This window comes from Notolepis coatsorum (assembly GCF_963971535.1).
Source record: "Notolepis coatsorum genome assembly, chromosome: 18".
Classification (NCBI taxonomy): Eukaryota; Metazoa; Chordata; class Actinopteri; order Aulopiformes; family Paralepididae; genus Notolepis; species Notolepis coatsorum.
Window position 1 is genome coordinate 13,204,165 of NC_140182.1, and position 72,089 is coordinate 13,276,253.

At 43.6% G+C, this 72,089-nt stretch overlaps 2 protein-coding genes across 2 annotated transcripts in view; both read right to left on the reverse strand.

The window, feature by feature from the left end:
- Window positions 1-19,625, reverse strand: part of LOC311245231 (uncharacterized protein) — a 459,760-nt gene extending 440,135 nt beyond the window's left edge. The window contains exons 1-3 of the mRNA XM_084335062.1: window positions 19,572-19,625; window positions 18,470-18,596; window positions 14,729-14,796 (exon numbers count right to left, since the gene is read on the reverse strand). The gene's annotated coding sequence lies outside the window, so the exon portion shown is untranslated. The remainder of the gene's footprint in view (window positions 1-14,728; window positions 14,797-18,469; window positions 18,597-19,571) is intronic.
- Window positions 19,626-22,402: 2,777 nt separating this feature from the next.
- LOC311244737 (acyl-coenzyme A thioesterase 1-like) lies at window positions 22,403-47,873 on the reverse strand. Its single transcript, XM_084334414.1, has 11 exons — window positions 47,794-47,873; window positions 47,318-47,561; window positions 45,386-45,485; window positions 44,676-44,866; window positions 44,067-44,239; window positions 40,505-40,624; window positions 40,214-40,296; window positions 38,301-38,394; window positions 25,842-25,922; window positions 24,890-25,031; window positions 22,403-24,636 (listed from the first exon to the last, which is right to left on the reverse strand). Exons 2-11 carry the CDS (start codon window positions 47,514-47,516, stop codon window positions 24,503-24,505), a joined length of 1,317 nt encoding a protein of 438 aa, XP_084190540.1. The 5' UTR covers window positions 47,517-47,561; window positions 47,794-47,873; the 3' UTR covers window positions 22,403-24,502.
- Between the last annotated feature and the right edge of the window lie 24,216 nt (window positions 47,874-72,089).

Sequence of the window (72,089 nt, forward strand, 5' to 3'; positions counted from 1 at the left end):
CTTTCATTTATTTGCATTTATTTTAAATTTGTTGGACCTTATGGTGTTCTTGTTTTGTTCTTGACTTATTGTTATGTTTCTTCTTGACTTGTTTAAAGAAGACGTGTCCGGCCCATGGGGACATTAACGTGTGTTGTCGGGCCTTACAAATACATTTGATTTGATTTGAGCAATAGAAAATATGGTATTTGTGGGTTTGAATAGTTGAAGCTTAAGAGTATTTCGCCCAGGTCTGGTATAGTAATTGCATCCTCAGCTAAACATTCTCCAGCTACAGCAAGGAGTGGAGATATTGTGATGTAAGATGTAGGGCATTCATGCCAAAACTTAATATTGAGTTCTTTAGGCATCATTAAAGGTCCTGTGTCTTATAAATAGGGTTGGGCATCGTTTGGATTTGAACGATTCCGGTTCCGATTCTCCATATCGATTCCTGTTCTAAACGATTCTCGATTCAGATTCTTTGAGGTTTAAGCGATGACCATTTTAACGATGTTTTGCTGACCCATCGTGTGTTCTGTATTATAGCTATGGAGACAATAGTATGGCTCATTTGACAGGCATTGTTCATAGTCCATCACTGACTAACCAGTTAATTACTACATACTGTAGTTTGTGCGCTATTACTATAGGGATGTACCGATCCCACTTTTTCAGTCCCGATACCGATACCTGGGTTTGGGTGTCGGCCGATACCGATCCGATACCCATTGTAAAAAAAATTCTCTCCAAAAAAATACAATTTAATTCACGTTTTTATTTTATTTTATATTAAAATTAAGGCTGTCAAAGTTATCGCGATATTAACACGTTAACTCTCGATTCTATTAATGCCATTAATTTTTTTAACTCAAGATTAACTAAAAAAAAAAAAAAAAAAAAAATCTTTTTTTACTAGACTTCACTCGGGTGTATTATTGATGCTCTCATTGATACTATGTTTGTTTCTGAAGTGTGTGTGTGTGTGTGTGTGTGTGTGTGTGTGTGAGATAGAGAGAGAGGGGGGTGAGAGAGATGAGGAAGGGGCAAGAGAGAAAGAGAGCTGGGAGAGTGTGTGTGAGGGAGAGAGGGGGGGGGGTGATTAATCAGCCCTTGTGTGTGTGAATGTAAAAAGTTCCTAACGTTTTCTTTCCCCTATTATTTCATGCACACTTTATTCATTGTTTTAAATTATTATTTTCTTAAGTTATTTTATGCATCACTGTTTTGAATTTGATGCAAATTTGCAATGCATGAGGGTCATCCTTTTGTGTTAAATGGCTGCATAAAGCAAGAATTTGTTGACTCGCATGTTGATAAGAGTATTAAAACTTGGAACTTGAAAAAGATCCGTTTAAGGTAAAGAAAAATAAAAAAAATGCGATTAATTTGCGATTAATCGCGAGTTAACTATGGACAATCATGCGATTAATCGAGTTAAATATTTGAATCGTTTGACAGCACTAATTAAAATATATTTTGTTTTTAAGAATTGTAAATGATCACAAGTGTGTTTTTGATTTGTTGTAAACAAAGACAGAAAATAAACTTCATTCATTCAATTAATCACTGTCACTGTGTGGAAGAGACTGGGATCATTCTTTTGTGCAAGGCAACTTAAAACATTACTTTCCTAACTTAGTGAAACTAAATGTAACAAATTAACACATAGATATAAACGTACTGAATTGTTATCTCTTATTTAATTTATAAAAAAAATATATATATATATACCGATACCAATATCGGATCGGTGCATCCCTAGCTATTACACGCTAAACATCGCCCCTTTCCAAAATAATCCAGTCTTTTTTCATAGATCGCGAGATATGACGTGTTATATGCAAGCTGGGACACTGTTGCTTAGTCTATTTGCTGACTTAATGCTTGTCAGCAAGCTTGAAACCCCAAATACTTCCAAATCAAAGGTATATACCATATACATATGCGTCTTTTTTACTTTCTCTTTTTCCCCCTTCCTTTTTCCGTTTTTCTCCCATCCCAATGTTAGTCGTTATGCTCTGCCCCCTACCATCGGTCTGGGAGGGCGGAGACTATCACATGCTTCCTCCGACACATGTGTAGCCAATCCCCGCTTCTTTTCACCTGGCAGCGCGGACGCTCACTGGGGGAGTGTAACGTGTGGAGGACACTACAGGACTCAGCTTGGCTCTAGCGATACGGAGTATTCACTTCTTGCAGAACTAAAAGTAATGCGTGAGTCTATGTCAACCATGCAAAAGCAGCTGGAGAAGTTGGATCTTTTGAAGAAGCTAAGTGACGACGTGGAGGAGTTAAAGCAATCAGTGGAATTCAACAACTCCCTAATCGAAGTCCTAAAGAAGGACAACGCTTCTCTCAGGGCTGACGTTATAAGACTACAGAAAGTCACAATCGAGCTCCAAGAAGACAACTACAAAACGGCGAATGATGTGCTGGATCTACAGAACCGAAGCATGAGAGACAATATAATTATACATGGGCTTCCTGAACAAAGTGGTGAAGAAAGGGGAGGTAAGGGAGCTTACATAAAGTGGGAGCAGTTCGTTCGGTCTTTCTTGGTGGACAGTCTCAAGATGATAAAGCCAGACGCAGACGGAATCCGCTTCTGCAGAGTGCACCGTCTTGGGCAATCCAAGCCAGGGGTCCAGAAGTCTCGTCCCATAGTGGCGAGGGTCACTGAGTCCAAAATGAAGCATGCCATCATGGAGAGAGGCAGAGAGTTGAAAGGCTCTGCCTTCTCGATCACTGATCAATATCCATCGGAGATCATGAGGAGACGACGTCTACTTCATCCAATTATGACGGACGCCAGGAACAGCAACAAAAAGACCCGTCTGTTCATCGATAAACTCTTCATTGATGGACAGTTGTATCGCAACTCCGACATTACATATTGGCTGAGGGGCGGTGATGAAAAAGCACAGGCTGGACGCTAACGTGTTTCTTACTGCAGTAAACAATGGCGCAGGCTGGTGACGATACACACACGACTATGGTTGCTATGGTAACTATCCTCATTGAAAGTAACATCCCGTTCCTAGTGATGTCTGATGACCATTTATGTGTGTCCTGGGTTGTTGTGGTGTTTCTTACGTATTTTTATAACAAGTGTGGTATTTTCTACATCATGTCTATGGGCAATTTACCGAAGGGCTTAATCTTTGCACACATTAATATATGTAGTCTTAGGAATAAGACACATGAGCTGGCTCTCTTCTTACAGGCTAATAGGATACATATTCTTGCTGTGTCAGAAATGCATTTGGATGACTCTATCTGTAACTCTAGTATGGCTATAGATGGTTTTACTTTGTATAGAAAGGACGGGAACAGATTTGGGGGAGGAGTGGGATTCTGTGATCTATTTCCGGTAAAACTACGAAATTACATTGATAGTGATATTGAGGCCATCTGGTTGCAGGTACAGCTGCCACACCTAAAGCCCATATTGGTTGGCTGCTGTTATAGGCCCCCTAGCTCGGATAGCCGTTACTTCAATAGATTGTGTGATATGTTGGATAGGGTTACTGAAGAAGACTGTGAATTGTATTTATTGGGAGATATAATGTTGATTGGCTTTCAGATAATTGTTATCCGAGTACCAAGCTGAAATCCATTACAAACACCTGTGGATTATTTCAAATTATGTCTCTACCTACAAGGATATCTGTTAATTGTCATGGAATCACCACTTCCAAATGTATAGACCATATCTATACTAATAATCCTGAAATGTGTTCCATACCGGTGTCTATCCCAGTTGGCTTCAGTGATCATAATATTATTGCTGTTTCCAGGAGAACCAAACTACCAAAGGGCAGTGCTAAAATTGTACTTACAAGATCCTATAAGAAATTTAGTGAGGAGGCTTTTCTTGATGATCTTGGTTCAGTTCAGTGGAAGGACGTGAGGTCTGTAGATGATGCTGAGGTAGCGCTAAATATATTTATGGATTATTTAATGAAAATTGTGAACAAACATGCCCCTTTAAAAAAGTTCACTGTCAAAGCGAAATGTGCTCCTTGGATTGATAACTCTTACTTAATGTTGCAAAGAGATGAGGCCAAGAAGATTTCGTTTTCATCAGGTCTAATTGAAGATAGAAATCATTACTGTAAATTAAGAAACCAGGTTACTAAAATTAACAGATTAAGTAAGAGAACCTATTATAAGCAGAAAATCTCAGAAAGCAGTAGGGACAGTAAAAAACTCTGGAATGTACTGAATGAAATCATGGGTAAAAAATCTGCACTGGCTTCGTTTGTGGAATCAGATAATAATAATAATAATGGCTTGGATTTATATAGCGCTCTTCATGACACCCAGAGCGCTTCACAGAGTCCATTATTCGTTCATACACAGTCATACCGGTGGTGGTAAGCTACAATTGCAGCCAGAGCTGCCCTGAGGCAGACTCACGGATAGCGTGGCGAATAATCATCGCCTACGGCCCCTCCGACCACCACCAACATTCATTCACATGCATACACATTCATACGAGGCAAGTAGGTTAAGTGTCTTGCCCAAGGACACAACGGCAATGGGATGGACATGGGCTTGAGCGGGATTCGAACCACCAACCCTTCGATCATTGGACGACCCGCTCTACCCCTGAGCCAAAGCCGCCCTACAAATGGTATTTATCTGACTAAGCCTCTTCACATTGCTGATTATTTTAATGACTATTTTGTAAACAAGGTGTCCAAGCTTAGGCAGGGAATGGATAATATTGTCAATAACAACTCTGAGGTGTTGATAAAAGAACACATTTATGAAGGATAAAAACTGTGTTTTTGAATTCCAACAGGTGGATATTGTGACTGTGGATAGGCTATTGCGCTCTCTACCAGTCTCTAAATCCACGGGTAATGACCACCTGGATAGCAAATTGTTGAGAATAGCTGTCTCATATCTCTGCACCAATCTGTCACATTTTTAATAGGTGTTTAATCAGTGGCATGTGTCCTTTGTTATGGAAGGAGGGAAAGATCATTCCACTTCCTAAAGATGCTAAATTACCTTTTGGAGGTCCCAACAGTAGGCCTGTAACTGAGGGGTACAATTCCCTGACTGTATTGAATAAGTATGGTATCTGTTACGAAGGATCAGATTAAACCGAATATATTTATTTATTGATATATATTGAATAGTATTTGTATATCGTTTGATATCCCTTGTATATTCCTTGTACATATACACGGAATATCCCTTTAGCCTACTATAGCCCATAATAGTTCATTCTCCTATTGGACAAAGGACCAGGCGCCAGGGGACCAGCCCCCGGAGTCAAGTTCAAAGGTACCGACGAGACATGTCTGTACTAGCCCCGACCCTGCCCAGCGATACGGCGACAGAAATGAGAGTGGCACTATTTGTTCACGTGCATATAAATATGGCGCAAGTGAATACAGAGGCACTTAGTCTTAATCTTACTTAGACAGAAGTCAAGTTGTTACCCCCAAGTAGAAGCCTCACCCACGATACAACGTGCGGTGAAGTATGGCCTGTTTGGCCCCAGAATAGCATTGAGAGCGCGTGCGAATTAATAACTGAATTGTCAGAGTTTGGCACCGTACCGTCGAGTGCGACGTATTTCTATTAAGTCAATAATAGTCTATTGTGTATGGTGCATCGTGCGGTTAGAGTTCTAAAGTGACCAGCATCTCCAACGCTTCCTCGTGTTAGCTAGATTCTTATCCAGGCTGGGCCGACCACATGGCGCTTTCATCCGAGGAGATCTAGGCGAGGACCGAATGGACATGTACACTGGATTACCTACCCGACGACTGCTTAGCCCTTTGCGGCTGGAATATATATTTGCTTTGGTACTGTGATTTGTGGAGCGGATAATCGCCGACGCCTGTGAGTGTTGGATTTACGCCCGAGAGGAGTCGAGTCGAGTCGGCGCTCAGAGAGCCTGAGGCCGCCTAGCTTTCTTCTTCACTGTAGAGCTACAGTCTACAAGAGAACCAAGCTGTATTCGCCTGCGGATCAAGAGTCTATCGCACTGTCTTCTGTACTTGAAGTCTCCCTAGATATCGTTGACCAGACGTTCTACTACCGACAGCTCTCCTACCCCCCCTGCTGGCTTACAACCGGGAGGACCCCTTCCAGTATATCCCGCTATATCATTAAGTGTACCATAGATATAATTCCCTAAGAGCCAGGTTGTATACTTGCCTCCTGCGTAACCAGAGATTGGACATTCAGTGTTGATTTGCCTACGAATACTCATTTGCCTTACAAGTGCAATCGAATGTAATATAAATATCCTATGTACCTTTTGCTCCATTAAATATTTGATTATTACCTTTGACTGGAACCGATTTCATTGTGGGAAGTGTTCATCATATTCATATATCGTGTACTGTATGGCCAGTAGTTAAAGTACATAAAGTTTCAAGTTTCTTTAATAGTTGTCATACAGAAGTACAGAATACTTTTGTACAAAATGCTTCTTACTGTTGCGCTCCAGAGACTGTGCATGACAAGATAAGTATGAAATAAAAACATAGTAAAAATTAGAAGAAAAAAAAGAGGTCACAGTGTTCAGTTTAGACATATGTACAATGTTCGTAGACGTAGTTACCATACAATATACAATACTGTGCAGTGTACTAATATACAATACTATATAGTGCAAGGCATAAATGGACAAGGTGCAGTTTAGGTACAATTCACAGTAGGTGTACGAGTTGTAGTGCAAATCCTTTATCAATAAATATAAAGTGTAAGTGTGTTTGTGTGATCTAAAGTGTGGAGAGTGGGTGCTGCAGTGTGTTGTTTGTTTGAGTGAGTGTGTGTGTGCGTGTGGGTGTGTGTGCTGTGTGCATTTGATGGTTGTTGCATAGTGATTATTGTTCGTTTAGCGATTATTGTTCGTTTAGCAGCCTGATGGCCTGGGGATAGAAGCTCCTTCTGAGTCTTTCTGTGCTCGCCATAAGACTCCGGTATCGCTTGCCTGACGGCAGCAGTTCAAAGAGGCAGTTGTTCGGGTGGCTCGAGTCCTTAATAATTCTCTTAGCCTTCCCCTTGCACCGCTTGTTGTAAATGTTCTGGAGGGTGGGAAGCCCCCCTCTAATTGTGCGTTCGGCTGAACGTGTCACTCTTTGTAGTCTGCTACGGTCTTGTGCAGTGCTATTCCCAAACCAGGAGGTGATGTTGCCGGTCAGGATGCTCTCTATTGTACATGAGTAGAAGTTCCTAAGGATCTTCTGACTGACTTGGAACTTCCTTAGGCGCCTGAGGAAGTAGAGGCGTTGTCGTGCCTTCTTCACAACACTGTCAATGTGTGTGGTCCATGTCAAGTCCTCGGATATGTGGGCTCCGAGGTACTTGAAACTGTTCACTCTCTCAACTGGTGCCCCGTCGATGCTGAGGGGGCTGTAGTCCTTGACCCCCGACCTCCTGAAGTCCACAATCATCTCTTTTGTTTTGCTGACGTTCAGGGAGAGGCAGTTCTCCTGACACCACTGTGACAGGTTCTCTACCTCTTCCAGGTAGGCCCTTTCGTCGTTGGCAGAGATCAGGCCCACCACTACTGTGTCATCAGCAAATTTGATGATGGTGTTGTTGTTCCGCTGTGCTACGCAGTCATGTGTGTACAGGGAGTAGAGGAGGGGGCTCAGAACACAGCCCTGGGGGGCCCCTATGTTGAGCGTGATGGATGAGGAGGTGCAGTTGCCGGCTCTTACCACCTGGGGTCTGCCCGTCAGGAAGTCCAGGACCCACTGGCACAGGTCATAGTTCAAGCCCAGGTCCCTGAGCTTGGCTATGAGTTTGGAGGGGACTATGGTATTGAATGCTGAGCTGTAGTCGATGAACAGCATTCTCACATAGTTCCCCTTCCTCTTGTCCAGATGTGATGCTGCTGTGTGCAGCACATGGGCTATGGCGTCCTCCGTGGACCTGTTGGGGCGATATGCAAATTGCAGAGGGTCCAGGTTGATGGGGAGGGAGGAACAGATGTAGCCCTTCACTAGCTTCTCAAAGCACTTCATGGCTATGGAGGTGAGGGCTACAGGGCGGTAGTCGTTGAGGCAAGCGGGCGTAGATTTTTTGGGTACAGGGATGATGGTGGACTTCTTCAGACAGGTGGGGATGACGGCCTGTTCCAAGGACAGGTTGAAGATGTCAGTGAATACCGGGGCCAGTTGGTCGGCACAGACTTTTAGGACGCGGCCGGGGATGCCGTCCGGTCCTGCTGCCTTCCTGATATCCACTTTTTTAAAGATCCGTCTCACCTCATGCTCTGTTACCCTGAACACTGAGTCTCCATCAGCAGACCCCCCCCCCCCCATTGCCGTGGTTTGTAGGCTGGTGTTGTTATTCACAGCCTCAAACCTCGCATAGAAGGAGTTGAGATCATTTGCTAAGGAGATGTCACTGTTCAGTTTGAGGGGGGTTCCTTTGTAGTCTGTCATTGTTCTGAGGCCCTGCCACATGCCTCTAGAGTCAGCCTGTTCAAACTGAAGTTCAACTTTATCCCTGTAACGCCGTTTTGCCTCTATTACTGCTCTCCTGACGTTGTATCTTGCCATCTTGTGTTCTTCCATGTTGCCTGTCACCAGCCCGGTGTTGTATGCTGATGTGCGCACTTTCAGAGCCTCACGGACGGATTTGTCTACCCAGGGCTTTTGGTTTGGGTAGATATTAATTTTGGTGGTGGGGATTATTACTTCTACCTGAGTACAGACATAGTCAATCACCGTTTCGGTGTATTCGTTAATATTGGCTGTGTTATCACGGAGTACACTCCATTCTGTGCTTCCCAGCACTGCTTGGAGTGACTCTACTGACGTCACGGTCCAACGTTTAACCTCTCGCGAGACCACCGGCGTTCGCTTGAGACACTGTTTGTACTTAGGCAAAAGAAAAATTGCAACGTGATCGCTTTTACCGAATGGACTAAGAGCCTGTGACTTGTACCCATTCTTAAATTGCGAGTATACATGGTCTAATATGTTCTCGCCTCTGGTGGGACAGGTCACATGCTGATAGAAATTCGGCAGCACCTTTTTAAGACGCGCGCTGTTGAAATCCCCCAAGACCAAAATGGCCGCGTCAACGTTAGCTGCCTGGAGTTTGTTTACCTCGTCGTGAAGTTTTGAAAGTGCGACCTCAGTGTTCGCGTGTGGTGGAATGTACACTCCGATGAGGATGATGGACGTTAACTCTCTTGGGAGGAAGAAGGGTCGACATTTTATCGTGATAAACTCCAGGTCTGGGGAACAGTGGTTAGACATTTCCTTTGTGTTGCCTAAATCGCACCACTCCTTGTTTATCATGAAGGCGATGCCGCCTCCTTTCTTCTTTAGTGACTCTAATGCCGTCCGGTCTTTTCGTAGAACGAAGAAATGGTCTGCCGGTTCTATTGCATGATTCGGGACATCTGGACTCAGCCAAGTTTCTGTGAAACAGAGGACGTTACAATCCCGAATGTCCCTCTGGAATTGGATCCTTGCTCTGATGTCGTCCAATTTGTTTCCTATCGATTGCACATTGGCCAACAATATGCTGGGCAATGTGGTTCTGTGTCGTTTGGACCTCAGTCTGTTCCGGACCCCGGCTCTCTTTCCTCGTCTTCGCGGCAGCTTTTTTTCTTGTCCGTGGCCGGCATAACAAAGGATCTCGGTGGGCCATTTCTGCTGTTCAGCGATCCGATCCAGAGAGCAATCCAAACGGTAAGTTTTTCTTAATCCAATGTCAATGATTGACTGACGGTCATACACATATAATGCACCAACAGTTGGTGCAAATAAAACTCCTAATACTATAAAAATTAACAAAATAAAGCACAGTCTCGTCGGAGCGATCAGAAAGGCAGCCATCACAGCAGCGCCAGTGTTACATTACAGTACAGTAGTGGTTTAATGATACCATACTTATCAATACAGTCAGGGAATTGTACCCCTCAGTTACAGTATCATTAAACCACTACTGCGTTATGTACATTACTACTGGCCATACAGTACACAGGTATATGTGATGAACACTCCCACAATAACACGGCTTCACAAGAAATACTGTTTATAATAATATTTATTAGAAGAGCACCAAGATTATCTTACATTATTTATCAAGATTGAGAGTTGCGCTTGTAAGGCGAAGAATGTGCATGAATAGGTCAAGAGCGTAAGTCCATGAGCATATTACGCAGGGGATAATTAATACCACCTGTATCATAAGAAGTATATATGGTACACTAGTAGGTCAGCTGGAGATACTAAGGGGGTTCCCTCCGGTTGTAAGCCAGCAGGGGGGAGGAATGTTCGAATGCAAAGTCTGGATCAACGAGGAATCAATAAGCTCCAGCTACGGGAGGCGGTACATTACTCCCTTGATCGGCAGACGAAAGCAGCAGCTATAATCCAAGTATGCGCGACAGCATAGGTGAAAGCCAGCCAGCCTCTCCTAGAGACGGGCTCGAGTGATGCTCCTCACGGGTAAATCCCACACAGCAGCGGGGTAGACGGTCCTCTGCTCCAGCAGCCACAGTACCAAAGCAATATAATAATCCAGCCGGAAAAGGCTCTGCATTCACCGGTGTAGATTCTCCGGTGCACGGTACTTCACATTAACTAGGTCGAACTTGACGTTATTTCACTAAGCTCTGACACTTTTACTATCCTATTCGCACGCGGTTATAAGTGCTCTATTTAGACGCAAGGTTGCTCACTTCACTTGGTCGTTGACTCGTGATGAAGGCTTCAACTTGTTGGGTTAACTCGTTTGAGGGTAACTTGACTTTAGGCTAAGTGCTGCTGTATCCACCTGCGCCGTATTTATACGTACGGTGAATAATCTAGTACCAGCCTTATTTCTGTCCCATATTACTGCGCAAAGCCGGGCATGTACAGACATGTCTTAGCGGTGACTTTGAACTAGACATTGGGGGTATGGCCGTGGCGCCTAGGGGATCCAGGGTTAGATATTAAAAAAAAAATTCAAGGGCTTTTTTTGCCCCCCTTAATTGCTTTTCGGGGGCTTTTTTTTGTATTTCGGGGGCACAACATTTTTATAATGAAAATTAACATAAAGATTATAAAACATTGTTGACACTTTTTTTACAGTCTTCGTCCCTATGTTTGATAACGTAATGTTAATGTCTCCATATATAGGGCTCTACGCTAACCTTTTTCCCAAGGAGCACATGTGCTCCTAAATAAAATGTTAATAAATAAAATCTAAATACAAATTTAGGAGCACACAGAAATTTAGGAGCACAGTGACAATTGTTCAAGTAACACACACGCACACGATGTGTGACATCATGGCTTGGTTTCATGTTTTGAGGTACCTTCAATTATCTGTAAATAATACATACATACTCTATCTAAATAGATTAAATATTATTGTCCCTGAGTGAGGGCAAGTTGTGTTGTTGTCTTGATATAATAACCGGTTGCCTCTGGATCAACGAATGTCTAATATTGAATAATATTATTAGATATTTTATTTTTAACATCCCTAATTCCAACAGTCAAGAAGCTTGTTTCAAATTGATGAAAAACCCCACACACGCAACGTTTGTGAGTATAGGCTCTGGCCAGATCGATCAATGAAATACGTTGCGCGCTCAGCGCTGTGGAATGAAGGAAATGCGCATCGGGATCGGATTTGGATGTTATTCTTTTGGAGTTGTGTTACAAATGGAATGGTCTTCCTGCTTGGGGACCAGGTTTCCATGATGCCAGTTACCCAGGTGGGGTATCTCCCAGGCCTTTCTGTGTGGAGTTTGCATGTTCTCCCCGTGCTCGCAAGGGTTTCCCCCCCGATAAGATAAACCCAATGGAAAAACATGCACAACAACAAGATCGCTAACGCTGTGGCGTCCTTGACGAAGACGGACAGGAGCACTTGGATTGGTCCCCTGGCGCAGCTCACGTTGACGCCTGTCTGATCCCGGCTGCCCTTGGGGGGGAAGGACGACGGGATGGGTTAATCGCAGATACGAATTGCATGCATGCATCGCATGTGTGCCGATTGATGACCTCTGAGCAGGTCCTAAATTATTAATTATTATTATTTCCCCGCCGAACACAAGTTACTTAACGTTACACAGAACACAGGTCGCGCTATGCAGATGCTTAGCTTGCTAATGTTAAGATAGCAGTGTAATGCTTGATGAGAGCAGAGCGCTCTCTCTGTGTTCGCAGGAATCGCAGCACCTCTCAAGTGCCTGTAACACGCAGCGGGCCCCGCCTCCCTCCTCCTTGGAACAAACATTCCACCCAAAAACTGAATTTCAGTCCAGTTTCAATCTGAACTATTAACAGCGGAGCTGTTTTGTAATCTTCACAATCACTCGTCTGTCTCGCACACTGCAAGTAAATGATTTTTCCGGTTTGCACACACGCATATTATTAGGGGCAATACGAGGGAAATGCTCGCACTGTAGAGCATATATATAATTATATATATAATTAGTAAACTGTCGGGGGGCTTTTTTTGCCCCCCTTAACTGATGTTCGAGGGCATTTGGTCAATTTTCGAGGGCATTTTGCCCCAAGCCCCTGTTAATTTCTAACCCTGAGGGGATCGCTTCCAATAGGAGAACGAATATTATGGTCTGTCCTGTACCAGGTAAAGGGATATTCCGTGTATATGTACAAAGAATATACAAGGGATATCAAACGATATACAAATATTATACAATATATCTCAAGTAATAAATATATATATTCGGTTTAATCTGACCCTTTGTAACAAGGCCTATTAGCATTTTACCTGTTCTCAGTAAATTACTGGAAAAGATTGTGTCTGAGCAAGTCCAGGGCTACTTTTCAGCGAATGACATAACAACTGTACACCAACATGCATACAGGGCCGGTCATTCGACCAGTACTGCTTTGACACAAATGTCTGATAGTTGGCTTTCAGCTATCGATAGTTCAATGCTGGTGGGTGCTATTATGTTAGACTTCAGTGCCACATTTGATGTGATCGATCACAATCTTTTAATACAAAAACTCATCTGCTATGGTTTTAATAACTCAGCAATTTTATTTTTCAGGAGTTATTTGTCCTCGAGGTCTCAGAGGGTCTATTTTAATGGTGCTTTGTCAGGCAGTAGAGGGTTAGAATGCGGTGTCCCACAGGGGAGTTGCCTGGGGCGCCTCTTATTCTCTATTTTTACTAATGATATGCCTTTTTCTATTCATCAGGCTAGTCTGACTTTATATGCTGATGATTCAACCCTTTATTATGCTGCAGCTACAAACTCTGAGCTTAATTAGGTTTTGGCTGGTGAATTGGAAATTTTATATGACTGGATAAAAACAAATAAGCTGGTGCTTAACATATCAAAAACTGTTTGTATGCTTTTTGGGACCAATCAAAGATTGGCACGTAAACCTACATTGGTTCTACAAATTGCAGGTCAACCTATACAGCAGGTTGAAAAAACTAAGCTTCTAGGCCTTTGGCTTGATAGTACTTTATCATGGTCTGATCACATAAACAAAACTGTTTTTAAAATGGGTAGAGCTGTTGCTACTGCCAGGAAATGTGCACCAGTCTTACCCCGAAAATTCGATCGTTACCAAAAGCATGGTTTAGGTCCGGTAAAATACGACACTGATCGGTACAGAAACATGTTTCAGGTTCGGTAAAATAGACATAGAATATACCTTACCTTAGCCAGAAGATACTCCAAAAAGAATAATTCCAGTAATCCCATCGGCGATCGCGATTACTCATATATATGTGTATACTCGTGTATACGGGAAACGTTAGGTTTGAGGCAAGTATATTCGGTTTTGGTGCTCAACCGCTGGTGGCGAAACCCGACTATACTCGGGTTTGGCGCAGAAAGTGTTAAGGTATGAGCAGGCTAAACACCTTTTTTGTTGGTAAAATTATTCCATCATTTCCGACCTACAACTTAATAGTCCTATATTTTGTGTAGATGTACTTGATGTGGTTGGACCTTTCCTCATTCCTGTGAATGCAGTTGCTGGCTGGCTAATCTGCGCTCAGTATATGTATGGAGTATGTGGGCCGATTTGTATGCTACATGTGGGTAATAATTATGTATTTTCAGGCTGTATAGGCGCCGATACAGCCTGAAAATACAAATAATTATTACCCTCATGTCATCATGAGCACACATTAGGAACAAACACATAATTCAAATGTAACGTTAGCGCCCACCACATCAATTACGTCTACTCAAAATATAGGAGTTGTAGGTCGGAAATGATGGAATAGATTTACCAACAAAAAAGGTGTTTAGCCTGCTCATACCTTAAAAGCATGGGGCAGCACGCATTCCTTGGCTCTGCTAATGTATAACATGTATGTAGCTTCCATTCAAACAGACGGGAACAAACGGGAAGTCTCACTCGCGTGAGACTCCCTCTACAAGGACTTCAAAATTGCGAGAGTAACACCCCTGCACAAAAAGGGCAGCAAATTAGACCCGGGTAACTACCGCCCTGTTTCTATCCTTACATCCATCTCGAAAGTCATGGAAAAAATAGTATACGAACAGATCGAAAAGTACCTTGCGGAAAAAAATCTAATCTACGAATTCCAATCTGGCTTCAGAACATCCCACTCCACTGACACATGCCTTCTCTACTTGAACGACCACATCAAACAAGAGGTGGACGCGGGCAAATACTGCGGCATGGTCATGCTGGACCTACAAAAGGCCTTCGACACTGTCAATCACACCATTCTGATTGACAAGCTAAAAGCAATTGGTTTTGATAGTTTATCAGTGAGCTGGATACAATCCTACCTGGAGGGGAGGGAACAGATGGTGGAAGTAAACGGTGCTTCACAACGACGGACTCGATCCAGCTTCACCTGAGGAGAGAACGCTGATATTTTACTCAATTCAAATAAATATATCAAGCCTTCAGATGAACCGCTTAAGTCCATTTAGATGTTTTTTTTTGTTCAAACAGTTCAATGTGCTTGTGTTGTACAGTCAATGTCAAGTGTCGATGTTCCACGTCACTGACCTATCTCAAACCCTGCCCTCTTTTCTTGATCTTCCCATCACAACTGTTGCTTTCCTTGTCTGAGAAAAGCAACAGTTTTGATGAGGATCAAGAAAAGGGCAGGGTTTTAGATAGCCACAGGTAGCCCCAAGGGGATCAATAAAGGAATATCTTATCTTATCTTAGCCAATTGACGGGAAATCCGTCAGACTCCGAATCAAATTGACGGAATTCTGTCTCAAGACGGAACGCTTTAATGCCTGGCAGACCACAATACTAAGAAGAGCCATTCTGATTTGCAGGACTAAGAGTGATTAGGATATTTATTTTCCTTCCTTCTATCCGTCTTAGACGGGTCAATAATATGGTTGAACCTCAAAAAAGAGATTGCCTCATTTGCATATTTAAACATACAATTTCAAAAAACGTTTAATACAAGAAAAATTATTGTATTGATCTTAGCAATCAACTTGGGAAGTTTCATGGTGATATCAGGTAGTTAATTATTTTACCCTATTCAACTGTAGTGAATTATAGTGTATTGGCGGCCGCCATCTTGAAAATTCCCCTTTCGCAAGGTTAGATTTGAGTAGACTTTTAGTATGTTATTTAGCATGACCAATGGTACCAGAATCCATTGGAAAAACCTTTCTTTTGAGGTTAGGTGTTTTTTCCCCCATAGATTGACCCGTCTATCTGGGCAGGTACTGGCTGTCTGCTGTAGTACTAAATATTCGGGTCACATTATTACTGATCAAATGAGTGATTATGATCATGACGACATGTACCGACAGCGGCATGTACTACTACTGTATGCTCAAGCTAACATGCTGAGGAAGAAGTTCCATTTCTGCTCTGCTGTGTAACCTGTTTAGGGCCTATTGCACTCCTCTCTATACTGCCAGCGCTCCTGCTAAAGTACTAACAAGACATAACACTCACCAGAGACTTCAGAATACCTAACCTGCAATGAAATGTATGCTCACTCAGATTTGAGCGACATAAACTGTGTAGACGTTCTGCTAAATGTTCAATTTTAACAGCTTTACACGGTAAAACGTACCTGTGTGAGACTGAGATTGAGAACTGAACAATATTTTTTTTTCTAATACCAGGTGTGCAATACGCATTTTCCCAGGTGGTGGCGCCTCTTGTAAGAAGTGGTCATCGTGGAGCCAGGGCTTGTCCAGCTGCACGTCCGCTAATTTAATATAATGATACTAGTGACATTTTTTTTAACTCTGTCAAAATAAACGAGCTGCATAGGCATAATAAACTGTAAGCGACATATACATGTTTGCACTGTCTTTTTTCTATTATAAAGTGCCTCTCGAGACTCGGGTCCATAACCAGGCATGCGTTGTTCATGGCACGGGGTACCACTCAGTGGTACCTCACTGAGTATTAAAGATTTGAGCAGAAGCGCGTGCACGCACATGCACGCGCTCGCGAGAACGCGCTGCGCTCGGCTCGGCTCGTGTTTACGTGCCGAGTCCCGGGCCCCGGCGCTACCTCGCATTATCATAACAATAGCCGCTATAGGCTGGTGTCTTCAACCAGTCTGGGACTCTTTGTGATGTAAATATGGAACGTCCCAAGTTGCCGCTGCCCACAGAGTGCACCCACCACCACTCACCCCCGGACAACAACACACTCTGCAAACAGCAGCAACCCGGGACATTCCATATCTACATCACAAACTTCGGGACTGAGTAGATAATTAATTAATCTTCTCTTTATTTTTATTATTTATATTAAAACTGAATCAAACCATAAACAAGGTTGCCTGTTGGGATGTTAGATCCTAATGTGAAAAACTGATTTTATATGTCTGCACTTTATGTGCTCATTTTATGCCTGTCTTAATTCTGTTGTGAAGCACTTTGAGCTGCAGTTTCTGTATGAAAGGCTATACAAACAAAGTGTATTATTGTGCGCGAGGGAACATGCGCACGCGCGCGCGTCATTATCCTGCGTGGCGGCTCAGCCCATAATAACAACGCAACACTGTCCATAACACATAACAGATCAGTCATTTGATTGTAATGCAGGTGCTCGCATTATAAATCGAATGTATGCGAGACAAACAATGTAATCGTTTTGATGCATACATCTTAGCCCCTTTCGTGACTTTCGGTTTGCAAGCCTGGGGCTTTTGTGACCGGAGTCACTTGCCCACACGCCCCGATTACCCAGTAGAGAAACGACCAAGCGTCATCAAGGGGCTCGCGGTGTGTCAAGAACAGGCCCGGACTGGCCATCGGGAGCACCGGGAGTTTTCCCGGTGGCCTGGCCTGCACAGATACAAAAAATAAAATTATATAAAAAAAAAAAAAATTATATATTTTTTTTTATTATAATTTTTTTTTTTTTGTCAGGTCATTGTTTCTAGTTGTGTCGGCGGCGCGGCGCGATAGTTAGATAACCTAGGTGAGTGGGGAACAACCAGGATTTCACTGTCTGCGACAGAGTTGGAGAACTATCTCTCTCTCTCCCTCACACGGATCACACACAGAAATGGAGCCGTTTGTGATTGGTGGAGGCGGGACCAGGCGATACAACCGATTGACAGCGGAGGCGGCGAATGGAATGGCAGATAAAGAGAAAGTCAAAATAATTCAAAGATAATTCAAAGATTACACACCTTTGCCACATTGGCTACAAACATAATCACTGTAAAGTTATCAAAAAAATAAGAATCTGATCAGACACAAGGGTTAAGTTGTTGTTCCCTTTCTAATTTCCTCAAAAACATCTAGTCTAGTTAATGTGATCAATATTATTTGACAATTGATGCTTTTTGTTGGAAATTTCAGTCAGTGAACTCATACTTTGAGCTCATTTTATAGTTAAAATGATTGAGACAACGCAATCTTCTGTCTTCGTTGTGCATGCATGCGTGTGCTCACCACACGCGATACATGTGTCACTATTCTGGCAGTGGCTACTGTTATTATAGTATTGCAATGAAAGGTCTGTTATTTAATGTTTGTGTAAAGGGCTATTTTAACTGTTGATGGGTAGTGCATCAGTAAAAGTGAATATGGTATTGTGCTCTTGCTCTGTTTGAATAGGTGGAGAGAGTGGTTAACTGTATTATAATAGTAAATAGAAAAATATGTTGTGCGCTTGCTTTTTTCTTTTTGAAGGTGGAGAGAGTAGCATTGCTAGGGCCACAACAGTTTTATTTGAGGTTCATAAGAGTACATTGTACTAAGCAATTGTTGGCTCATTAGTTTGTGATTCACATGCACTAAAATTCACCAGAATGCTGTCTTTGTAACAAAAGTTTTCCGGGTGGGGGACCCCCAGACCCCCCGCTTAAAAAGTGGCCTGATTGGGGCTATATTTCGCGCTATATCTCCCGGTATGAATTATTTCCCCAGTCCGGCCCTGGTCAAGAATACATCAGATCTGAATTTCAAAGATACCCAGCGTACCATATGGGTCTAACACAGCTTCACGATGGGATCTGGAAGCTCGGAGTTGCCGATAAACAGTTTAAAACATTGTTGGGAAACACAAGTGCTACTCACAGCGAACTCTGGCAGCAAGATGGCGTCTTCTCCTTCTGCAACGTTCCTTGTCGCACTCGCATGCCTGGTGCGTTTAGCAATCACTGCGCTCCCTATCGCGGAGCGAAAAGGCCAGGTACGTGGCGCACTGCATCATGGGTAGAGGGGGGAGGTGCAAGTTCAAGTCGTAAATAAATTGTTAATAGATCATATTTTTCTTTTCAGTTTTTAAAAGAACAGAGTAATTAATGTTGTGGAATAGGCTGCATTTCACCTCCAAGCCGCTATGCGTCACCCATAAGTTTAACGCTATTGCAACCTAGTGAAGAAGAAGCAGCAAGCAGCTGATGTAAACAGAAGGCTGCCGGTTCGTGTCCTGCAACTGAAAACATAAACACTAAACAGTACGCCACATGCCACAAAAAAAAAAAAAAAAAAAGCTCAACCCGCCGCAAGGCTGTACAAAGCTGGACAGCTTTGGTTTTATAAAAAGGCCAAAGACTGACGCTGTTAGTGTAGCAGCTAGCAGCGCTACTGTCACTGAAGTTGACACTGCTAGTGCTAGTACTAGTGTTAGCTCTGCTGCTCCTGTGCGCAGTGCACCTGTTATTGTTACCACGCCGGTTGCCACTGCCAGACCTGAGTCTCCACCACTAGACCTGGACTGCGCTGCTACTCAACCACCACAATGCTGGGGTCCGAGTCAGTGGAACTTTTGGAAAAATAAATATGGCTGGTTATTTGCCAAGGAGGGATGCATTGGCTGCCTTCCATGTAAAAACGCCAAGATATTGTTAAATAAATCATTTGGAGCCCATTTGGCAGAGCAGTGGATGAATGGGACTGTGACTAGCTCTCAGAGCAAGAAGTTGAGGAAGAGAATATAGTCGTCACTCGCTTTGGATAAAAGAGGTCAGTGGTTTGAATCCCGGCTCTTCTAGTCTGCATGTCGGTGACATGCTGCAGTAGTTACTTTTATTCTTGTTGTTCTAAGAAGATGCTGCTACTATTTGTCATGCAGTTCTTGATTACCTGTGCACATTTGTTTATAACATTATTTATTTTGATTTATACAAGTATTTATTTTATGTTCATTTTATTATCAGATGATAATGTTACTTACTGTATCCTGATAAATGCTGCTGTTGTGGGGGGGGGGGGGGGGGGCAGGAATTGCCCAGGGTCCAGGAATTGCAGGAGTCCCTGAGGGGAAAAAAGGTTATGGGAACCCCTGCCATCGATAATCCCCCAGACACCTCTTCTACATCATGGCCATTAGAGCTCTCGGAGTGATTGATAGCACCAGCTCATTTGTGTAGGGCTCCAGGATTATCCCACACCTCTTAAACGGCATGGCCAGAGACGCCATATAGTCCCATGACAAGGTTCCACAGATCCAAGTACTGGAGGAGAGGGGGGGGATTAGGGTTATTACCTGATAAGTAATAAGTATATATTGACTCATAGTACAATAAAAATGTCTGGATAAACATGGCTTCCTGTCACCTGGTCCCAGTCGATCCAGGTGTAATAGCCGTACAGACGGTACTCCCAGTAGTTCCTTAGCTCTCCCGGTGTTATTACAACCAACAGCTCAACTGTGTACATGTAGTCAAGATCACATCTGAACCCTCGGAGGAATGCCTTGAACCGCACTGTGGAATTGATCAATACACACAACATGCAGAGAAGAGAGAACATGCAGAGAAGAGAGAACAATACACACAATTGTTAAGGGGATGCAGACCAGAGAAAGACTTTCATCTTGTTTACATCAGGGTCCCCCATTTTACATCCACCCTATCCCCCCCCCCCTCACAGTAAACTGTGGTGTTCCACAAGGAAGCATACTAGGTCCGCTACTGTTCCTAATTTATGCAAATGACATGTCGTCAGCTTGTGACTGCAACTTGTTCCTGTTTGCGGACGACTCAGCCCTGCTGGTCTCTGACAAGAACAGGTTACAGGTTGAAAAAACCCTCAGCTCAGAACTAGGCAAAATCTGCATATGGCTCGCTGATAACAAACTATCATTACACATGGGCAAAACAGAGTCCATTCTCTTCGGTTCAAATAACAAACTCAGCAAGACCGACGGCTTCTCAGTTACAGTGGGTGACAATATTGTCACAAGGAAAGAAGATATTACCTACCTGGGTTCCATCCTAGAGGCAAATCTTTCCTGTGACAAAATGGCATCCAATGTAATAAAAAAGGTCAACCAACGAACACGATTCTTGTACCGGATCTCCTCACTGGTAAACAAGAATACCCTGAAGACTCTAGCAGGAGCACTCATTCAAGGGTACTACGACTATGCTTGCACCTCATGGTACCAAAGCACCTCAAAGGCGCTAAAAACAAAATTACAAACATCTCAAAACAAACTGGTCAGACTACTGCTTGACCTTACTCCTAGAACCCACCTCACCCCTGCCCACTTTGACAACCTAGGATGGCTTAGAGTAGACGACAGAGTACAGCAACTTGCAATGGGCCTGGTCTACAAGATACACTACACGACCAAGGTACCCATGTACATGACAAAATACTTCCCAAAGGTCAGTGAATACCACGATCACAACACCAGAGGGAGCTCCACAAATCATGTTAAACCCAGATTCGGCTCAAACAAGGGACTAAACACGTTTCGCAATTATGCCACATCAATGTGGAACGCCCTACCCAAAGCTGTAAAGGAATGTGAATCACTACCCACTTTCAAAAACACTCTCAAAAAACACCTAAGGGAGACTGCAACTCGAAACTGGCCCCTGTAAATGTCCGAACACAACCCCCTCCAATGTACAGTAAATTACCAAGTATGGTCTTGTCAATAATCCAATGTACAGTGTTGTTTGTACAGTTGTACAGTGTCCCCCACCCACCCCTCCTACCCAACCCCCCCCCCCACACTCCTACCCAACCCCCCCCCCCCCCCCCCACTCCTACCCAACCCCCCCCCCCCACCCACCTCCAATGTACAGTCCCCCCCCACCCCCACCTACCCAATCCAATGTACAGTTTCTACGCCTAATGTATATACTCTTTCCTTTCTGGACTCTTTTTGTATCACAAACAGTACTGTAATTGCAAATCTGGTATGTCATAAATGTATAGATGTAGCAGTACTGTCTATCTGTATGTCATATATGTTACGATGAATTGAAAATGGGGGACCCTGATGTAAACAAGACGAAAGTCTTTCTCTGGTCTGCATCCCCTTAACAATTGTATGTATTGAGCCGTACTGTACTGTACCCATTCTGCAATCTGTTAATAAAGTTTTCATTCATAGGTTACAGGTTGTTTCTGTTTCGGTGATATATTTTCGGTGAAAACTCTCATTTTTGGTCATTTCGGCCGAAAACTTTCGGTGGCCGAAATTTCGGTGCATCCCTACTAACATTACTATATACCTGTAGTATGTCCCTACTATGCCATACATGTCATGATGTCAATGTTGTGTAATGTCATAAATGTCACTATGAATAAAAAATGGGGGACCCTGATGATGTAAACAAGACTAAAGTCTTTCTCTGGTCTGCATCCCCTTAACAATTGTGTGTATTGAGCCGTACTGTATTGTACCCATTCTGCATCTGTTAATAAAATGTCCAATCAATATTTAACAGATTGCAGAATGGGTACAATACAGTACAGCTCACAAGCACACATTAGCACACACACGACACGCACGCTGTGCACGCTCGCACACTAGCAGCCACTTTAACATGAGAAAGCACTCACTCATGCTGCACACGCCCACACTTATGGCCACAAAGGAAAGGTCACTTTAAAAATAGTATAGTAACAGTGTATTGCACTACCAAGGGACCTAGCATGTCCTTCATGCTCTGTAAATAACTATGTACAAATACCGTGATGTCCCACTATGTTACCTGTTTATTGCACAATGTTGTTGATTTAAGTATGGAAGCAAACACGAGCCAGTGTTAATTAAACTCTTCTTTATTAATTTCAGGATGAAAATGCTGCAGACAGGTGCCGCTATCCAAGACTAAATCAGGGCAAGATGGAAAAAGCTAAGGACATTCTAAAGTGGTTCGACAGTAGTAAACGACTAGTAGTAAAAGATTATGAATAATAAATGGGAGATGATAAAAGATACATCTGATGAAAGGTGATATGAAGTGTCTATTAGGTATTCTTGACTAAATTAAATAAAGATAAACATTTTAACATCTGTGGCTGTCAATAACCTGAGCTAGGATGAAGTCCCAGTGATACCTTCATTATTCCACAATGCTATATCCCCCATGCAAATCATTATTCACACTCATGTTCACATTCACACACAATTTCAAACAGAAAATCATACAAGATTCAAGAGTTTATTCATCACATACATACCAGGGCATACAGTGAAATGCGGTTGGCCATGCCCGCTACGAATGTGCAATAAAACAATAGTAATAGTAGTAATAATAATAAGATAACTAGAATAGACATGGTAAATAGACAGGTAGGGCTGCACGATTCTTGCTAAAATGTGAATCACAATTTTTCTCTAAGAATTGAGATCACGATTCTCTCACAATTCTTATTTTTCCGTCATCATTTAAAAAAGTAAAGTAAAAAGTAATTGACTTTTTTTTTTAAGTCTATTATTTTTTTTTTAAGCGTCATCGTTTAGAAATGAGATCGCATGGGCGGCTAGGTGGTGCAGTGGGCAAGGCACTCACCACCAATGCTGGAGACGCTGGGTTCGAGCCCAGCTCTCCACATTGTTTTCAGTTTGGCTGGTCGTCCGTACTAATACAATTGGCAGTATTAGGGGGAGGGAAAACTGATGGGTGGGGATCGGACGTTGTGGACAGCGACTCCTACAGGTCGGTTGGTGCGCCTGCACAGTAGAATCAAGAAGCGATGGGGGCGGCGTCCCTCCAAAGCGCAGACCCCTGACGCTGAAAGATTGCGCTGCGCAGGTGAAAAGATGCGACGGCTGCTACCTCGAGTATCGGAGGGGACTCGTGCTATGTATGCCTTCGTCCACATTGCAGCCGGCTTGTGGGAGGCATGAAACAGCGTTCGAGACAGGGGAGGGTAGAATTGGACGATACAAAATTGGGATGGGAGAAAAATAGAAAATGGGAGAAAAAGTGGATAAAAAAAAAAAAATGAGATCGCATAGGTCTATGAATGGAGACCGCAATTTTTTTTCAATTAATCGTGCAGCCCTAACAGGAACACTCTGTATTTTACACCATTGATTGATTGATTGAAAACTTTATTAACAGCAATGATCGGTCACCCAGCAATGATCGGTTAGTTTGCCGGAGTCCAGAGCAGGGGAGAGAAGAACGACAACAAGGAAATGGCAGAAAAATAACTGTTTCTGGAGTGGACGCTCCAGATAAAAAAATAAACTGCGTTCAGAGGACGGAATAAAGTTTAAAAAAAAAGAAGCGAGGGGCGGCTAAGTGGCGCAGTGGGCAAGGCGCTCGCCACTAACGCCGGAGATGGTGGGTTCGAGCCCAGCTCTCTGCGTTGCTACCAGCTTGGCTGGTCGTTCATACTAACACAATTGGCAGTGTTAGGGGTGGGAAAGCTGGTGGGTGGGGATTGGACGTTGTGGACAGCGACTCCTACAGGTCGGTTGGTGCGCCTGTACAGCAGAATCAGGAAGCATCGGGGGCAGCGTGAGCCTCCCACGCGTTACTCCTCGCCACAGAGATCGCGCTGTACAGGTGAAAAGATGCGACAGCTGCCTCCTCGTGTACCGGAGGGGACACGTGATGCAAGGCTTGGTCCTCACTGCAGCTGACCAGTGGGAGGCATAGTCTAGCAATGTTCGAGATAGGGGAGGGGAGAATTGAAGGGAGAATAGGCGAGGCGAAATTGGGATGGGAGAAAAATAGAAAAAAAACAAGGAGAAAAAGTGGATAAAAAAAATAAAAAAAAGCGACAACAAACGCAGATACAGTAACTACTACCTCTCACTTCCAGCAGGTGGAGACAAAAGCTCCGCACCGTAGCTTTCGTCTCGCGTCTCTGATGAAATGGATTTCTGAAACGAGCACATTTCTGAGGTCACAGATTTGACAGGGGTTGAGCCGGTTCCTTGCTACGATACAGATGCTCCTGGAAGAAGTCCAGTGTCTTCTTCCATGCGTCTTCCTGTGCGTGACTATGTGGCGCTGTCTCTCCGCCCCAAAGGACCACAACTGCAAACAAAAAAACAGCATGTTCAAGCATGTTTTTTTTTTTATCAAATATACAAACTAAAGTACAACCTAAAGTACAATGAAGTAAAAATGCAGATAATGAGGTACAAAAATGAGGTATGGATGTAGTGCAAATCTTGTAATACATAGATAAAATATGGTGTAGTGTTAAACGTGTTTATTAATAATAATAATAATAATGTACAGAATTGAGCAGACACACACTCACACACAGACACCAAAGGTAACTTACGTTTCTTTCCTGAACCCGCCAGCATAAAGTTGCTGGAGCGGAAATGTGGGCTGTAAGGAGGCTCGATCAGGTGGCCAGCTTTGGGGTAGGACAGGATGGTCAACAGGTGACTGTTCCCTGCTCTCTCCATCATCTCTTTGATCTAAGGGAAAGAAGATAAATGATCAGCACTGTTAAATTATACTTCAAGCCTCCCTGCTTTAGTAGTAATTAGGGATCAGCGTAGATTTTAAAATATTCAAATAGTCGTTTTAATTATTTAAGAAAATCTATTTGTCTATGAAAATATTGTTTTGTCTCAAAAGATTATATTTTCCCTTGTTTTTACCGGCACCTACAATGTGTATTGTATAGAGAGGGGACCCTATTAACTGTTACACCTCTGAACGGCATGCTGGGCACAACTCGATAGCTAGCCAGGTACAGTAGCATAACAGTCTGTTAACAGCTGGGAGAACAGAAAAGAAAGATGAAGAAAGAGAGACCGGAGATGTTACATGGTAGCAACGTTTTGTACGTTTGCCATGTTGTTTCACTAAGTTCACACATTTCAAGCATCAGTGATAAGTTTAACGTTCAGGGGGGATGCTTTTCAATTATCTGAATTATCTTTAAAAAAAAATATATATATATATATATATATATATATATATATATATATATATATATATAACCCTAACTAACCTTACTGTCATGCACTTGTCCTAATAAACTAACCTACACTGTAGCACTCAACACTTTGATGAACATTGTTACTCAGCTGATAGAGTTGTGCCCTTCCTGATGACTTGTCGTACAGAACTTGTAAGTCACTTTGGATAAAAGCGTCAGCTAAATGTAAATGTAAATGTAAATTAATAATGGAATAGTTCCCAGCGACTATCGAATAGTAATTTTGTGAGCTTCGCCCATCCCTAATAGTAATTGAGGTTAGACACCATTAGCTCCTCACATCTTCCGCAGATTCTGAGGCGGGCCAGTTCTGATCATCCTCGCCCACGACCATCAACACAGGACACTGGAGCCGACCCATCTAAAGACACGGATGACACCATAACAGTTGAACGAGGGTCATTTGATTCACTCTGTGTGCAAGCTGGGATTCATGGAGAACATTCAAGGAGAACATGTTAAACAATGTTAAACAACTCGAACACTGGAGAGCCAAAGACCTTTCCACTGCACTCGTTGTCTTCGTCACGTCAGGTATTCTTACAGTCTGAAGCGTTTGCTAGCCGGCTGATATCAGAATCAGAAAGGTATTTATTGCCAAGTAGTTTTCATATACAAGGAATTAGCTTTGGTCGTTTTCGGTGCGACATTAACGGACATACATTAACCCTTTCTCTGCCACGCTTATATCCATCCTTATACCGTCCTCTGCCAGCTCTATTTGTCTATGGAGATGTTCCCCTTCTTTGCAGGGCTATAACTTTTTTAATTGTATTGCTAAATTGACATTACTATGGCCCATTCAACATCAAGTATCTATCGTTTAGGATGTAGCAACGTTCTACTTTTTCATTCACACATTCATACTAAAATATGGTCTAAAGTATAAATATGTTTTTATCGTTTTCTGCAGCATTCCATAGAACGTGAGTTATAGCCACAAATACATATATTAGATCATCAAATGTAGTTTGATACCGATTGACGTCAGATAAAAAATTTCAATTGTACAAGGTCCTACACGTCATGCCTCATCATCTGCTGGTGACCGGAGGGGGGGGGGGGGGGGGGGGTTTATAAGTCCGTGGCCGACGTTAAATCATTTATTTAGTATGGGTGATATGTTGATCGGAGCAGTGTGTATGTATAATAATAATCAAACACGCTGAAACTCACCGCAGCTTCCTCATAGCGTTGGGCGATCAGCGTGGAGTAGAAAGTTCTCTATTATGGGATGTCGATCTAGTTGGTCCAGTTCCAGGTTGTATAATACTATATACGTCCAAATCATGTTGTTTATCGAGTTATTGGCAACGGATCGCTATCCAGTGTATCAAGCTGGAGTCCCGCTAGCGATAGCGAGTGGCCGGACGAAATATGGGTGAGCACCACTTCCGGCGCGTCACTTCCGGTTTTGGCGATTCGCCGATCGGCCACCAGATGGCGGTCTTGAACCGTTGGAGAGTTGAGAGGAGATCAACAGCAAGTCTCAAGTCTCCGTGGGTGAAATATGATTGCCATGACAGATTTTTGAAATATTGATCTCAAAGACGCTGTACGACGTCATTGGCAGATTAACACTTTGGGTGCCGGGAAACGCTTTACAGCGTCTTTCCCGGCCATGCTCAAGGTGCCGAGGACGCTGTACAGCGTCTTTGATCTGTTTACATCTTTTTTCGATTTTCCCCGTCTGAACTTCACCGCCGAGCTTTTGGAAGAAAATTTTAACCGGAAACTGCATTTCCTCTCAAATTTCACTAGGTGGCAGTGTCCCCCTATTTTCTAACACTATCACAATAGGGGGAATATTGTACCCCACAATGAATCTGGCATTTGATTGGCCAGCATACCTGGCCAATGTAACCACAGGTATAAAACGTTAGCGCGATCCCAGAATCTACGAGGTTTTGGAGGAGAGAGAGAGAGAGAGATAGATAGAGCGATACTATCAGCCTATAGTCTATATTTATAGTGTTATACAGTATAGTGGTAGTATCAGACTAATTGTAAGGTTTCAGCTGTGCTTTAGAAAGTACTTAGTCGTGCTAAGTAGTAGTACTATTCGAGGGATTAGTGTGTAGTCTAGGTAGTATATTTCAGTAGTAGTAATAGTAGTTTGATCAGTTAGTAGTTTCATTTAGATCAGTATGAAGAGACGTAGTGTAGGAAAGCGAGGGGACAATCCGGCGGCGGGTCGCTTTGTTCAGACGAAGCTGGCGTTTGGACCCGCGGTTGTTCAAGCAGCAGCAGCACCAACAGCACCAACGTCTTTGGTAGCTCCGATCGGAGAGAGCCGTGAGACCGTTGCTGGGCCCAGTAACGCGTCTCTCCCCGGGACCGGGAGCGGCTCTACCCGACGCAGTTCGAGGAAGAGGAAGGCTGCCGCTGTGGTCATAGCTTCTTCATGCGAGTCAGGGGACAGCGATTCGACCGCCCACGAATCTGATGGGAGCGCCGATTGGGAACCACCAGGTAATTACACGGTCTTATATATATATATATATATATGTGTGTGTGTGAAACGTGTATTTGATGATTTACATACTGTGACTATGTAACGTTAGTTCGACAAACCAACGGCGATATGCATGTGATTGTGTGTGTGTGTGAAACGTGTATTTGATGATTTACATACTGTGACTATGTAACGTTAGTTCGACAAACCAACGCCGGCGATATGCATGTGATTGTGTGTGTGTGAAACGTGTATTTGATGATTTACCTACCGCTTATTCTGTGACTATGTAACGTTAGTTTGCCAAACCTAACGCTGATATGCATTTATTATATTCTAGCTCCGGAATCATCTGACGATGATCTCGGCTTGGGTCGGAGGTATGAGTCTGATTCATCGCACGATTCAGACGTGGGAGTCGGACACGGTGGTGGTCGACGGGGCAACGGTACGTCATGTTTACTAATGCAATGTGAATATTGTTTTGTGCATGTTCAAATCGATAGTTGAATGATATAGGATATAGTAGGGATGTAGAGTACAGGCCACGCGACCATGTGCTACAGTTAGGTTGTCTTGTGTGCGTGTGTGTGTGTGTGTGCATGTGCACGCCCTTTGAAGTGGCTCTTTGAAGTGTGTAGCTATCATGTAAGTGATAATAGTTGCATGCTGGGCATGATACGACGTGGTGGTGGTGGTCGACGTGGTAATTGGTATGTTGCAATGTGAATATTGTTTTGTGCATGTTCAAATCGATAGTTGAATGATATAGGATATAGTAGGCATGCAGTACAGGCCACGCTACCATGTGCTACAGTTAGGTTGTCTTGTGTGCGTGTGTGTGTGTGTGTGTGCATGTGCACGCCCTTTGAAGTGGCTCTTTGAAGTGTGTAGCTATCATGTAAGTGATAATAGTTGCATGCTGGGCATGATATGACGTGGTGGTGGTGGTCGACGTGGTAATTGGTATGTTGCAATGTGAATATTGTTTTGTGCATGTTCAAATCGATAGTTGAATGATATAGGATATAGTAGGCATGCAGTACAGGCCACGCTACCATGTGCTACAGTTAGGTTGTCTTGTGTGCGTGTGTGTGTGTGTGTGTGCATGTGCACGCCCTTTGAAGTGGCTCTTTGAAGTGTGTAGCTATCATGTAAGTGATAATAGTTGCATGCTGGGCATGATACGACGTGGTGGTGGTGGTCGACGTGGTAATTGGTATGTTGCAATGTGAATATTGTTTTGTGCATGTTCAAATCGATAGTTGAATGATATAGGATATAGTAGGCATGTACAGGCCACTACATTTAGTTACATGGATGTGTGTGTGTGTGTGTGTGTAGATGCCTCACCCCATGCCATTTGATGTGTGTGTGTATGTGTGTGTGTGTGTGTGCAGTGTGTGTACACACACACACACACAAGATCAAAAGACATGCATCCTCTCCAACACCTTTGAACTTCGCAGTACATGGTGAGGCCTCTATATGCAAATTCCATTGATTACAGCACACACATACACAATGGCATGGACACATGGCGAGGCCTATATTTAAATGCATGGTTGTGTAGCATATGTAAAATTCCATTGATTACAACACACACACATGTACATGCTTTGATGGCCGCTGATTTATTTTGTGTTCACACAGCAGAACACTCCGAAACCGAATCCGGGGCCAATACACCAACATGCTTGGGTATGTACTAACTACATTTATGTATGTGTAAATGTATTACTATTGTGTTTTGTGAGACTTACTTACTGAATGAATTTAATCCAATTCAGATTCTGGCGCAGACCCTGCAGATAGTGACGCTGAGACTGGCAACGACATAGGATCACATTCTACTCCTGCAGGTAATTGTACATGGTGGTGACTGGCTGCTGCTAGAGCCTGGGCCTGGTGGTAGCTGGCTGCTGCTAGAGCCTGGGCCTGGTGGTGACTGGCTGCTGCTAGAGCCTGGGCCTGGTGGTGACTGGCTGCTGCAGGGCCTGGGCCTGGTGGTGACTGGCTGCTGCAGGGCCTGGGCCTGGTGGTGACTGGCTGCTGCAGGGCCTGGGCCTGGTGGTGACTGGCTGCTGCAGGGCCTGGTCTGGTGGTGATGGTGGTAAATACAATGACAATGCGTTGCCCTAGTGTAATGTATTACATCATGTGATTCTAGAACTGGATGCTAGTCTGGACATGCCGGAACCTGTTGCAGGGCGGAAACGCACATCTAAGAGCGGTAAGTTGGCCTCACTCTGCACACCACTTCCAGCTCTGACCTCTGACCCCCACACCACGTCCAGCTCTGACATCTGAACCCCACACACACTCACTCATTCACTCACACAGTTTGTAACTACGTGGCATATGAATGTCTACAGTAGGGGTGTTATAGTATATTTGTATAATTGACAGGTCGTGGAGGAGCGAAGAGCAGGGCTGCGATCCGTCAGGAAGAGGAGAATGCCTGGTCTCGTGAGGGCTGGGTGCCTCAAAGGATCCCCTTCACAGCCCAACCGGGGTTGCTCCAGGACGCCAAGGCACTCAGATCTTACCGGCCTGCGAAATGGATGGATCTGTTCCTGACAGATGCTTTTCTGAACTCTATTGTTGCCCAGTCCAACCTCTACGCTGAGCAGTCCATTGCCCGGCTGGACCCCACGCTAACCAGTAGCAGGGCACTGCTTTGGAAGCCCCTCACATTGAAGGAGCTGAAGAAGTTCCTCGGACTCCATTTCCTTAGCAGTGTCCTGCGGAAGCCTCGCGTGGACCAGATGTGGACCACTGACGACATGATGTACACACCGTACTACTCTGATACCATGCCACGCAACAGGTTCCAATTGATCTGGCGATTCCTCCACTTTGCGGACAATACTTCCCTGGAGGTTAGAGACAAATTGTGCAAAGTACGCCCTGTAGTCGACCATGTAAACACGAGGTGCAAGGAGCTGTACCAGCCTGAACGCGAGCTCGCCATTGACGAGGGGGTGATGGCATGGCGAGGCCGCCTGACCTTCCGGGTCTACAACCCCAACAAGCCCACCCGCTATGGCATCAAGTCCTACTTCCTGTGCGAATCACGCACAGGATATTGCTTTTCATTTAAGCCATATTGTCGGGAAGGCTCGCTCCTGGGGGACACGGTCGTCGGTCTGCTTGGACGTCTGTCTGGGGCCGGCTATACGCTCTACATGAACAACTTCTACAACTCGGTACGTATGTCCGCCAGGCTCCGACAGTTGAGGACCGACGTCTGTGGTACCCTCAGGAAGCACCGGGGCGAGCCAGCCATCATCAAGAACATTACCAAACGTGACATCGGTGTGGGGGAGCGCATTGCGGTCAACAACAAGGAGGTCCTGATCGTGGCATGGCGCGATAAGAGAATCGTGAAGACCATCAGCAGCTTCCACGAGGACACTATGGAAAAGGCGATGGTGTGGAAGAAGCAGAAGAAGGGCAAAGCGCTGAGGGTGGAGATGCTCAAGCCATCATCAATCCTGGAGTACAATAAATTCATGAACGGCGTCGATCAGCTGGATCAGAATATATCGTACTATCCGGTTACACGTAAGACTGGAAAGTGGACCAAAAAGTTTGTGATGTATCTGATCCAAATATGTATCTTCAACGCGTTTGTCTTGTACAAAAAAAAGCACCCACAAGGGCATTACTCCAACCTCTTCCGGTTCACCAGGGCTGTGGCGCGGACCTACACAGACGGTAAGGAGAAGAAGATTCCTGGGGTGACAGCGGAGATGGAGGCGGAGGCGGAGGCAGGGGAGGAGGCAGGGGAGGAGGCAGGGGGTGGGGATGAGGAGGAGGCAGGGGCTGAGCAGGTGGGGCGTGTCGACCCTAGGGCCCCACTGGGGGACCCGCAGAGCAGATTAGTGGGTGGCTTTGTGAAGCATGTAATGGTTGCATACAAAGCCACCCCGAAGAGAAAGCTACCGTGTAGGAAATGTCGTGTCTGCAGTAGGCGTGGCATCAGGAGTGAGACCAGATATTTTTGCACATCGTGCAAAGTCCCCCTGCATCGTGACAAATGCTTCGCTCTGTACCACACAAAGAGGGATTTCTCTAAATAGTTTCTTTATTAGTTGTCATACAGAAGTACAGACTACTTCTAAATAATCCGGCACACAGAAGTACAGATTACTTCTAAATAATCCATCATTGTGTGATACAGACAGAACCATGTGTACCGGTACATAGTATAGCTAGCTGAGTGTAGTATAGTATAGTGTAGTATAGTATAGTATAGTATATTGTAGTATAGTATAGTATAGTATAGTGTATGGGTAGTTGCACTGTTTTCTGTACAAGACAAATGCGTTGAACACATGTATTTGGGCCACGGTTGTCGATATTGCATAGGCATGTTTGGACCACTTGCAGATGAGACGTTATGTTAGCGATCTAGCTGTATCGACTCCATTCATAATTTGCATTGTGTGTGTATATAGTTTTTTTTTATTTATCTTTTTCCCCCCTCATTTTTACCGTTTGCACAGAACCAATGGTTGCTGACAGTCACCCAGTTTAAAAAAGTATATACTGTAGGTAACATACCACACTTTTCTAATGCAGTCCATTGGCCTATTATTTATATACTTTGGAAGCATGTATTGGATATTTTTTGGTCCACAGATCATCTGGCGCTTCATCCATTTATCAATGGACAATGCAGTCATCGATGCGAGAGACCAAGTAAGATATGCCCTGTAGTTCATGTGACGTGAATGTTACCAGCAAACTTCTAAATGCACTGAAACAATGGTTGGTTATCCTCCAGTGTTCACTTTTTATAAGGTATTGTCTTTGTAAATTACCATAATCCTATACTGTGAATGTTACCAACAAACTCCTAAATGCACTGACACAATGGTTGGTTATCATCAGCCAGTGTTCACTTTTTATAAGGTATTGTCTTGGTAAATTACCATAATCCTATACTGTGAATGTTACCAACAAACTCCTAAATGCACTGAAACAATGGTTGGTTATCATCACAGTGTTCACTTTTTATAAGGTATTGTCTTGGTAAATTACCATAATCCTATACTGTGAATGTTACCAACAAACTCCTAAATGCACTGAAACAATGGTTGGTTATCATCACAGTGTTCACTTTTTATAAGGTATTGTCTTGGTAAATTACCATAATCCTATACTGTGAATGTTACCAACAAACTCCTAAATGCACTGAAACAATGGTTGATTATCCTCCAGTGTTCACTTTTTATAAGGTATTGTCTTGGTAAATTACCATAATCCTATACTGTGAATGTTACCAACAAACTCCTAAATGCACTGAAACAATGGTTGATTATCCTCCAGTGTTCACTTTTTATAAGGTATTGTCTTGGTAAATTACCATAATCCTATACTGTGAATGTTACCAACAAACTCCTAAATGCACTGAAACAATGGTTGATTATCCTCCAGTGTTCACTTTTTATAAGGTATTGTCTTGGTAAATTACCATAATCCTATACTGTGAATGTTACCAACAAACTCCTAAATGCACTGACACAATGGTTGGTTATCATCAGCCAGTGTTCACTTTTTATAAGGTATTGTCTTGGTAAATTACCATAATCCTATACTGTGAATGTTACCAACAAACTCCTAAATGCACTGAAACAATGGTTGATTATCCTCCAGTGTTCACTTTTTATAAGGTATTGTATTGGTAAATTACCATAATCCTATACTGTGAATGTTACCAACAAACTCCTAAATGCACTGAAACAATGGTTGATTATCCTCCAGTGTTCACTTTTTATAAGGTATTGTCTTGGTAAATTACCATAATCCTATACTGTGAATGTTACCAACAAACTCCTAAATGCACTGAAACAATGGTTGATTATCCTCCAGTGTTCACTTTTTATAAGGTATTGTCTTGGTAAATTACCATAATCCTATACTGTGAATGTTACCAACAAACTCCTAAATGCACTGAAACAATGGTTGGTTATCATCACAGTGTTCACTTTTTATAAGGTATTGTCTTGGTAAATTACCATAATCCTATACTGTGAATGTTACCAACAAACTCCTAAATGCACTGAAACAATGGTTGATTATCCTCCAGTGTTCACTTTTTATAAGGTATTGTATTGGTAAATTACCATAATCCTATACTGTGAATGTTACCAACAAACTCCTAAATGCACTGAAACAATGGTTGATTATCCTCCAGTGTTCACTTTTTATAAGGTATTGTCTTGGTAAATTACCATAATCCTATACTGTGAATGTTACCAGCATATAATGCACAGCAACAATGGTTGGTACTGATGACTTGTCACCCAGTTTATTGAACATATTTTACAATAAAAATGTTCATGGCATCAAAGTTTCAAGTTTTTTGCATTGTAAAGTATTCTGTATTTTATAATAATGTTGTCTGGACCTACACCAGTAGTTATAAAACTTACTTGTTCATTAGCGCCAGGCATATCAATCAAATGACCAACAAAGTAATCAATCAATCAAACAAATCAATCTATGAATCAAACTATCAACAAAACAATCAAACATTCTATCAAGCAAATGACCAACAAAGTAATCAATCAAACAAATCAATCTATGAATCAAACTATCAACAAAACAATCAAACATTCTATCAATCAAATGACCAACAAAGTAATCAATCAATCAAACCAATCAATCTATGAATCAAACTATCAACAAAACAATAAAACATTCTATCAAGCAAATTACCAACAAAACATTCTATCAATCAAATGACCAACAAAGTAATCAATCAATCAAACCAATCAATCTATGAATCAAACTATCAACAAAACAATCAAACATTCTATCAAGCAAATTACCAACAAAGTAATCAATCAATCAAACAAATCAATCTATGAATCAAACTATCAACAAAACAATCAAACATTCTATCAAGCAAACTATCAACAAAACAATCAAACATTCTATCAATCAAATGACCAACAAAGTAATCAATCAATCAAACAAATCAATCTATGAATCAAACTATCAACAAAACAATCAAACATTCTATCAATCAAATGACCAACAAAGTAATCAATCAATCAAACAAATCAATCTATGAATCAAACTATCAACAAAACAATCAAACATTCTATCAATCAAATGACCAACAAAGTAATCAATCAATCAAACAAATCAATCTATGAATCAAACTATCAACAAAACAATAAAACATTCTATCAATCAAACCAATAAAACAATCTGTCAAACAATCAATCAATCAAACCATCCATCCATCCATCCCAGTCTAAATTGCTTTATAACACGTTCAGTACCTATTATCACCCCGCCGGCACACCTTTCATAAAAGTGCCTGTAACTTCTGTTCTAAATAATTTACCTCCACTTTTATCTTTTGTTGACGTTTTTTAACTTGTAATTGTGAACGAACGAAGACATGCAGAAACAAACAGTTTTTTGCATTGTGTACATCAACTTGTCGTCTTCAAATGAGCCCAACCATTTCCCCATAGTTATAATATAAAATATAGAAATAGCTCCGCTAAGATCATGAGATATGCTAGAATCGTCCAGGAATCCTGGCAACCCACAGTCATTTTCCGGATTTTTGGCCGGCACCCAAAGTGTTAAGCATGGCGAGCAATGACGTCTAAAGTCGTCCTTGGCGATTAAAGGGTTAACAGACAGATAATACAATAAAATAAAATGAAATATGAACTAAGTTAAGCACAATAGAATAGAATATAATTATGAAATAAGATATAGGCCAGGGCTGTACAACTGTAAATAAAGAGGTTGAATACGATAAAATGGGATATAAACAGTGATGGGAATAACGGCGCTATAAGTAATGGCGTTACTAACGGCATTAGTTTTTTCAGTAACGAGTAATCTAACGGATTACTCTTTCAATCTTAATAACGCTGTTAGCGTTACTGCAAAAAAATGCGGCGCGTTACTATGAATGAACCTGTTTCTTTCATCAGACAGATCTCTGCGCCGAGAGGCAATAATATGTTCTTCCTTGTTTAGTGGGCAGTGCGCGAGCCAAGCATACATGCTGACGATTGGCTGAGGTTGAATAAAATGTCATGGTAAACCAATCAGAGGTGGAGGTGGGCGGGTGTCTAAAGCATCCAGAGTCTGACACACAGCGCGACAAGACAAGCGATCACTGATCAGTCAGCATGAGACCGCGGTCCGTGTAGTGTACGTTTTGAGCCCAAAAACGAATCCAACGAACAACACAAGCGACTCAGTCAACATGAGACCGCGGGTCCATGAGCGTTTTGTGTTCACTCTTTGCAGCGCAGGGCACTGAGTGGCTCTACTGCAGTGCTGACAGCCTTATCAACAGTGCTGCACTTCCTGGTTTAATAGCACAGGCTTCAGGTGCTCAGAGATATATATATATCTGTATGTCATGCATGTCTTAAATGTCATGATTAGATTAGTTTAGATGATTCGATTAGATTCTTATATCTGTATGTTGTGTATGTCATTGATTGAAAACTTTATTAACAGATTGCAGAATGGGTACAGTACAGTACAGCTCAATACATAGAATTGTTAAGGGGATGCAGACCAGAGAAAGACTTTCGTCATAAATGTCATGAATTGAAAATGGGGGACCCTGATGTAAACAAGACGAAACTCTTTCTCTGGTCTGCATCCCCTTAACAATTGTGTGTATTGAGCTGTACTGTACTGTACCCATTCTGCAATCTGTTAATTAAAATGTTCAATCAATCAGTATATATTTGTTATTTATTTTTGGTATAGTGCTTAACAAGCATAATTTAATGTTGCCCAGTTGTGGCCTGTTGAGGGGCAATACATATCAAAAGTTCCAAAACATCTATTCTGTTTGTATTTGTATGATCCACTATATAAACATAGTAATTATAATATCTACATACATGGCATTTGATTGGAGGCTAGTCTCACTTTGTCCCACAGCAACATAAAAAAATAGTTTAGATTTGTTTATGTAAAAAAAAAACTTGAAAGTAACGCAATAGTTACTTTCTGAAGTAACTAGTTACTTTTATAATTTGTAACTGAGTAAGTAATTTAGTTACTTTTTGGAAGAAGTAACTAGTAACTGTAACTAGTTACTTTTTTAAAGTAACTTGCCCAACACTGGATATAAACTAAATTAAATATAGCACAATAGAATATAGTACAATTATAAGTAAAACATTTCATAAGAATAGGCCAGGGCTGTACAACTGGGCAAGATGTAGATGTACAAGATCAACATCCCCTTAACAATTGTGTGTATTGGGCGGCTAGGTGGTGTAGTGGGCAAGGCACTCGCCACCAGTGTGGAGACGCTAGGATTCGCGTGTTCGAATCCAGCTCTCCACATTGTTTTCAGTTTAGCTGGTCGTCCGCAGTAATACACATTGGCCGTATTACGGGGAGGGAAAACTGAAGGGTGGGGATCGAACGTTGTGAACAAGCGACTCCTACAAGTCGGTTGGTGCGCCTGCGCAGTAGAATCAGGAAGTGTCGGGGGCAGCGTGAGCCTCCCACGCGTTACTCCTCGACACTGAGAGATCGAGCTGCGCAGGTGAAAAGATGCGACTGCTGTTACCTCAAGTACCGGAGGGGACTTGTGCTATGTATGACTTAGTCCACATTGCAGCCGGCTTGTGGGAGGCAAGAAACAGCGTTCGTGACAGGGGAGGGTTGAATTGGATGATACGAAATTGGGATGGGAGAAAAATAGAAAAATGGGAGAAAAAGTGGATCAAAAAAAAACAATTGTGTGTATTGAGCCGTACTGTATTGTACCCATTCTGCAATCTGTTAAATAAAGTTTTCATTAATTCATTCATACTTGTTCATACTTCACTGTTCATACTTTTTGCACATAACTGCCCAGCCCCCCTAAATATCCCATCCCACTGTATTGTTATTTTATTATAATAATTATATACTTGACCACAGTGTACAGCCCTGGCCTATTTTAATTTTGTACTTATAATTATACTATATTCTATTATGCTTAGTCTGTCCGTTAATGTCGCACCGAAAACGACCAAAGCAAAATTCCTTGTATGTGAAAACTACTTGGCAATAAAGACCTTTCTGATTCGGATGTTCACAAACATTGATTGAACTGTCTTAGGCCATGGAAGTAACTTTTCATTTGAGTGGTGTTCCCCTTTAAAAGCACTTGGCATTTGTCCTCACTAGATGGCAGCATTATACAGAGGGCTCATGTGCAATGCTTCTGTTTGAATGTATAAACAGTTGAAAACTATTTATCATCTAGCAGACTTTACTCACATCTACTTTCTTGGTGGGGTCGGTTGTAATGGGTAGAAGTAGATCACGCCAGATCACTCGATTCTCCTCGTCGTGGCGTGTTTTCTTGACGTTTCTAGTCAGACACAAACTTATGGTATGTAGTATTTATATCTTATGCCCCCTCCCCTCCCTGAAGGACATATATAACTCCCCGCTGCCTCGACAGAGCAAGGAACATCATTATGAACAGCTCACACCCTGGCTTCCACCTGGTCCACCTGTTGCCGGGCAGGCGTGCATCAAGGCCAGAACCAATAGACCTATTCACTGTATACGCCAGACTCATTGTGCGCGCGCATCACCGGAGCAGAAAGGAACGTAATCCTGGTCAGAACAACGGGGCAGACTACAATATATTTGCATTTGTTAGCCGTGCTAGCGATCTAAACAATCAATCCATGCCAAAGCTAGATATGTAAAAGGTGAAAGACTCTCACACTCACACACACACAGCCATGCTGATTTGGCTAAATGACATCCAGCTGTTTTCGTTTGAAACTACTTTTAGTCAGGGGAGTGCCATGGTTTCTCCATAGAGCCCCGTCGTATTCTTCTAGCGCAGCAGCTCGCGCAGGTCCGGGGCAACTTAGTCACGTGACTCAGTTGGTATTGCTGATTGGCTCGAACACGGTATGTTTGTATACAGCGAACAGGTCTATAGACTCAGAGACAGTTTGTTCCCGTGTGTGATCACTCTGAGGTCATTCCAACTGGTACACCGCGTGTGATCACTGTGAGGTCATTCCAACCGGTACACTCGTCATATGACATCGTATAATGAAAAATAAAGTCTATTCTATTTGTTGATGTCTGTGCAGGGGTTGATGTTTTGGCCTTGGGGTTAACACTTTCGAGGCCACTGGGATGAGTCTAATTAATGTCAAGAGGGCCGTGAAATGTAAACAGACGTGGGGCTGTTTGTAGAGCTAAATCTATACTTTATAGTATTGCTATCTGTCCATTCTCATTGTGAATTGAGACCATAAACCGTCCCTTCAAAATGGCTTAAAGAAATAAAAATTTCATCAATACGTTCTCATTTTATAGCGCCGTGAATATAAGCATTATACCGGATTTGGTCTAGTATATTTCCTGGAAACCGAGATAATGGGCTAATAGCTAATAACGTTAAATCCAATGGCATTTCGGTTATAGATACGCTCCAGTTAAAACTCAAACTGCATATGATCGGTACGATCCTCACGCATGTATGCATGAAAGGGGGGAGGGGGGGGACGTCGTTTCTGATTATTGATTACCAATAACCGCGTTAGCCTCATAGGCCGAACGCCTGGATGGCTTCGGCCTATGAAGCCATGAAGCGCCCCTAAGAGGATCTGGCCGGTATTGCACCTTCTCGAATTCATAGAGTAGGGTAAATCTGCAATGCCGCTCGGCGACCTTGAATAGGTTATTAATATGGAATAAAAGCAATAACAACTTGCCACGGATTTATCCGTGCTTCTGTCCACAACGGGTGGAATCGAAACACGGAGATATACGTCCTTGGGCGCCATTGTGTTAAACAGGGTGACAGGGAACTGGTGGGTTGTTTCATATAATGTGCATCATATGTTAATGGATTATGCCTTCATGAGATCTGTAAAATGGTAAAATGGTAAATGGCTGCATTTATATAGCAGCTTTTATCCAAAGCGCTTTATCATTTGTTTCTCACATTCACACTCCGATGGCAGAGGCAACCATGCGAGGTGCCAACCTGCTCATCGGGAGCAGTTAGGGGTTAAGTCAAGTGTCTTGCTCAATGACACTTCGACACAATGCCCGGGAGGAGCGGCATTTTGTGGTATTTGTGCATTTGTGGTATTTTCAAGTATATACAGTGAGTGCTGAAGTAGTAGTATCCATCAATAGCAGTCTTAAGTACATACTTGTTATACTCGGCGAAGATATCTGAGAGGGATCCCTTCACAGGCTGGATGTGACTACCGCTCACACACACCACGCATGTAGGCTGGGAGAAAGCACAGAATGTCATATATAAACACACATGTATATATAAACACATATCATAGGATACAACTACCGCACCTGGGTAAATGCACACACTCTATTTTACTATTAATTTTGGATTGTGTCTATGAATACAATATTAAACCAGGCTTAATGTGAAACCAGGTTGTCGGCTATGTGATGCAGACATGCTCATAGCTCTTTCGTACCTGAATAACAGTTGAGTAAATGGCCATGTTTAAAGCCACTGACGTCCCGAAGGATAGGCCCAGTATGGCAATCCTGTCCCCACACACCAGGGGGTGCTCCTTTAGAACTGTGAACGCAGCCTAGAAGAAGAAGAAGAAGAAGAAGAAGAAGAAGAAGAAGAAGAAGAAGAAGAAGAAAATGTTGTAGGCCAATTATTTTATAAGTACTTGTTCAATAAAGGTTAAGGAAAGTAGACTTAGTAGACTAGAAAGTAGATACTTGTATTAGGGTGTGATGACAATGTTTTATAGAAAATTAAAGCATCTGCTGACAGATATACCAGGTCTGTAGTCAGAGGGGACTGTGTCGTCCCAAACAGGAGGTCTGCTTTTAGTCAGGCAGCCTTTTCCGTGAGAGCAGCCCACACCTGGAACAGTCTGCCAACACGGCTCAGGGAGTATCAAAGTTACATTTAATTTAAAACTAACTTAAAATCATGGTTGTGAGATGGTCAAGTGTGCGACCATTTTAACTGAGGGGTTGTGATGTATTGTAATGTATTTTAATGTATTTATTTGTATGTATTTTAGTGTATTGTAACTAATACTGATTCCTACTGTGTTTTAATTATTGTACTATGTCTTAATTATTGTAGTGCTCATGTCACCTGCCCCAGAGACTACAGTTGAAAATTAGCCAACCTGGCTAAACTGGCATATTTACAGTAAAATGTTCCTTAATATGCACTGTCTCTGTATTTTAAACCAATAAATACAAATACAAATTAGACATATAGTATAGACATTTAACATTGAAGGATACAGACTATAATATTTTAGCTAAGGTAATTACAGGTATGAATTTAGATTGATTAGATTGATTGGTTGATTGATAAAATACTTTAAATCTAGTGTGTGACATATAAGACTGTTTTATGTGGGACAACCTCTGTATATCTTGAGATATTCTAACCTCAATAACTTTCTTTAAGTTTAAGTTCACCTTTTCAACTACCAAACAACTATAGCAAACAATTTATATACATCTTTTAAATAAACAGTAATTGAACTATATGTAGTTATCATTAATAACTACACTATTTATAACAGAAACACAATTCATGTAGAAACCTAGAGACATTTGTACATTACACTTTAGAGTAGAGGTTGCAAAATCATCTACAGATTATTACAAAAACCTCTACAAATACAAATAGTGATTGATCATATTCATAATTATCATTATTATCATTATCAAAGCTTAGGCGACTTTGGAGAAATGAGCAAGAGAGAGTTTACCTGCCCAGCAGAAAGAGAGCGAGCTCTACGTCACTTTTCAAGGCTCTACACGCGCAACAAAGGTTTCCCACAGACTCCCAGCGGCATCAACAGCTTTAAGCTGATTATTTCTCATTAAAGAAGAAAGAAATAATTGAATAAAAAATATCTCCCAGACTCTGATCGGCAGGGGTGCACATTGTGTGTACTTTTTGACGAGGAGCGCAATGGTGGTCTTAGTTTTCTGACATGACCTCGGGAAAAACCACTTACAAAAAAAGGGAGTTTATTTACTTTGTGACACAATAGGCGAACAAATGCACTAGCCATCACTATCATATGCCAAATGATTAGGGCCTATTACAAAACAAATCATAAATAAATAACTGGATTTATCAATTAACAAGTCAGAGTCCTCGTCTGCACGTTCCGAGTCCGAATTCAGTCAATTGCACTGATCAGGAGTAGCACTCCTTTTTTTTATCCACTTTTTCTCCCATTTTCTATATTTTCTCCCATCCCAATTTCGTATCATCCAATTCAACCCTCCCCTGTCACGAACGCTGTTTCTTGCCTCCCACAAGCCGGCTGCAATGTGGACTAAGTCATACATAGCACAAGTCCCCTCCGGTACTTGAGGTAACAGCAGTCGCATCTTTTCACCTGCGCAGCTCGATCTCTCAGTGGCGAGGAGTAACGCGTGGGAGGCTCACGCTGCCCCCGACACTTCCTGATTCTACTGCGCAGGCGCACCAACCGACCTGTAGGAGTCGCTGTCCACAACGCCCCTGATCCCCACCCATCAGTTTCCCACCCCCTAATACGGCCAATGTGTATTAGTATGAACGACCAGCTAAACTGAAAGCAATGTGGAGCGCTGGGCTCGAACAGGCGAGCCCAGTGTCTCCGCATTTGTGGCGAGCGCCTTGCCCACTACGCCACGTAGCCGCCCTGCCCGGAGTAGCACTCCTAATGTTGTTGTATCCTGTACAATGACAACAACGCTTCTAATCGACATAGTTAATAGGTTATTAGGAATGTCTGACCACTAAGTGTCTCTGACTATAAAACACCAAAACCGGCACAGAGTCTCAGACTACAACGTATGACGTATATCATGCCAGTTAGTGTAACTTGTGTATACTGCACCTACTGTACGTATACCATTTACTTTTACTCTTACTCATAGTATACATTCAGATTCAAATGATTAATTGCCATATTTATTGTAACGTATAATATAACCAATAGGGCATTACAGACCCTCATCTGCACCTTTGTTTACACACGGTTTATTTTACTCATATTTTTATATTCAGAGTTAATTATATTGTTGAAACTGTTAATTTTTTCTCATATTTTTTATATTCAGATCAAATTGTATTGCCTATATTTATGTCTTTCTACTATTACCATGCCCAGACTTGTACCTCCCCTCTCCCGCGCTGCCATGATGACGCCCACATTTCCCCAAGGGGATCAATAAAGGAATATCTTATCTTATAAATGACTTACAGCTGATCATTATTGTAAAGGGTGACCAAATATTTTACAACTTTTAAGTAACGCAATGGAAGCTGATGCAACAAAGGTTTAACTACCAGCATCAAACGTGTTGTTTGACTGAAGGAGTGGCCAGACAAGGGGGTCAATGTGCCTTTGAGCAGGTTACATTTAACCCTTACAACCCCAGCCTGATCATGCAGAGGCTGTGGTTGAACGCTCCCATACTGCATGAAGAAGCATACATAACAGTATGCGGTACATTGCATTATATTTCTGTACCTACACATGTTATGAAAATAAATGCAGAACATAATGGAAAATGGAACAATTTCAACAGACAAGGTTGTAGAAGCAGCGTGTCATTCTCAGACTCACACGCACACAAATACTCACACAAATACACACACACGGCACACCAGTGTTGTAGTCAAGTCATTAAATCTCGAGTCGAGTCTCGAGTCCCCTGTGTTTGAGTCCGAGTCACCAAAGAAGAGCCAGAGTCGTGTCCGAGTCGAGTCCCCATTACCCTAGTCCGAGTCCAAGTCACCAAGGTTGAGTCCACTCCACTCTGGCAGTCAAATAATTAAAAAAAGAACAGTATAAAGTCTGAGTCCTCGTCTGCACCTTCCGAGTCCGAATGCAGTCAATGCTCGAGTCCAAGTCCAAGTCCGGGTCATCAGTGCTCAAGTCCAAGTCGAGTCCCGAGTCCTGAAAATCAGACTACAACACTGCGGCACGCACACATACACACATCTGATTTGTCTTTTTCTACTGTGTGTAGCCAATAATATGTTAGTACCTCAAAGTACTGGTTCTCCACAAGAGAGGTCACGCCCTCAGGTGTTTTCCTGGGACCCATGTACTCCAATGCCAGAGAGGCGTAGCCGCGAGAGGCTAGCATGGCAGAGCGGTACTCCACCAGACCGCCCCCACCCCCCCACAGATCCAACAGGCCAGGGAAAGGACCGGGCCCTGTCGTATACACAGACAAAACACGGTCTGCTCGGGCCTCAAGTCTGGTCATTGCACCAGGACATTAGACAGCAATGGGTAAAAGGACAATTAAAGACATTTTAGCATGCATCATAACACAGTGTAATATCTGCATACTGTGCATCCTGTTATCGGCACACTTTGTTCGAATTGTATTATAGTCATCTTGCTGTTATTTTCTCTTATTTTATTCTATGCTATTTTAATTTAATATTATATTGGATGCTGCTACGGTCGAGGAACCACAACAAAGTGCATTTCAGTCTTTTTTCTGCTGTAAAAGGTACTGAATGACGTGACAATAAAAGGAATCTGAATCTAAATCTTACAGTACAGGGTCCAGATTTTAGGCAGGTGCATGACTTATATAATACACAATTACACATGCCTATGATGGGTAATCATCGGTTTATACCTGGAGGCAGGAAGAGGGTCCCGGTGACTCCTCCCTCTTTCAGCTCAACTCTGCGCACCCCAGGAGCCATGTACCAGCGCTCTATGACAACACTGGCCAGGGCCACCTGCTCCTGGAAGCCCTCACTCAGGTGCCCTGTGTACACCGAGACGTGGACCTCTATGGGAGTCTGGACGTTCTTTTTCCTCAACCTTATCAGGTGAGGGAATAGAATAGGAATAGAAATAGAAATAGAAATAAATATTTATTTCCGAGGGAAATTCAGCACTACAGATCGCTCACGGTAAACGGTAAACATTTAGGTAGTCAAAAACGAAAGTCACGAGTAAGAAGAAAAATAAGAAGAAAGAATAAAATACGGTCCGGGATATACATTCTGATATGTATTCTAAAATATAAAATATACAGAAATATACAGTGAGTGTACAGTAATACGTGTAAATTGTAAAATGTCGATTTAAAAGTAAAGGTCCAGGAAGATGATGCCAGACTGTACTGTCACCCTGTGCTCAGTGATGCAGTGAGGCACAGTGATGCGTTATAAAGTCTGATGGCTGTCGGAATTAAGGACTTCCTGTGCCGTTCAGTGTTGCATCTAGGGAGTCTTAGTCTAACACTGAAATAGAATTACACATTGAATCTCAGTCTCAGTCTATAGTGATTACGGTGAATAAATATTGGAAGGTCAAAAGAGCCTTTAGCTGGCCTACCTTAGTCCTGGCCTACTGCCTGGTACTGGTCTCATACTCCAAAGCAGGGCCATGGCTTCCACCCCGTCATATGTCCCGCCCAAACTTGGATCAGTGGCAACTATAAATCATGGGTCAAATACATACATTTGTAAAAAGTGTAATTTGTTCTGCTGATTGCATTCCATGACACGATACAGTGCAACTTCAATTAGCATTATTGGTCACATCCTTCCTATGCTTCTTAACATACAGTACTTCCTATCACCCCTCCTAACATCCTTCCTATGCTTCCTAACATACTTCCCATCACCCTTCCTATGCTTCCTAACATCCTTCCTATCACCCTTCCTATGCTTCCTATCACCATTTCTAACATACTTCCTATGACCCTTCCTAACATCCTTCCTATCACCCTTTTTTATGCTTCCTATCACCATTTCTAACATACTTCCTATGACCCTTCCTAACATCCTTCCTATCACCCTTCATATGCTTCCTATCACCATTTCTAACATCCTTCCTATGCTTCCTAGCATCCTTCCTATGCTTCCCATTACTGTCTAGTGTTAGCATGCTAATAACTATAATTGGAGAGCGGTCAGTGTTTCTGTCCATCAGTGTTTGGTCTGTGTGTTTGTTAGCTTAGCATGCTGATGACTATATAATAAGGATAACAGTGTTTTTGTGTTTGTCTGTCTGTGTGTCTGGCGTGCAGCCTGGTGCACACCTTTCTAGTCTTAAATACCATGATACCAGGTGCCATGATATAGAAATAGACATTGATGTGATTGATTGACATCTGTTTATCTTTAAAAAAAAAAAAAAAAATCAATACTCCACTATCCTGTGGACAATCAACATCTGATCAATATCTGAAATGAAGAAAAAAAAACTAACCTTCTTACTGTCTTCTACTATCATGCGACTCTATGTCTTTACTACCAAGCACTCAAGTTTCAACACTGTTTGATGAACATTGAAAGAGTTCCTGCTGACTTGTCGTACAGAACTTAACTTAAGTAAGTGCTTTGGATAAAAGCGTCAGCTAAATGACCAAATGTAAAATGTAAAAAACATGATCACAAACCGCCCTACCTCAGTATGTAACTGTTTTTTAATTTAATAGCTTTGTTTTTTTCTCTTTTCACCTGTGTCCACAAATGTGTCTTGCCCTTTTATATGTATATGTATATTAAAAAAGAAAAAGCAGCATATGCGTTTTGAATTGTTTGAATTTACTTGGAATCTCGACGACATTGCAAATAACACGATCAATGTTCATATCGAGAATACAAAACGGTTTCAATCAATCAATACCACGATCCTTTTTTCTTTGGATGCTTGAAAGATTAAAAAGTAATTTCTATGACATTCCAAATACTTCCCTAATACATCATTTTCCATAACACTGGAAAACACAAATATAAATCTTTGATTGATTGATTGAAAATTAACAGATTGCAGAATGGGTACAATACAGTACAGCTCAATACACACAATTGTTAATATAAGGGGATGCAGACCAGAGAAAGACTTTCGTCTTGTTTACATCAGGGTCCCCCATTTTCAATTAATCATAACATATGACATACATGACATACAGATAGACAGTACTGCTACATCTATACATTTATGACATACCAGATCTACAAATGTACAGTACTGTTTATGAGTACAAAAATAGTCTGAAAAGAGAGTATAATATACATTTGAGGGGGAAGAAACTGTACATTGGAGAAGGTTGGGTTGGGTAGGTGGGGGGTAATAACGTGTCCAAAATACCCAGACATACAATTGGTATATAGCCTGAATGAATGAATGAAAACTTCATAGCTTGCAGAATGGGTACAATACAGTACGGCTCAATACACACAATTGTTAAGGGGCTGCAGACCAGAGAAAGACGTTTGTCTTGTTTACATCATCAGGGTCCCCCATTCTTCTACCTACCGTTCACAACTCCAGCAGCATCACTGACATAGTGGCCGAACGCCTCCCAGAAATCACCGTCGTCCGAATGGATGAGCGAGTGTAAAGTGAAGCCTCGAACCGGCGACACATTCTGGACCAGTAAGGTAAACCTATCATCCAGGAGTCCTCTGGTCGGGTGGACAGACAGCTGTGGACAGCAGGGTCTTCTTCTCTCCATGCTTCTTCCAGCAGCGAGTCTCTCTCATCTACACGGGTCCAAACACTGAACGTGTTGAGATTAAATAACTAGTATAAGTGAGGTGAGTCGCAAATATACTTGTCACGTTTATGACATTGTTTACTACAGTCATCGACTGGTGCACAGTGCACACAATACAAAGTGCAGTCTGCTAATAGGTTACAACAAGAGGGTCCTCCTGCAATAGATAATAAGAGGGTTGGCTACTACTCAGCTCTGTACAGAGACTTGCCACAAGACAAACGCAAACACACACCAAGATTAATGTAGTCCAACAACACTGTAAATTACACGATAAACAATACTGTGTGCATATTATGCACGGCCTTCTTCAGCAGATTCTTCCTCAGTTCGTCAAACGTAAACACAGTGGGTGGAGCTTTCATGATAGGAGTCCCACCTCCAGACATGAGGTAGGCCTGCCTCACCACCAGATGGCGCAGTTGGCCTACTAACCAGGGTGTGATGAACACAGACACACAGGGAGGGGTACAGTTATCCGACACCAAAGACCAAAACTAGATTGTTTTCAGTTATTTTGAGGGGAGGGGAAAATGATGGAGATAATAATAAAAAACAATTACAATATTATTATTATTATTATTATTATTATTATTATTATTATTATTATTATTATTATTATTATTATTATTATTATTATTATTATTATTATTATTATTGTTGTGTTTGATCTTGATATCTTACCTGATCTTGATATCTTTCCTGATCTTAATAGCTTACCTGCTCTTAATATCTTACCTGATCTTGATATCTTACCTGATCTTGATATCGTACCTGATCTTTTTTTATCCACTTTTTCTCCCATTTTTCTATATTTTCTCCCATCCCCCAATTTCGTATCATCCAATTCAACCCTCCCCTGTCACGAACGCTGTTTCTTGCCTCCCACAAGCCGGCTGCAATGTGGACTAAGTCATACATAGCACAAGTCCCCTCCGGTACTTGAGGTAACAGCAGTCGCATCTTTTCACCTGCGCAGCTCGATCTCTCAGTGGCGAGGAGTAACGCATGGGAGGCTCACGCTGCCCCCGACACTTCCTGATTCTACTGCGCAGGCGCACCAACCGACCTGTAGGAGTCGCTGTCCACAACGCCCGATCCCCACCCATCAGTTTCCCACCCCCTAATACGGCCAATGTGTATTAGTACGGACGACCAGCTAAACTGAAAGCAAATGTGGAGCGCTGGGCTCGAACAGGCAAGCCCAGCGTCTCCAGATTTCGTGGCGAGCGCCTTGTTCACTACGCCACGTAGCCGCCCACACCTGATCTTAATATCTTACCTGATCTGGGTCATCTTACCTAATCTGGGATATCTTACCTGATCTTGATATCGTACCTGATCTTAATATATTACCTGATCTTGATATCTTACCTGATCTGGGATATAAATGGTAAATGGCTGGCTGCATTTACACAGCTCTTATTCAAAGCGATTTACAATTTTTCTCACATTTTACCCATTCACTCACACAGTCACACACCGACGGCGGAGGCAACCATGCAAGGTGCCAACCTGCTTATCGGGAGTTAAGTGTCTTGCTCAAGGATACTTTGACATGCTGCCCGGGAGGAGTGGGGATATCTTACCTTATCAGGGATATCTTACCTGATCTTAATATCTTACCTTATCAGGGATATCTTTCCTGATCTTAATAGCTTACCTGATCTTGATATCTTACCTGATCTTAATATCTTACATGATCTTAATAGCTTACCTGATCTTGATATCTTACCTGATCTTAATATCTTACATGATCTTGATATATTACCTGATCTTGATATCTTACCTGATCTTGATATCTTACCTGATCTTGATATCTCTTACCTGATCTTAATATCTTACACATGATCTTAATATCTTACCTGATCTTAATATCTTACCTGATCTGGGACATCTTACCTAGGGTTGGGCATCGTTTGGATTTGAACGATTCCGATTCTCCATTTCGATTCCTGTTCTAAACTATTCTCAATTCCGATTCTTTGAGGTGCAGGTCAAAACAGGTCACAGCTTATTTTTTTATTTTTTGAAAAATCCTTTCCCCCCCCCCATACTATTAATATTTACATTGTCAGTTGACTTGATACAGTTGAATTTGGTTGCTGTACTGTAACTAGAGTATTAATTAACAAATACAAAAAACAAAAAACAAATGCACACATCTTCTTAGCGGTTCAGGAACCGGAAGTTATATCTGACCTGATGTGAATCCCTACCCACATTCAAAACCGCTCTTAAAGAGCACCTACGGGAGGCTGCAATTCGAAACTGGCCACCGTAAATGCCCAAAACCCCCACCACCTCCTAATAGACAGTCTCCTCCCCACCGCATGTATATATTCTCTCCCCGCCGTATGTATATTTCTCTCCCACCCACCCACCCCCTCCTAATGTACAGTCCCCTCCCCATCATATGTATATTTCTCTCCCACCCACCCACCCCCTCCTAATGTACAGTCCCCTCCCCATCATATATACTCTGTCAGGATCTATGGGTAACAGTGCTGTATATTTGAATACCGTTTATGTCACAAATGTATCAGTACTAAATACCTGTATGTCCCTATGCCATAAATGTCATGTATGTTGTGTATGTCATAAATGTCTATATGAATTGAAAATGGGGGACCCTGATGTAAACAAGACAAACGTCTTTCTCTGGTCTGTATCCCATTAACAATTGTGTGTATTGAGCCGTACTGTATTGTACCCATTCTGCAATCTGTTAAATAAAGTTTTCATTCATTTTCATTCATTCATTCACTGTAAATAGACCCTGTGAACAGACCCCATACTATACTGTGAACAGACCCTGTGAAAATACCCTATACTATACTGTGAACAGACCTCATTCTATACTGTGAACAGACCTCATACTATACTGTGAACAGACCTCATACTATACTGTGAACAGACCTCATTCTATACTGTGAACAGACCTCATACTATACTGTGAACAGACCTCATACTATACTGTGAACAGACCCCATACTATACTGTGAACAGACCTCATACTATACTGTGAACAGACCTCATACTATACTGTGAACAGACCCTGTGAACAGACCTCATACTATACTGTGAACAGACCTCATACTATACTGTGAACAGACCCTATACTATACTGTGAACAGACCCTATACTATACTGTGAACAGACCCCATACTATACTGTGATCGGCCGATATTGGCATTAAAATGTGATATCGAAAATTATCTATATCGATTTTCAAAAAAAAAATATATATATAGAGATTTGTTTACATTTATTTAACCTTTATTTACCCAGGCAAGCAAGTAAGAACAAATTCAGATTTTATTGATTGTCAAAAGTATGCATAATGTTGTGTTAATTCCCCGACTAGAGATATGTAATGTTAATTACCTAAAATTATTCCGTTTTTTGGGGGGGGGAAACCCTGCATATATCGGTATCGGTTGATATTGGTATCGGAAATCAAGAGTTGGACAATATCGGTATATCGGTATCGGCAAAAAAAGCCAATATCGAGCATCCCTACAATATACATATATACAATATACAGTACAATATACACTCTAAAGTAGTAAAAAATAGTAAACAGTGAAGTACAATGCAGAAAATGAGGTACAAGACTTTGAGGTAAGGTGCTTATTGCAAATGAGGTATGAATGTAGTGCAAATCTCTTTAATAATAGATAAATATAATGTAGTGTTCAAGTGTCTAAAGTGAGTGTTAAGGTGAGTGTTTGTTTAAAAGTGAGTGGGTGCACGTGGATGTGTGTGCAATGAGTATAGATGATGGGCATGAGTGTGTAGATGCCACAGAACCTTCACTTGCTGGAGCGACTCAGAGAAACAAGTCTACAGCATCTCTGGGGTTAATTTCGCACCGGCATTGTCAATACCTGGAGCTCTCATTCTAACCATTTCCTCCTGCACCCACAGCCTAAACCGGTTTCGTATCCAATTTGTTTAGGGTTTGTTCTGCTCTTTGTAAAGAAACATATACCAATGTTGATCTCACCTCACAGAGAGCAAACCATTTCATAGAGTCCGATGATGGGTCTGCTGTCTTGGCTTGACTACCTCACATCAGTTATGGCATTTAAAAGGTATTCTTTGGTTAAAAATATGTGTTAAATAGCTCCACATTCAAACAGCCATCACTGATATAGAGTGTTTGGTCAGTAACATGAGTCTCCCAGTCCCTCTGCTCTGCAGTAAACACAAAATACATTTTCTGGTACCCCTTCCCACTTTCAGGAGAGAGAACCCAAGATAATTTTTTTTCTTATTTCAAGAAATCTTGCCAAGCCAAATTTGCTTACTGTAGGACTACTGGTAGATTATTTTACTTAATAGCTTACCTGATCTTGATATCTTACCTGATCTTAATATCTTACCTGATCTTAATATCTTACCTGATCTTAATATCTTACCTGATCTTGATATCTTACCTGATCTTAATATCTTACCTGATTTGGGATATTTTACCTGATCTTGATATCTTACCTGATCTGGGATATCTTACCTGATCTTGCTATCTTACCTGATCTGGGATATCTTACCTGATCTTAATATCTTACCTGATCTGGGATATCTTACCTGATCTTAATATCTTACCTGATCTTGATATCTTACCTGATCTTGATATCTTACCTGATCTTAATATCTTACCTGATCTGGGATATCTCAAGTTTCAAGTTTCTTTAATAGTTGTCATACAGAAGTACAGAATACTTTTATACAAAATGCTTCTTACTGTTACACTCCAGAGACTGTGCTAGACAAGATAAGTATGAAATAACATAGTATAGCATGTAAATTAGAAGTAAAAAAAAAATGAGGTCACAGTGTTCAGTATAGACATATGTACAATGTTCGATGCGGAATAGACATAACTGAGTTACCATATAATATACAATATACTATGCAGTGTACTAATATACAATACTATATAGTGCAAAGCAGAAATGGGATAAGGTACAATTTAGGTACAATTTACAGTAAGGTGTACGAGTTGTAGTGCAAATCCTTTATCAATAAATATAAAGTGTGTTTAGGTGATCTAAAGTGTGGAGAGTGGGTGCTGCATTGTGTTGTTTGTTTAAAGTGAGTGTGTGCGTGTGGATGTGTGTGCTGTGTGCATTTGGTGGTTGTTGTATAGTGTTTATTGTTCGTTGAGCAGCCTGATGGCCTGGGGATAGAAGCTTCTTCTGAGTCTTTCTGTGCTCGCCTTGAGACTCCGGTATCGCTTGCCTGACCGCAGCAGTTCAAAGAGGCAGTTGTTCGGGTGGCTGGAGTCCTTAATGATTCTCTTAGCCTTACCCCTGCAACGCTTGTTGTAAATGTTCTGGAGGGTGGGGAGCCCCCCTCCAATTGTGCGTTCGGCTGAACGTGTCACTCTTTGTAGTCTGCTTCGGTCTTGTGCAGTGCTATTCCAAAACCAGGAGGTGATGTTGCCAGTCAGGATGCTCTCTATTGTACATGAGTAGAAGTTCTTAAGGATCTTCTGACTGACTTGGAACTTCCTTAGGCGCCTGAGGAAGTAGAGGCGTTGTCGTGCCTTCTTCACAACACTGTCAATGTGTGTGGTCCATGTCAAGTCCTCGGATATGTGGGCTCTGAGGTACTTAAAGCTGTTCACTCTCTCAACCAGTGCCCCGTCGATGCTGAGGGGGCTGTAGTCCTTGACCCCCGACCTCCTGAAGTCCACAATCATCTCCTTTGTTTTGCTGACGTTCAGGGAGAGGCTGTTTTCCTGGCACCATCCCGACAGGACCTTGACCTCTTCCAGGTAGGCCCTCTCGTCGTTTGCAGAGATCAGGCCCACCACTACTGTGTCGTCAGCAATCTTACCTGATCTTGATATCTTACCTGGTCTTGATATCTTACCTGATCTTGATATCTTACCTGATCTTAATATCTTACCTGATCTTAATATCTTACCTTATCAGGGATATCTTACCTGATCTTGACATCTTACCTGATCTTAATATCTTACCTGATCTTGATATCTTACCTGATATTAATATCTTACCTGATCTTGATGTCTGACCTGATGGGATATCTTACCTGATCTTAATATCTTACCTGATCTTGATTTCTGACCTGATGGGATATATCTTACCGTCCGGTTAGGCGTGAATACTTTACCCAAGGCAGTTGTCTTTCCGCGTTCGGTTTGCGCGCCCTGATTGGCCTCTCAGCGCCCAATCGCGTTAACCCTACTATCGCCAAGTTTGCATCACTGCAGACCACCGTCCCGCGAGCCGCAGACCACCGTTCCGCGAACCCCAGAGGCTCCCCAGAGTCTGGGGCTCACGGGGCGGTGGTCTGGGGCTCGCGGGACGGTCCACACCCCGCTATCAGTGTTCTTCTTCCCCGCCAATGAAGTATTCACCCAAAGACCCAATACCGACCGTGGCAACAACTACCGCACTACTGGTAGAATAAGTGCCGAGAACCGTGGGAAGTGATGCAAGCGGTCTTGTCGTGTTTTGAACATTTATGTTGTGTTGATGGAATCACGTTAATATAGAGAGGATTGATATGAATTGGATAATGCAGGCTGTTAGTAGAGGCAGAACTAGCGAGCCGTTAATATAGAGAGATACATTATTTTGATTGATATGAATTGGATAATGCAGGCTGTTAGTAGAGGCAGAACTAGCGAGCCGTTAATATAGAGAGTAGAGATACGTTATTTCGATTGATATGAATTGGATAATGCAGGCTGTTAGTAGAGGCAGAACTAGCGAGCCGTTAATATAGAGGACTTGGGCTGTGGAACTGAAAGCTGATGCACAGCGATAGTCGATTGGGCGCTGAGAGGCCAATCAGGGTGCGCAAACCGAACACGGAAGGACAACTGCCTTGGGTAAAGTATTCACGCGTCCGTTAGGCTTGTTTCTTCTCTAGGTCAATGCCCTACTAGATCCCCCCTCTGGACAGTAGAGGGCGACGTTGACCAGGTTTAGCTGTTTATTCATTACTGCTGTAAACTGGGTCAGACGAGAGATGGAGAGAGGATTCTTTGCCAAAGGTTCCTCTGAATTTTATGATGGGAAAATCCTATAATAGGAGGTCTTTTCATTTAAACTGATCCGGGAAAAAAAAGAAACAGGAGAAACCGTGTCGGGTCTGTGCGCACGTGTGCCCTCTCATGCGCATGCATGTTTGTGTTTTGCACCCCCCCCCCCAGGCCCCCCTTATTAGGCACATGGGTGCTCATAGAAAAATATGTAAAATACATAACTATTAAGTACAACCTAAAACGAAAGAAATAAACCCACAGGCATTACAAATGTTCATCTGTTTTTTTTTTGTTTTTTTTTTTTACAGCAAATCACCAAACTACAACAACTACACCACTGCCACTGTCTTTCTACACAGCAGCTACATAACTGGGCGGGGCCTGGACAGTCCCTGCGGACTACCGCTATGCAGCCTGTATTGCTGATGTGGACATTCCTTGCGGACAGAGTAAAGCCAGCACAATGGAGAAGAATCACAAATATGAAGCAGAGACAACAGGGTATGAGATAATCCACAATTCAGGAGTGCCCCCCCCCCCCCCCACACACACACACACACCCCCACCCCCACATTCCGACGCAAAGCGCACTGTTATTCCAGGCTGGTAAATAGGGGGGGGGGGGGGGGGGGGGTGAGCAAAGTGACGCCAACGGGAAGAGCTCTGGACCGGATCAACCCGGTGGGCGCGTGCAGAGCCAATGATGTCATTATGGGTTGGTCAGGGTGTTGGGGGGGGGGGGGGGGTGCAGAGGGAGTTCAGGGGTAGGAGGCACAGGCCAAGGGTGTGTGTGTGTGTGTGTGTGTGTGTGTGTGTGTGTGTGTGTGTGTGTGTGTGTGTGTATGTGTATGTGTGTGTGTGTGTGCCCATAATGGCGGAAGATCATAGGGAGAGTTTTGAGTCTTCTTGAGTGAAAGTCCTGCGGTGTCACAGTCGGGTCGGACCGGACGAGCTTTGTCTCTAAATGATTCTGTCCTGTTTTGTTCCAAAGTCAAACCTTGAACTCACTGACCAAGAGGGAAAGAAATCCGTTTGAGAAAAGGAAGGGGAAAAAAGGACCCAAGTCCTTTTTGACCAAAGCCAATGTCAACAACACAACAAAGGCAATAGCCCAGACGAGGTCTCCACATTCAGCAACAGTGGTTTTCCAGCGGCTTCCTCAGGACTTTCCCCACAGCTGAGTAACTCATTATCCCCGGGGCATTCTTCCTCTGTGGTCGGGGGTTTTGCGAGTTCAGCGCACGCCCCCCTCGGAAGATTTGGGTCAAAATCAGCAAGATTTCGAATGAGCTCACCATTGTTAAAAAAACCAGAACCATGTGAGGTCCTGCCGGCCAAGAGGCAGACACGGATGATGTCAGCGTCTGCGTTCCCCCCTCCCCTCCCACCCCCCCAGCCCCGGTCAGTCCCCCGGCACCATCGTCTGCCTCCACCTGCCGTCTCTGGAAGCCTTTAATGCTTGAGGGAGAAGTCCTCCCGCTTGATTCTTTCCATACGTTGGACTCCTACAAAAAAAAAAAAGAAAAAAAAAACATGTGTGTATACTAGCATAACAACAGCCACGCATTCCACTGCTGGGCGGGGGCCGAGAGAGATAGAGAGAGAGAGAGAACGTGGAGATTGTATTCCTCTGTGTCTCCTGTTTGAATCAGACAGAATTCATTCGAATGAAAAAGGGGTTTGATGTTGTGAATTTCTCTCATTTAGACTTTTGTCTGTCCAGAAGCGACCTCGTCCCAGCCAGGCATTGTCATGAGACATTCCTCGGCTGTGTGTGGTCTTACGGCAAGATGATGGCAATGACTTTTTTTTACATTTTTCTTCCTCTGTATCAGTGCTTTGACTTCTACCGTCGAATAAAATGTGGACGACGCACATAATACCATACCACACACCGACAGAAAAAAGGAGCTGTCGGAACCATACAAATGCCTTTTTATTCTGAGAATTCTTTTAAAAAACAACTAAAAACACATTTGTTCAGACAGGCTTTTGGTCATGCATAGGCACTTTTTCTTGTCCTCACTGTTCTATAGTTTTGTTTTAATTAGTGACTCATGATTTTATCCAAATTATTTTATTCTACTTTTTCTATCTGGTTTCACTGTTTTTTTTAACTGCTGTTTGTTGTTGTTGTCATTTATTTCTGATTTTGTTTTTATTGTGTTTTTATATTAAGCTGTAGTGTAAAGCACCATGTGCATTCGTGCTGTGAAGGGTGCTATATAAATAAAGGTCATTCATTCATTCATTCATATTATTAGTATTTTTTAAACAGAAGCCTCTGGACCTGTGTTGTTTGTAAGCCAATACACAATCAGACGCTGGCCTCATGGTGCCACGCCCCCTTGGAACCAATGGAAAACGCAGACAAAAACAAGAACTCAGCCGCGGCTATGTAAACCCAATGACCCCTCTCTGGTTAAAGAGCCCGTGTGCTCTACACGCCCATTCACCTTTAACCCCCCCCCCCCCCCCCCCCCCCCCGAAGGGGCCCACATTTGTTGTGGTGTTAGCGGAGTGAGCGCACAATGACAAACTGGCCTGTCTCAGTGTCATTCGTCGTTTCGAAATGCACCATCTGTCCCCAGGGGGCCTCTTGACCTCCGCAGGGGCCCCAAAACGCTGCGTGTCGTATGGGAGGCGAGGTGTGTTGTGTGGCGTTTGTAGGGCCGACGTCGTCAGCAGGTGCACTGGGTATCAGGTGAAACATCGGAGCGCTTTGATTGAGAATGTCTGGAGGGAATGGGGGGGAGGGGAGGGACAGGGGCAACAGGAGGTAGACGAGAAAAATGGGCTTCAGAAAAAAAAGAATGTAGAACAGAGGCCGTGATAGGTCACTGACATAGTTCCATAGCTGTATGTGGGGGGATGAAAGTAGAGAGTTTCAGTTTCAGTTTAAACTTGATTTGAACAGTGAAAGCACGCATTAATGAACATAAATGTAAATGTGTGAGACAGTGTTAGCCAAAGCAAATCTTCGACTGTTGTCCCTGGCCTGGTGTTAAAAAGCCGCTAAAAAAGAAAGCATAACATATGTGGCATACAGTTAATTAAGAACAGAATTAAAAACACATCATGCAAAATATATACAGCAGACATGTACAGACAATGTACAAACCTTTTTTTTGTTTGATCCACTTTTTCTCCCATTTTCTATATTTTCTCCCATCCCAATTTCGTATCATCCAATTCAACCCTCCCCTGTCACGAACGCTGTTTCTTGCCTCCCACAAGCCGGCTGCAATGTGGACTAAGTCATACATGGCACAAGTCCCCTCCGGTACTTGAGGTAACAGCAGTCGCATCTTTTCACCTGCGCAGCTCGATCTCTCAGTGGCGAGGAGTAACGCGTGGGAGTCTCACGCTGCCCCCGACACTTCCTGATTCCACTGCGCAGGCGCACCAACCGACCTGTAGGAGTCGCTGTCCACAACGCTCGATCCCCACCCTTCAGTTTCCCACCCCCTAATACGGCCAATGTGTATTAGTACGGACGACCAGCTAAACTGAAAGCAAATGTGGAGCGCTGGGCTCGAACAGCCGAGCCCAGCGTCTCCAGATTTCGTGGCGAGCGCCTTGCCCACTACGCCACGTAGCCGCCCTAGACAATGTACAAACCTATGATCAGAATAGTTCTGATCTTCTGCGTTCTCCGATGGCGCGACTTCTATAGTGAAATATCTGTGAAATTAAACAATTTCCCCCTGTGATCCACTTGGAGAACCGCTGATGTAGACACACAGAGAGGGAACGTCGTTGAAGTACCGAAGAGATGTCTCTGTACCGTACGCATGATTCAGATTCGTCATCCATGCCACATTATAAAGGAGTGACATCATTTTTTGTCGTTGGCTCCTCTGCCTTGTGGCAGTGACGTCGAGAAAATAGGACACAAAAACAGCAACGGAATAGAATTATTAATCATAGAATATAATTAGAAATAGAAATAGCAGAATCTTTTATATATATTTTTTTTTTTAATAAAATAGCTCTGATTTACGACACACACAAATCATAGTATAACAATCACAGTACGGGTGTATTGTGTGCAGAGTGGCAGCGGAAACACAATAAATAGCACTAAATTATAAAATACAATAGTCCGTATTGTGACTCAGTGCAGTGAGTGAGTATAGTGGGGCAGCAGGCAGCAGGCTGTTAGTTTTATTTGTTCATGAGCCTTGTTGCCTGGGAGGAGAAACGGTCTGGGAGCCTGCTGGTCCGGGGGCCCTGAGACTCCGGTTTACCAGACGGCATCAGCTGAAACCGCACCCGTGGTCGAGGTGGTTGTGCGGTCTTTGATAATCCTGCGGGCTTCGCTGACAAATCGCCTGTTGTTGTATTATGTCCTGGATGGAGGGAAGCTCACACGGTCCGCTGATGCTCTGGGCTGTTCGTACGAGTACGTCGACGACCCTCTGTATAGCGCTTTGCAACGGAGGGCAGAGTGGTTCCCGTGCCAGGCAGTGATGCATCCAGTCAGGAGGCTCTGGTTGTGTCACTGTAGAAGACCAGTCAGGATGCTCTGGTTGTGTCTCTGTAGAAGACCAGTCAGGATGCTCTGGTTGTGTCTCTCTAGAAGACCAGTCAGGATGCTCTGGTTGTGTCTCTGTAGAAGACCAGTCAGGATGCTCTGGTTGTGTCTCTGTAGAAGACCAGTCAGGATGCTCTGGTTGTGTCTCTCTGTAGAAGAGACCAGTCAGGATGCTCTGGTTGTGTCTCTGTAGAAGACCAGTCAGGATGCTCTGGTTGTGTCTCTCTGTAGAAGAGACCAGTCAGGATGCTCTGGTTGTGTCTCTGTAGAAGACCAGTCAGGATGCTCTGGTTGTGTCTCTGTAGAAGACCAGTCAGGATGCTCTGGTTGTGTCTCTGTAGAAGACCAGTCAGGATGCTCTGGTTGTGTCTCTCTGTAGAAGACCAGTCAGGATGCTCTGGTTGTGTCTCTGTAGACCAGGGGTTCCCAAACTTTTCAGGCCAGGACCCAGAAAATAAGGCGTCAGAGAGCCGCGGCCCAATGCACATCGTCAGGCTTTTTTTTTTTTTTTTTTTGCCAGGCGACCGATTTTTTAAGCCAAATATCACTTCAATCCTATTAAGTTAGTTCAAGTTAGTTATTCATTTATATGTGCTATTTATGAGAGGGCTAACTTGTTGCAAAATAATAATGATAATAATCATAGCCTCATTAAAATACTATTGTTGCTTCGGTTGTTTTCAGCGTTTTATGTGCATAATCTGTTATTTAGTTTGAAATGTTCGTTGAAATAAGTAGATTTTTTTGTTTTTGTTTATTTATTAAGTTAATATAAAACCATATAGTCACATTTTAGAATACAATAGAATATAATACAACTAGAAACACTGTCCTGGCCTGCTTCTAAGTTCAGTGGCCTGACAAAAAAATAAAAAAAAATAAAAAAAATAATAATAAGAAAATGATTTTTTTTTTTTTTTTTTTTAATCATCTCGCGGCCCACCCGTGGCTGCTCGCGGCCCACCTTTGGGTCGCGACCCCGACTTTGGGAACCACTGCTCTAGAAGACCAGTCAGGATGCTCTCGGTTGTGTCTCTGTAGAAGAGACCAGTCAGGATGCTCTGGTTGTGTCTCTCTGTAGAAGACCAGTCAGGATGCTCTGGTTGTGTCTCTCTCTAGAAGACCAGTCAGGATGCTCTGGTTGTGTCTCTGTAGAAGACCAGTCAGGATGCTCTGGTTGTGTCTCTCTCTAGAAGACCAGTCAGGATGCTCTGGTTGTGTCTCTGTAGAAGACCAGTCAGGATGCTCTGGTTGTGTCTCTCTCTAGAAGACCAGTCAGGATGCGCTGGTTGTGTCTCTGTAGAAGAGACCAGTCAGGATGCTCTGGTTGTGTCTCTGTAGAAGAGACCAGTCAGGATGCTCTGGTTGTGTCTCTGTAGAAGAGACCAGTCAGGATGCTCTGGTTGTGTCTCTGTAGAAGAGACCAGTCAGAAGGCTCTGGTTGTGTCTCTCTACAAGACCAGTCAGGATGCTCTGGTTGTGTCTCTGTAGAAGACCAGTCAGGAGGCTCTGGTTGTGTCTCTGTAGAAGAGACCAGTCAGGATGCTCTGGTTGTGTCTCTGTAGAAGACCAGTCAGGAGGCTCTGGTTGTGTCTCTGTAGAAGAGACCAGTCAAGATGCTCTGGTTGTGTCTCTGTAGAAGAGACCAGTCAGGATGCTCTGGTTGTGTCTCATTAGAAGACCAGTCAGGATGCTCTGGTTGTGTCTCTGTAGAAGACCAGTCAGGAGGCTCTGGTTGTGTCTCTGTAGAAGAGACCAGTCAGGATGCTCTGGTTGTGTCTCTGTAGAAGAGACCAGTCAGGATGCTCTGGTTGTCTCTCTGTAGAAGACCAGTCAGGATGCTCTGGTTGTGTCTCTGTAGAAGACCAGTCAGGATGCTCTGGTTGTGTCTCTGTAGAAGACCAGTCAGGATGCTCTGGTTGTGTCTCTGTAGAAGAGACCAGTCAGGATGCTCTGGTTGTGTCTCTGTAGAAGACCAGTCAGGATGCTCTGGTTGTGTCTCTGTAGAAGAGACCAGTCAGGATGCTCTGGTTGTGTCTCTCTGTAGAAGACCAGTCAGGAGGCTCTGGTTGTGTCTCTCTACAAGACCAGTCAGGATGCTCTGGTTGTGTCTCTGTAGAAGACCAGTCAGGATGCTCTGGTTGTCTCTCTGTAGAAGAGACCAGTCAGGATGCTCTGGTTGTGTCTCTGTAGAAGAGACCAGTCAGGATGCTCTGGTTGTGTCTCTGTAGAAGAGACCAGTCAAGATGCTCTGGTTGTGTCTCTGTAGAAGAGACCAGTCAGGATGCTCTGGTTGTGTCTCATTAGAAGACCAGTCAGGATGCTCTGGTTGTGTCTCTGTAGAAGAGACCAGTCAAGATGCTCTGGTTGTGTCTCTGTAGAAGACCAGTCAGGAGGCTCTGGTTGTGTCTCTGTAGAAGAGACCAGTCAGGATGCTCTGGTTGTGTCTCTGTAGAAGAGACCAGTCAGGATGCTCTGGTTGTGTCTCTCTAGATAGAAGACCAGTCAGGATGCTCTGGTTGTGTCTCTGTAGAAGACCAGTCAGGATGCTCTGGTTGTGTCTCTCTCTACAAGACCAGTCAGGATGCTCTGGTTGTGTCTCTGTAGAAGACCAGTCAGGATGCTCTGGTTGTGTCTCTGTAGAAGACCAGTCAGGATGCTCTGGTTGTGTCTCTGTAGAAGACCAGTCAGGATGCTCTGGTTGTGTCTCTCTCTACAAGACCAGTCAGGATGCTCTGGTTGTGTCTCTGTAGAAGACCAGTCAGGATGCTCTGGTTGTGTCTCTGTAGAAGACCAGTCAGGATGCTCTGGTTGTGTCTCTCTGTAGAAGAGACCAGTCAGGATGCTCTGGTTGTGTCTCTGTAGACCAGGGGTTCCCAAACTTTTCAGGCCAGGACCCAGAAAATAAGGCGTCAGAGAGCCGCGGCCCAATGCACATCGTCAGGCTTTTTTTTTCTTTTTTTTTTGCCAGGCGACCGATTTTTTAAGCCAGATATCACTTCAATCCTATTAAGTTAGTTCAAGTTAGTTATTCATTTATATGTGCTATTTATGAGAGGGCTAACTTGTTGCAAAATAATAATGATAATAATCATAGCCTCATTAAAATACTATTGTTGCTTCGGTTGTTTTCAGCGTTTTATGTGCATAATCTGTTATTTAGTTTGAAATGTTCGTTGAAATAAGTAGATTTTTTAGTTTTTGTTTATTTATTAAGTTAATATAAAACCATATAGTCACATTTTAGAATACAATAGAATATAATACAACTAGAAACACTGTCCTGGCCTGCTTCTAAGTTCAGTGGCCTGACAAAAAAATAAAAAAAAAAGAATAAGAAAATGATTTTTTTTTCTTTTTTTTTTAAATCATCTCGCGGCACACCCGTGGCTGCTCGCGGCCCACCTTTGGGTCGCGACCCCGACTTTGGGAACCACTGCTCTAGAAGACCAGTCAGGATGCTCTGGTTGTGTCTCTGTAGAAGACCAGTCAGGAGGCTCTGGTTGTGTCTCTGTAGAAGAGACCAGTCAGGATGCTCTGGTTGTGTCTCTGTAGAAGAGACCAGTCAGGATGCTCTGGTTGTGTCTCTGTAGAAGACCAGTCAGGATGCTCTGGTTGTGTCTCTGTAGAAGAGACCAGTCAGGATGCTCTGGTTGTGTCTCTCTGTAGAAGACCAGTCAGGATGCTCTGGTTGTGTCTCTCTGTAGAAGAGACCAGTCAGGATGCTCTGGTTGTGTCTCTGTAGAAGACCAGTCAGGATGCTCTGGTTGTGTCTCTGTAGAAGAGACCAGTCAGGATGCTCTGGTTGTGTCTCTGTAGAAGACCAGTCAGGATGCTCTGGTTGTGTCTCTGTAGAAGAGACCAGTCAGGATGCTCTGGTTGTGTCTCTCTGTAGAAGACCAGTCAGGATGCTCTGGTTGTGTCTCTCTGTAGAAGAGACCAGTCAGGATGCTCTGGTTGTGTCTCTGTAGAAGACCAGTCAGGATGCTCTGGTTGTGTCTCTCTCTAGAAGACCAGTCAGGATGCTCTGGTTGTGTCTCTCTAGAAGACCAGTCAGGAGGCTCTGGTTGTGTCTCTGTAGAAGACCAGTCAGGATGCTCTGGTTGTGTCTCTCTGTAGAAGAGACCAGTCAGGATGCTCTGGTTGTGTCTCTGTAGAAGACCAGTCAGGATGCTCTGGTTGTGTCTCTGTAGAAGACTAGTCAGGAGGCTCTGGTTGTGTCTCTGTAGAAGAGACCAGTCAGGATGCTCTGGTTGTGTCTCTGTAGAAGAGACCAGTCAGGATGCTCTGGTTGTGTCTCTCTAGATAGAAGACCAGTCAGGATGCTCTGGTTGTGTCTCTGTAGAAGACCAGTCAGGATGCTCTGGTTGTGTCTCTCTCTACAAGACCAGTCAGGATGCTCTGGTTGTGTCTCACTGTAGAAGACCAGTCAGGATGCGCTGGTTGTGTCTCTGTAGAAGACCAGTCAGGATGCTCTGGTTGTGTCTCTGTAGAAGACCAGTCAGGATGCTCTGGTTGTGTCTCTGTAGAAGACCAGTCAGGATGCTCTGGTTGTGTCTCTCTGTAGAAGACCAGTCAGGAGGCTCTGGTTGTGTCTCTGTAGAAGACCAGTCAAGATGCTCTGGTTGTGTCTCTCTCTAGAAGAGACCAGTCAGGATGCTCTGGTTGTGTCTCTCTAGAAGACCAGTCAGGATGCGCTGGTTGTGTCTCTGTAGAAGAGACCAGTCAGGATGCTCTGGTTGTGTCTCTGTAGAAGAGACCAGTCAGGATGCGCTGGTTGTGTCTCTGTAGAAGAGACCAGTCAGGATGCTCTGGTTGTGTCTCTGTAGAAGACCAGTCAGGATGCTCTGGTTGTGTCTCTGTAGAAGAGACCAGTCAGGATGCTCTGGTTGTGTCTCTGTAGAAGACCAGTCAGGATGCTCTGGTTGTGTCTCTGTAGAAGACCAGTCAGGATGCTCTGGTTGTGTCTCTGTAGAAGACCAGTCAGGAGGCTCTGGTTGTGTCTCTCTGTAGAAGACCAGTCAGGATGCTCTGGTTGTGTCTCTCTCTACAAGACCAGTCAGGATGCTCTGGTTGTCTCTCTGTAGAAGAGACCAGTCAGGATGCTCTGGTTGTGTCTCTGTAGAAGACCAGTCAGGATGCTCTGGTTGTGTCTCTGTAGAAGACCAGTCAGGAGGCTCTGGTTGTGTCTCTGTAGAAGACCAGTCAGGAGGCTCTGGTTGTGTCTCTGTAGAAGACCAGTCAGGAGGCTCTGGTTGTGTCTCTGTAGAAGACCAGTCAGGATGCTCTGGTTGTGTCTCTGTAGAAGACCAGTCAGGATGCTCTGGTTGTGTCTCTGTAGAAGACCAGTCAGGAGGCTCTGGTTGTGTCTCTGTAGAAGAGACCAGTCAGGATGCTCTGGTTGTGTCTCTGTAGAAGAGACCAGTCAGGATGCTCTGGTTGTCTCTCTGTAGAAGAGACCAGTCAAGATGCTCTGGTTGTGTCTCTGTAGAAGACCAGTCAGGAGGCTCTGGTTGTGTCTCTGTAGAAGAGACCAGTCAGGATGCTCTGGTTGTGTCTCTGTAGAAGAGACCAGTCAGGATGCTCTGGTTGTGTCTCTCTAGATAGAAGACCAGTCAGGATGCTCTGGTTGTGTCTCTGTAGAAGACCAGTCAGGATGCTCTGGTTGTGTCTCTCTCTACAAGACCAGTCAGGATGCTCTGGTTGTGTCTCACTGTAGAAGACCAGTCAGGATGCTCTGGTTGTGTCTCTGTAGAAGACCAGTCAGGATGCTCTGGTTGTGTCTCTGTAGAAGACCAGTCAGGATGCTCTGGTTGTGTCTCTCTGTAGAAGACCAGTCAGGAGGCTCTGGTTGTGTCTCTGTAGAAGACCAGTCAGGATGCTCTGGTTGTGTCTCTCTCTAGAAGAGACCAGTCAGGATGCTCTGGTTGTGTCTCTCTAGAAGACCAGTCAGGATGCGCTGGTTGTGTCTCTGTAGAAGACCAGTCAGGATGCTCTGGTTGTGTCTCTGTAGAAGACCAGTCAGGATGCTCTGGTTGTGTCTCTGTAGAAGAGACCAGTCAGGATGCTCTGGTTGTGTCTCTGTAGAAGACCTGTCAGGAGGCTCTGGTTGTGTCTCTGTAGAAGACCAGTCAGGAGGCTCTGGTTGTGTCTCTCTGTAGAAGACCAGTCAGGATGCTCTGGTTGTGTCTCTCTCTACAAGACCAGTCAGGATGCTCTGGTTGTCTCTCTGTAGAAGAGACCAGTCAGGATGCTCTGGTTGTGTCTCTGTAGAAGACCAGTCAGGATGCTCTGGTTGTGTCTCTGTAGAAGACCAGTCAGGATGCTCTGGTTGTGTCTCTGTAGAAGACCAGTCAGGAGGCTCTGGTTGTGTCTCTCTGTAGAAGACCAGTCAGGATGCTCTGGTTGTGTCTCTCTCTACAAGACCAGTCAGGATGCTCTGGTTGTCTCTCTGTAGAAGAGACCAGTCAGGATGCTCTGGTTGTGTCTCTGTAGAAGACCAGTCAGGATGCTCTGGTTGTGTCTCTGTAGAAGACCAGTCAGGAGGCTCTGGTTGTGTCTCTGTAGAAGACCAGTCAGGAGGCTCTGGTTGTGTCTCTGTAGAAGACCAGTCAGGAGGCTCTGGTTGTGTCTCTGTAGAAGACCAGTCAGGATGCTCTGGTTGTGTCTCTGTAGAAGAGACCAGTCAGGATGCTCTGGTTGTGTCTCTGTAGAAGAGACCAGTCAGGATGCTCTGGTTGTGTCTCTGTAGAAGACCAGTCAGGATGCTCTGGTTGTGTCTCTGTAGAAGACCAGTCAGGATGCTCTGGTTGTGTCTCTGTAGAAGAGACCAGTCAGGATGCTCTGGTTGTGTCTCTGTAGAAGACCAGTCAGGATGCTCTGGTTGTGTCTCTGTAGAAGACCAGTCAGGATGCTCTCGGTTGTGTCTCATTAGAAGACCAGTCAGGATGCTCTGGTTGTGTCTCTGTAGAAGACCAGTCAGGATGCTCTGGTTGTGTCTCTGTAGAAGACCAGTCAGGAGGCTCTGGTTGTGTCTCTGTAGAAGACCAGTCAGGATGCTCTGGTTGTGTCTCTGTAGAAGACCAGTCAGGATGCTCTGGTTGTGTCTCATTAGAAGACCAGTCAGGATGCTCTGGTTGTGTCTCTGTAGAAGACCAGTCAGGATGCTCTGGTTGTGTCTCTGTAGAAGACCAGTCAGGATGCTCTGGTTGTGTCTCTGTAGAAGACCAGTCAGGAGGCTCTGGTTGTGTCTCTGTAGAAGACCAGTCAGGATGCTCTGGTTGTGTCTCTGTAGAAGACCAGTCAGGATGCTCTGGTTGTGTCTCATTAGAAGACCAGTCAGGATGCTCTGGTTGTGTCTCTGTAGAAGACCAGTCAGGATGCTCTGGTTGTGTCTCTGTAGAAGACCAGTCAGGATGCTCTGGTTGTGCCTCTGTAGAAGCCCGTAGGATCTGGGGTCCCATGCTGAATGTCTCCAGTCACCTGAGCTGAAGGAGGTGTTGCTGTGCCTTCTTCACCACCTGGCCGGTGAGCTCGTCCCAGGTGAGGTCCTCTGTGGTGTCCGGTGAGCTCGTCCCAGGTGAGGTCCTCTGTGGTGTCCGGTGAGCTCGTCCCAGGTGAGGTCCTCTGTGGTGTCCGGTGAGCTCGTCCCAGGTGAGGTCCTCTGTGGTGTCCGGTGAGCTCGTCCCAGGTGAGGTCCTCTGTGATGTCCGGTGAGCTCGTCCCAGGTGAGGTCCTCTGTGGTGTCCGGTGAGCTCGTCCCAGGTGAGGTCCTCTGTGGTGTCCGGTGAGCTCGTCCCAGGTGAGGTCCTCTGTGGTGTCCGGTGAGCTCGTCCCAGGTGAGGTCCTCTGTGGTGTCCGGTGAGCTCGTCCCAGGTGAGGTCCTCTGTGGTGTCCGGTGAGCTCGTCCCAGGTGAGGTCCTCTGTGGTGTCCGGTGAGCTCGTCCCAGGTGAGGTCCTCTGTGGTGTCCGGTGAGCTCGTCCCAGGTGAGGTCCTCTGTGATGTGGACACCAAGGAACTTGAAGCTGTTAACTCTCTCCACAGCCGACCAGGAGGGGCGACAGCGGCTCAGGAGGTAGAGCAGTCGTCTGGTAATCCAGAGGTTTCCGGTTTGATTCCCGCTCCTATACCGGGCATCGTGTCGAAGTGTCCTTGAGCAAGACACTTAACCCCTAATTGCTCCCGATGAGCAGTTCGGCACCTTGCGTGGTTGCCTCCACCGTCGGTGTGTGAATGTGTGAGTGAATGGGTGAAATGTGAGGAACAAATTGTAAAGCGCTTTGGATAAATGCAGCCTTTTGCCATTTGACCCGTTGATGTGGATGGCTCTGCTCTCAGATCTATTACTGGTGATAGACATGATTCTCACCACTCTGCAAAAACATTTGCTATCTGTTTAGGGCCATTGCCGGGAAATTACCAGTTTATATCCAGGGGTGTAAAGTACTTGAGTAATTGTACTTCGTTACAATTAGGGATGTCCGATATTATCGGCCTACCGATATTATCGGCCGATATCGGCATTAAAATCATGTGATATCGGAAAATATCGGTATCGGTTTTCAAAAAATAATTTTTATTTTATTTTTTTTACATTTCTATAACCTTTATTTACCCAGGCAAGCAAGTAAGAACAAATTCTGATTTTATTTATTGTCAAAAGTATGCATAATGGGGGAGCTCCAGTAGCTCACCGCGTACCTCGAACGCTATTTCGTCGTCGGGGACAACCGTGCGCGTCACGGATCTGGGGTAGCGAGTTCGACTCCCGGACAAGCCGTACTTTCTCAGAGTGTCTTTCCCCCCATCTATACCCCCATTCAACCTGTTTCTGTCGGTCATACTTGACCAGAAAAAGAAAAAAAAAACGATAAACGCGAAAAGAACCAGCTGACTGGTCAAAGTAAAAAAATTAATAAAAAAAAAGTATGCATAATGTTGTGTTAATTCCACAACAAGAGATATGCAATGTTAATTACCTGAAATTATTCCATTTTGGGGGGGGGGACCCTGCATATATCGGTATCGGTTGATATCGGTATCGGAAATTAAGAGTTGGACAATATCGGTATATCGGTATCGGTAAAAAAGCCAATATCGAGCATCCCCAGTTACAATACTTGTTTTGGGGGATTTGTACTTTACTCGAGTATTATTCAAGTATTATTTCAAATGCAGACCTACAAAGTACATGATTCTTCAGAGTCTAAAATAAAGATGTGAAAAACGAAACAAAACATTGTATAATCCGTGTGATAATAAGACACACGAGAGAATTCCCATCGATGAAAATGTGCAGCTTTCACATCGGCCATACAGTGCGCCGCCGTACACAGCTCTCTGCAACCATGTGAAAAACCTTCCATTCTGCACTCTGCAACCCCCTATAAACACAACCCATTGCCCTCTGGGTATCTGTCTGTGGGCGATAATGGATGTCTGGCACTTGGCAGGCGATCAGATGGCTGACAGTGTCCAGTCCGCTCTGGCATACTGGCATTCCTTGGCAGAGACGAGTTCGTATCTGGATCCTATTGTGCAGCCTTCTGAAAGAGGAGAGGTCGGGGGGGGGGGGGGGTAGTTTATTGCCGCAGTTCTCCTGGTTTCATTGTGAGAGGTTAAGTCTTTAGCGACATTGTGTATAACATTGCGACATTTGCGAAGGTTCCAGCAGCCATAGTGTGATGTAGCCAAACAAGGAGGCACTTTACATAACCCCCTATCGCCCCTCAATTTGAGATTACTTGTACGGCCGCAGTGCTTCATCACTGTATACTTAGTATATGTCATCATAACCGCCACGATCACTCACCAACTATCAGTCAACGCCAGCCTTGTAGAAGGACATTACCATTTCACTAAACACAAACGATATCTAAAAACAAAACAAACAATATCTTTTTTTAAACATTCTGCCCAGTTGTATTTTTTTACTAAAGAAATATTTGCCGAAAGTATTAATTGGATTGATTTGTAAATATAATTTATCATTCCTAATTAAACCCCCCGCCCACACACACACACACACACACTTAACATAACGCTGTAGAGACAACGGAGAAGTGAAACACGTTACATTATACTAAAACGCACGCTCTCTGTGATAAATGATACGTTCCTCTCCCTCTGTCACGTTTGACAAATCTCCGTAATCAGCTCTTTTGGCCTGGATATTTACGCCCGTGATAAATGAGCTAACGCTAATAATGCTAATAAGTGTGACTTGTAGAGAACATATTGAGATGAGTCTAGAAGACAAAGCGGCCCTGTCCCCCGCCTGGTGCCATACCCCCCCCCCCCCGCAGCAGAGAAAGCATATGCTCACAATGCCATTAAGGCTAACAATAGGGGACTGGTTAAAGAAAGCATATAGAAATGAATGTCCTGCACATGCGAGGACGTTTTCCCTCCATTTTTAAAATGTATTCAGACATTAGATATTCATGGGTCTCTCGCACATCATTGTCTGGTTATTCAGTGGGGGGTGGGGAGACTGTCTCACTCTCTGGACAATGGGACACAATGGAAGAGACACCTGTTACCACAGGGCCTGGGACCATTGAGTCGTGAACCCCTGCTGTGTGTGTGTGTGTGTTTGTGTGTGTGTGTGTGCGTGTGTGTGCGTGTGTTTGTGTGTGTGTGTGTGCTCAAGTGGGGAATTAAGTCTTCATTTTGGACTGAAGTGCAAGTGTGACAACAGCACAATAGGAGGGTTTTAGATTGAAATTGGACATTTCTCCCGAACGACGAAGTTCAAAATCAACTCTGCGGGGCGCAAAACGGCACAAATCGAGTTGAAATCAAACGTGAAACCCTGTGTATTTAAAAAAAAATGTCATCTTTATTTGAACCAATCGAGTCTTCCCTTTGGATGATCATTCGAGCACCACTGGGTATTCACCGCGGCACGGCCCCTTTGAAGATGTTGCTGATCTGTGCGCGCGATTGTGAATGTGAGAATACATGAAGACAATCCCAAGTAATTTGAGTCCACTACACGGACACACACTTGAGCACACACACGCATGCACGCACACACACACACGCGCATGCACGCACACGCACACACGCGCATGCACGCACACGCACGCACGGACGCACGCACGCACACACACACACACACACACACACAGAGGCACAGAGGCACAGACACACACACACAGACACACACAGACACACCCATGTCTGCAGACTTTGACGACATGGAGAAAGTGGAGGCCCTTGGGAATATTCATCATGCCCTAAACAGATGGTATACAGACCTTCTCTCCCCTTCTCTCTGACTCTCCCTCCCCCCCCCCCTCTCTCTCTCTCCCTCCCCCGCTCCTCCCCCTACGTACCCCAACCATGCTTCTCTCCCCTGCCCACAATTGATTCTGAATTCACACTGTGGCTATTTTTCTCTTATGTCATGCTCAGGTTGGGGTTCCATTCCACCCCGCTGCCGGAAAGGAATCCCAACCTGAGCATGACATGTAAGCAAAGGCGTGTTGAACTCCAGTCGACAGTCACAGTAATGGCAATCATCACCAATACTCAAATATAAACACATATACTTATTATATAGATATATAGGCCACTGTATATTTCAGAGTAGTATTATTTTGTTTTATTTTTCGTCAAGAGGATTCAATAAATTATGAAATTACTATAAATTAAAATCCTGAAGAATGATCTCATCTTACAAAAGTGGGTCAACTCGTATTTATTATTAAAATAATAATAATAAGCAGGCGGGTAAACTGAGTTTAGGTAGGTTTACCCTCTACTACCACATCCCTGAACAATGTCCTCTTCCTTGAGAAAGGAAGCTCTGAAACTGTAAGCATTTATTTTCCTAGTCAATTGGTCGACTACTACGCCTTCAGTTGAGAGTCTCAGTCGACTACGTTGTATTTGGTTCATTTGTCGGGTTCGAGTGAACCTGTCGCAGACAGCGGATAGCGTGTGATCCAGACTGCCTCTTGTTAGGTCGCTTTTTCTCCCTCCACTAATCGACCAATCTCAAACCCGCCCTCTTTTCTTGATCCTCCAATCGCAACAGCCGCTTCCCGGCCGTGATTGGAGGATCCAGAAAAGAGGGCGGGTTTTGAGATAGGTAGATCTACCCCTCCCTCCCCCAACCCTCCATCTCCCACCATGCACCGGTGGCCTCTCCTCCACCTGTATCATCCTCTTCTCCTCCACCTCTCTATTTCTGTATTTGTTCTGCACCACCAGAGAACACCCCCCCCCCATACCCCACCCTCGTGGGGTAATTAGTCTAGATCAGTAGGGGTGAGAGAGACGATGGTGATCGTCATACCGTGGGGGCTTACTCACACGCAGTGGAACACACACATGCACCTGTGCACAAACACACACAGACACACACTCCTGAGAGCTTCAGGGAACGCTTCAGGGAACGCTTCACACGCACTCGGTAATTACCCCACCAGAGACAGGTGCAAGATGTCCCCTCTCTTGGCGTGTGGTGCAAACGGTAAACATGCTAAACAACACATGCCTGTTCAAGTTCCAAATCCTATTCAAAAGGCTCGGGGGCAAAAACGACTACTACTACTACTACTACTACTACTACTACTACTACTACTACTACTACTACTACTACTACTACTATACTACTGCTACTGCTACTACTACTACTACTACTACTACTACTACTACTACTACTACTACTACTACTACTACTACTACTACTACTACTACTACTACTGCTACTGCTACTACTACTACTACTACTACTACTACTACTACTACTACTACTACTACTACTACTACTACTACTACTACTACTACTACTACTACTACTACTACTACTACTGCTACTACTACTACTACTACTACTACTACTGCTACTACTACTACTACTACTACTACTACTACCTGTGACAAAATGGCATCCAATGTAATAAAAAAAGTCAACCAACAAACTAGATTCTTGTACCGGATCTCCTCTCTGGTAAACAAGAA

Bases quoted from the DNA above. Each gene is read 5' to 3' on its own strand.
- LOC311244737 (XM_084334414.1), bottom strand. From the start codon at position 47,516: ATGGAGAGAAGAAGACCCTGCTGTCCACAGCTGTCTGTCCACCCGACC. The intron at 44,867-45,385 runs GTAGGCCAGCTA...TCACCTGATAAG, and splicing joins GGCAGTAGGCCAGGACTAAG to GTTGAGGAAAAAGAACGTCC. The intron at 25,923-38,300 runs GTGAGTAAAGTC...CCGTGTCTTTAG, and splicing joins ACCCCACCAAGAAAGTAGAT to ATGGGTCGGCTCCAGTGTCC.